Below are 61,207 nucleotides of genomic sequence, written 5' to 3'. Positions count from 1 at the left end.
CCTTCCCGACAACTGTCGGCTAATTTTTACGTCTTCCTCGACAGTCTTGATAATACAATAAAATAAATATGAGTAGTGCATATGGGCAAAACTGTGGTGTTTTTACATTGGCGTACCGCTAGTAGTTGGCTCTAATTTTAGGGATGCGATTAGAGAGATAGAGGAGAGAAGAACAGAGAGAGCGTGTGTTCCCTGCTTGTTCGTTTTCTTTATTAAAATCTTTGAAGAATAATTCTCCTGCTTCCCTTATCCACTGAAGACACAACAAAATCCTGCAAGGTTAAACATTAACCACGCAGCTATCTGAAGTCTCCTGCACTTTGCGTTCCTGTCCGCCAAAGACAAACAGACTTTTGAACGCTCTGCTGTTAGCTGTATGGTGCGATGGTAACAGCCAATCAGAAAGCGAGCCGGGCGAGGTTCTCAGGCCCCAGTCGGGCCGCTCCAGTCCAGTCGCAGCGCGTCTGACGTCACGGGAACGTCAAGGTGGAACGGAGCAGTCGGACAGCGCGCTGCTCTGCACTACGCTGCACGCGAGTCCGAGGTCTGCGCGAGAAATGGCACCGCAACGTCGAGGCAACGCAAAGAACAGCGACCACAGCGCCATAGAGAGAAAGATCAAAAGGTGTAACAGAGATTTCCTTCTCCTGAGGAACCGTGTTCTTATAGAACAATAAGAATATACAGTTAGAGCGTTTTGTGCTCTGCTACGGAGCGGTGGCAGGTCGCGACATTTTTATGAGGAGGCGCCTCAGCGATGGAGCTTTTAGTTTTAGACACTTGAGGGCATATCCGTTCTGTATGAATCATACATCATGGTACATACATAGTCATAGTGAGAGACTCGCAGGACGGAATAAACCTCCACTGGGACGATTGAAAGTGCACGGAATAATAATTGTAATTTTCCCAAACTTCATTCTCTACTAGTAGGTGTGCGCGCGCAGCTGGTAACACTGGTTATTATAGCTACTGCTTTGGTCTGGATCTAAGGGATTCAAGTTTGTTCCCCACCTCGGTAGTACCCTTGAGCAAGGTACTTAGCCTAATTGCTCCAGTAAAATTACCCAGCTGTATAAATGGGTAAATAACTGTAACCTTAACATTGTAAGTCGCTTTGGTCCAGAAAAGCGTCAGCTGAATTAATATATGTGTATGTATGTGTGTGTGTGTGTGTGTGTGTGTGTGTGTGTGGCCCTTACAGGATCCACTGGATCAGGAACCCCAGAGACTTTTAAACAGTGTGGTTTGCAAGGTCCACAGCACTGAGACCAGGAGAGAGACAGCCTGTCCTCCTCCTCTGTGTAATTTTAATAGCAGATATTATAATTAATTAATTATCCATAGCCACTTGTCCAATGCAGGGTATGCTTTCAGTGGGATGCAGCCCATTGCAGGGAAGTGAATGCACGCTCTATTGCTTTCACACACACTGTGGGTAATTTAGCATCACATTCACCTGAAACCCATGTCTTTGGGAGGAAACCAGAGCACCCAGAGGAAACCCACGTGAACACAGGGAGAATGTGCAAACTACACAGTCTGAGACGGATTCATACCCCCGGCTCAGGAGGCTCGAGTGCTCCCTGCTGTTCCCCCCTAGCTATTAAGTAGGTGCGAAAAAAGGTGTATGTTGTGGTTTGGAGCTTTTCTGCTGCTTGTTGGCAGGGGACATGCTCAGAGACAGGCCTCCACGTGGAGTGGACTGCGAGGGTACATGCTGGTGCTGATGCCTGTCGTGGCGTGCTGCTCTGTGGGATGGCTGTACCTCAGCTTGGAGAGTGACGTCACGGAGACCCTGGTCAGGCACGGCGAGGTGCTGCAACAGCCGAGGGTCTTCGGGGTTCCCTGCTCTGAGGATTATAACAACTACAAACGGTACCCAGGTGAGCCTGCCCATAACTCGCACTGTACCTCTTCCTCTTATTGGGTTAGAACTGTGTTTTCGGCACACACAATACATTTGAGCATAGCTAGAGTTGAAAAGGGGGGATGCGGTGGCGCAGTGGGTTTGGCCTGTGCTTGCTCTTTGGTGGGTCTGGGGTTCGAGTCCTGCTTGGGGTCCTCTGTGACAGACTGGCATCCTGTCCTGGGTGTGTCCCTGCCCCTCCAGCCCCATGCCCTGTGTTGCTGAGCTAGGCTCTGGCTTGCCACGACCCGGCTCAGGACAAGCAGTTTCAATCAATGTGTGTGTGTGAAATTGAAAAGCTTTCCAGGTAGTGAAAGTTAATCAGATTAAAAAAATATTCCCTAATGTTTGATTAGCTGTCAGTGACATTCTGTAGTGGAGACAGATCAAGTTTGACAAAACAAGCATTAAGACTAAAATGATTTAAAACTTGTGTTTAAAACAAGAAAATAATACTGGAATAATGTGAAAAACAAACCATCTGTTTTATGCTATAAAGCATCTTGGGATCTACGCAAGATCTCTGTGTAAATCTTTAAACCTACAAGACGTGCAAAGTGGTACAAATGAAGAGCACTGCTGTTAGTGTAGACGTCTCTTTTATGACCACAATTCATCCTCTGTTCTAAGTCCAGGTGATACCATGCTATACTGTACAGTACAACACTAATGTGTGCCTTCGTCCCAGGTTGTACACCTCAGAGGTGTGGGCGAGCTGTAACAGACAGTGTGGTCACCCGGGAGGAGGCTCAGGTGCTGAGGAGGTGAGGAGAGCTCTGTTTGGATAAGCAAGTAACAGTACCAGTAAATGGGGTAAATTCCTTTTCAGAATGAAGTTTTTTTTTTTTTTTTTTTTCTTCCCCTGGGGTGATGTAAGCATTAAAATTTCTGATAATTACTTTAGTTGCTAAGGCTGATATTTTTTTGCCCATTTATACAGTTGGATATTTTACCGGTGTAAATCAGGTTAATTCTCTTGAATAAAGGTGCCTTCCTGGGACTTGAACTGGCAGTTTTTCTTTAGGTTCTTGTCCTAAACTGCTACACACCAGTTTCCAGGGAAAGTGCAGTGTTCTTATTTTGTGACAAGAAATGAACTGGTCATTTTAATGTTATCACCATAAAATGTTAATAATTATACATTTTATATAATCAGGAGGTGTAGTCATTACCTGTGGTTTTCTTGATATCCCCAATGATGATCTTCAGTGAAGTGATAGAATGAGGCCATAGTTATCACTGAGATAGCAAGAGCAGCTTTTGGGAAATAAATGATCGAGAAAATAGGCAGGCTAGTAAATACCCCCAAGTACCATCCAATAGGAATAAAGGACACTTTGAGCTTATTTTTGTGAAAGAATGCAAGCCATGCAACTGACAACAGTAGTTAGTGCATTTTATACAACTCTTTCATGCTGGTAAATATGTGTGGGTTTTTATTTTGTAGGTGGCTAGAAGAATTTTTCTGATGAAGTCGTTTCCATCTGTTGCTTCAATGTTTCCTCATTACATTACTATTTTTACGTTCATTCTTTTCCTCTCATGCTCTTTTACATTTAAACACAACCACGCTGTGCTTTCACCTGATTGAGATGACCTTCTGTTTACTCACAGGTTAGCAGAGAGGGGGCTCTCACTTGGTGGCTCAGAAGGAGGTGTGAGTATAGAAATTAAACAATCTGACATTTAAATAAAATAGCTGCCAAGTTTTTGATACTTATTGGTTATTTGGTTGATATTGTGCTTTATTTATATATCTGGATTTTATAAGGTTACCAAAAAATAATTAAAAGGAACATTGTGCAATAGCAGCAGTGAACACTAGAGGGCAGGTTGCTACCACTCTGGGGTCTCTTAAGAATTTGTGTTCCTATTAAGATCAGTTTAATACCAGGAACAGTATTTCTCTAGCAGTATCATCATTTATGTAAGCTACACAACTGATTTTAGTCATGCCTTTGTGTTTTTCAATAATTTGGATGCTTTGATAATTTGCACACATGGTGAATGTACTTCAGCCCTTTTTGTGGCTCTCCTGCTGCTAAAACCTTTCGGTCTTGTAACATTTGCATCAAATGTGGTTGTATAATTATGTTTTTTTTTGTTTTTCTGACTCTGGTGACGGGGTGACGCAGTGGGTTGGACCGGGTCCTGCTCTCCGGTGGGTCTGAGGTTCGAGTCCCGCTTGGGGTGCCTTGCAACGGACTGGCGTCCCGTTCTGGGTGTGTCCCCTCCCCCTCCGGCCTTACGCCCTGTGTTGCCGGGTTAGGCTCCGGTTCCCCGTGACCCTGTATGGGCCAAGCGGTTCGGAAAATGTGTGTGTGTGGTTGTATAATTATGTTTTTTTTGTTTTTCTGACTCTGGTGACGGGGTGACGCAGTGGGTTGGACCCGGTCCTGCTCTCCGGTGGGTCTGAGGTTCGAGTCCCACTTGGGGTGCCTTGCGATGGACTGGTGTCCTGTCTTGGGTGTGTCACCTCTCCCTCCAGCCCTACGCCCTGTGTTGCTGGGTTAGGCTCCAGCTCCCTTCGACTCCCTATGGGACAAGCGGTTCAGACAATGTGTGTGTGTGAGTCTTGCAGGACCTTTATGAGCAAAATTGGCTGCAGATGCATTCACGTGAATTTGTTTTTGCGATAAGACTTGTGTTATTTGAAAATATTGGTCAAGTTACTTTACTGCAGGTGGAGCGAAAAACTGAGTGAGGACCAAATTTTTTTTCTCAGGGTGTCACACAAGATCCTCGGTAAGAGGAAAGCACTGATGATGAAGGCAGAGCACCAGACAGTCGATATGAATGACAGCTGTAGTATCTGACCCCCCTGAGCTCAGTGTGAGAGCTCATCTCTCTGGTCAGATGACCCTGATGCACCATGTAATCATGAATCAGACATTCGTCACACAGGCGGTGTTGAGATTGGGAGTGGAAGTGTGTAAGGGTATTGTGACTGGAACCGGCCAAAGGAGGGTCAAGACCCATCTCGAATTTTCAGGAGTTCCCGGAATGACCTGGCTTTGCCAACCACCTCAGCATCCTGGCTTCGCTCAAGAAGTTTTTTTCCTCTGTCAGTTCGTGTGAATCACAGACAGGGAGCATCTGTAATGGCTCACTCTGTTTACTGTGCTTTGAATGCAAGTCTTAAAATAAATAAAGATGTTCGTGCTCAAGTGTTTTGTTTGCTTGTTTGTTTGTTTGTTTTCGAAACATTGTTGTTTCTTTTCCCCAGGCGTCTATCCTGGACCTACATTCTGGGGCGCTGTCAATGGGGAAGCAGTTTGTCAACATCTACAGGTGGGTCACCAGGAAGAGCCAGCATGTGCTGATAGGTTTCATTGTCCTTTTGTGTTTCTCTTTTCCCTTCTCCTGCATTAAAGAAAAGCTCTGTCGGGAATTCGAAGTATAACAAAATTTAGATGCCCAGCAGTTGACCAAATAGCTGCAAGTGCTTTTCTGGCAGTTGTTTACCACTGGCTCATGTTTGGAACCACTTTTCCACGAAAGCTTCTCCTCCGGTTCTGTGCACATGTCCCAGACCTCAGAAATGATGTGATGAGAGACTGGCAAAGGTCCACACGCTTGGCACTGGGTCAGCTATCGCTTAAGTGGTAACAGAGCCTCTCGCTCCTGACTGTATAGAATGATCCCTCTCTTGTGTTCCTATAAATTCCGCCTTGATAGCAAAACATTTATCTGTTTATTTCTGTATTTCTTTATTAGCCCTCCTTTAGCTTTTGTTGTTAACATTGAGGGGAAGGATTTGTTTCTTCCAGTCGCAGCCCTTATAGTATCTTCCTATGTTTTCGCTATTGCTTTAGGTATTTTGGGGAGCAGATCAGAGGCATCTTTTCCGAGGAGGATTTTCACCTCTATCGGTAAGAGGATTACTAATTACTTTTGTTTTCAAGTGCCGATTCCCTTCAGATTCACGCTCGATTTTTGCACCGCCATTATCCACTTTAACGGTTTACGCTTCAGCTCGACGCGTAATGAATATTTGCATCTAATTTTAGGTTGACCTCTTTTTACTCTTTCCACTTTAGGGAGGTGCGTTCGAGGATTCAGAATGTGATAGCAGATACTTTTGGACTGGACTCCTCACACATGTATCTCACCAAGCCCACGTTCTTCTCCCGGATCAATAGCACCGCGGCCAAGACCACACATGACGAATATTGGCACCCCCACATCGACAAGGTAAGGTGTGTGTAGATACACCCTCAAACTCCCATACATTTACAGAGTCCGAATAGCCAACCCTGCATCTCCAGAGATACATCTAGCAAGTTTAAATGGAAATGTTTTAATGAATGTCTTACCTGGACATCCTAATTTCTTCAATAAAGCTCAGGAAACATGTACTTTGTGCAACACTCAGTCTTGAGCGTCATGCCTGGATGCTATTGTTACGGGCATTAGGAGTAATTAATTTACATTTAGTTATTTATTTATTTAGCTGATGCTTCTGTGTGAATTGACTTGCAACACTAAGCTGCTTAGAATGATTTAGACATTTATGTAGCTGGGTAATTTTTACTGTATGAATTCAGGGTAAGTAATTTGATCAAGGGTACTGCTGCAGGACTGTAAAGTGGTAGCTGTAACTGTTGTCGTACCTGCTGCTGTACGTAAAGCCAGAGACCTCGCTGTTCTCTTTTTCACTGTACCCTACAGTTTCTTTTCATTTTATGACCCATTGATTTTATGGATTTTACCATAAACTGGAAAAAGTTCAAAATAAATTTATTTTTAACTGGATTTTCTTCACTTCTCATTTTTCCAAAATGTACATGTGTTGTGGCACACAAGTGGCCAGCTTGCGAGTAAGACACATCCAGAGGAATTACGAACAAACTTCTAGTGTCGACTGTGTTTGTGAGCTGAGGAGCTGGAACACCTTTGCGCTACTTGACAATGAAAAGCCAGAAAATCAGAAAAGACGTTTAGACCAAAAGACAATATCAGACAAAAGCTCATTTAGTAATTTCTAAACTGCCTTGTTTCTATAAATGTAAAACAGAAATGGAGTTTTGTTAAATGGAAAAAGGTCTGAGAACATATTTGGCCTGTGTGCTTCTCTACGGGCATTATTTTCAGTAAGGCTTTGATCTTTAGAGGTTAAAATGTGTTCCATTAATGTTTAAAACATGCACTGCCATAATTGAAGATGGTGATTATTCTCTCTGAGCTATAGATAATTTGTTTGATGTTCATGGCACATCTTAACTTTTTGTCTGAATGAACTGTAGAATATTAATGCAATAAAGTGAGCTGCTTGTCATTAATAAATTGCCGACGTCCCGCGTTGTCACTTAGGCCAAATGGTGGAGGAACGCTGTGTTTGTTACGGGTGTGAATCTCACCGGGGCTCCAGTTCACAGTCCTTTTGTTTTCTCTCTCGGGTAGGTGACGTTATTGCATGGGATGAATTTACACAGTTAATGATGTGTGTTGCCCTCTATCGCTCAACCTCAGCCTGCCAACATATGTGAGCCTTGAGTGTCGTGGGAATAATGCAACAGGTGTGGATTTGAAAGATGGAAAAAGTCTTTCCTGCAAGAGCATCAATTAATTGGTTGCATTCTTCCAAACCTTACTCTTCAGTACACATCGCTGGCTGTCTCTAATGATTTTATTGTTCTCTTCTCATAGCTCGTGCGAGTTGTTTTTCTTCTGTTGTGCTCTGGAGAGTAGGGATTTTGTGTGTTGCTTAAAAACTGAATGGCAGGTTCTGTTCCCCTGTCAACAGGGGTAAAATTTAAATAGGTCACTCTCTTCATTTTAATAAATGTTAGTATTTTAAATTTGATAATTGTGTGTGAGATGTGGTGTTGTACTTCTATTAGGACATCAGCACATATGACCTTGGCCTCGTTTTTTGGTCAGACACATTATCATATTAATATTGCCTGAAAGTTGATATACCAAAGTGATAGCTGGGTGTTTTATGTTATACTTTGTAGAAAATTTATGATTTTTGCTCATGCCAGCTTTTGTCTGAGCCCTCATGTTATGGTCCTGCTGTGTTTTCCTGTGGCCACACTAATACTGGTTCATGTACTTGAGGCACGTGATTTATGACAGACACGTATTTGGGAGACACTTAAATATCTGTACTCTACTGGGACAGTTTAAATAGCTTCAGGGACATCGTTTACCATGACGAGAGAATGGTGAAGCATGTAGCCGAGCTAAATACACAGGTAGTGTGAATACAATGCAAAGTAGGGAGCTGAAGAATTACCCCAATTTTTATATGCAATACAATTTCTCCTGGGTGTCAGTGTCAGATAATAAACCTTTGATCTAGAATCTTTTTTTAGTTGCTGTAAATTAAAGGGCTGTTTGCACACTCGTTATTATTTAATATTACATTTATTTGTTTAGCAGATGCTTTTCTCCAAAACAACTTCCAGTGAACTCTATGTAGTGTTATCAGCCCGCACACCTTATTCACCAAGGTGACTTACACTGCTAGATACACTACTTACAATGGGTCACTCATCCATACATCAGTGGAACACACTCTCTCTGTCACTCACACACTATGGGGGAACCAGAACAGCATGTCTTTGGACTGTGGGAGGAAACCCCTGCAGACAAGGGGAGAATATGCAAACTCCACACAGACTGAGTGGCGATCAAACCCATGTCCTCTCGCACCACCCAGGCACTCTCAGACAGCAGTGCTACTCACTGTGCCACCATGCCACCCCACAGTTTAAATATCAGAAGTTGTTGCTAACCGATGTGAAATGTGTGGGGTGATGTTACTGATCCTAAAGGTTGTGGAATGCTTTAAAATGCTGCCTTTGTGTCGGTGCAGGATGAGATATTAGATCAAGATGACATGTCCATTATCAAAAAACAACCTACTGGACTCCTGCTTCTTCTTTACACAGGAGACATATGGCTCCTTTGATTACACATCGTTGCTGTACCTGTCCGATTATGAAATAGACTTCGGCGGCGGACGATTCATCTTCATGGACGCAGATGGAAACCGGACGGTGGAGCCGCGCGTGGGTGAGTTGGGGTGGGGGTGATGAGCAGCACAAGGTCTCTTAAGTAGAAATACATCAAGATGACCTGCTGTGGCCAAAAGCGCTTGTGTTGGTGCCCTGCTTGCTTTCTCCTGCACCTCTCTAGCCATCCCTGAAATGTGCCTCGCAGTGAGAAGAAGGACCAGTTTTGAAATATGAGTGAAAAACTGCACTGCTTTGCTCTCACCAGCCAAACTGGTGTCCACACTCTCATTTACCATTTTACTATCCAAGGTGTGAGCTCTCTCGGGCAGCTGATCAGAATTTTCTGGGGTCATTGTTTTTTGCTGTTTTTCAATCCTTTTGATTATTTAAAAAAAGAAAAAATATATCAAGTTCAAGTTTATTGTCATAGATACAGTACCATGTACATGCATCATGAAATTCTTCCTGAATGCTTCTCCACAGACCATGGACAAGGACAGAGACAATAGAAATACTGCACAAACAAAACAGTGACAATGACAGTGAGTAGTGCAACAGCAATAGCAATAAATAATGGTAACAGTAGTAACAATAATACCAGTTGACAGCCAGAGAACTCAGAACGAGAGAATGAGAATGCTTAAAGTCACAGTGTAATTTACCAGTGTGCTTGGGTGTAGCAGTCCAACTCTAGTTACTAAAGGCAGCACATTGGTTAGTGTTGTATAGTCTTACAGCAGTGGGGTAAAAACTGTTCCTGTACCTAGCTGTGCAGGTTCGAATAGGCCTGAGCCGTTTTGCAGATGGCAGGGAAGAGAAGAATGCCCGTGCGGGATGACGGTGATTTTTCATGATGCGCATCGTCTTTCTGAGGCAGCGTGTTGTGTAGGTGTCCTGGACTGCTGGTATCTGTGTGCCGATGATTTCCTGAGCTGTTCTGACCACCCTCTGTAGGGCTTTTTTGTCCTGTATGGAGCAGCTGCCACTCCAGGATGTAATACACCCTGTGAGGACAGATTCCACAGCACACCTGTAGAAAGTGGTGAGGACTATAGTGGACATCCTGGCTTTCTTCTGACGCCTGAGGAAGTGGAGGCGTTGATGGGCCTTTTTGATGGTCGATGCTGTGTGCTCAGTCCATGTGAGTTTGGCAGTGAGGGTGACCCCTAGGAATTTGAAGCTGTTGACCCTCTCTACAATGTCCCCTCCTATGTATGTGGGTGCATGAGCCGTCTCCTGTTTTCTGAAGTCAGTCACCAGCTCCTTAGTTTTACTGACATTGAGAGACAGATTGTTGTCCTGGCACCACTCTGCCAGGAGCCTCACCTCCTCTTTGTAGGCCGTCTCATCGTTGTTGGTGATCAGACCCACGGTGGTGGTATTGTCAGCAAACTTTATGATGGTGTTGGAGCTGTGACTGGCCATGCAGTCATGTGTGAACAAGAAGTATAGCACTGGGCTCAGGACGCTTCCCTGTGGAGTGCCAGTGTTGAGGATCAGTGGGGAGAAGGTATTACTGCCAGTCCGCACACTCTGGGGTCTGTTGGTGAGGAAATCCAGAATCCAGTTGCACAATGTGGCACTATATATATTTACACATACACACATACATAACTTGATCGAAAAGGATACAGCACTTGACATATGTACATACTGTATATAGTTAAAGTGCTCTATCATTTTTATTCCAGATAAATTAACTGGGTTCCAGCATTGCTTCAAGTCGGGGTTTCAGAAGACTGAAAATGTCTGGGAGTTGAAAGGAATGGTGGGACACTTCAGTCCCCATGCCTATATCAGTATTGTACAAATTAAAGCTAATCAGAGGCTGTGATTTAAACTGAACGACCGGCTTGGGGGGAGCTGGGAAGGAGATGTACCGTACCTGTGAAAATTTTGCATACACTTGCTAGAAACAGTTTTTTCCTCTTTTTTTTTTTTTCTTTTTTTCTCACAAGGCATTTATTTAACAAGTTTGAGCAGAAAATGAGCCTACAAATCCTGCCAGCTCTTCTGCAGCAGTTCCCAGAAATGCGGGACACTTATGGGCTTCTTACGTGCTTCTGTCCAGGTTTTCAATGTATTCGCTCATTGACTGGTGCTGTATGTTGCGTCAATTGGGCAAGTGATGTACACTCTTGATGCTTTTAGCACACTACATTCAAGGCACAGGGAAAGATCCCGGAATAAAATGAATGAAGTCACCGGTCAGTTTGACCAGTGTGCAGGGAACAGGTACAATTTGAAGTGCTCATTCTAATGCACTGTTTAGACTCACTTGTACCTCGCTGAATTGGATGAGAATGGAACAGACGAACAACAAAAAAATGTAAAAATGGTCAGTTAGCATCAGTTACTGAGAGCTCAAAAAAAGTACCTGACTTCCTTTTTGTTCTCACTGAAGGTTTCTACTGTACATCTCATTTCATCTTCTGTTTATTATTTTTGTTAATTTGTTGTGTAATTGCTTGACAGTTGCATCCAAAAGGACTTATAATATTTGACCAATTTATAATGTCAGGGTATTTTACTGTATCGATTCAAGGTAAGTGCCTCAATCAATGGAACTACATCAGTAGCTGAAGTGGAATTGGAATTGAAACCGGGAATCTTTAAGTTACAGTGTGTGACTGCTACACTACTTGCTTCCTCTTTTTACCATGTTCACATGTCGTAGGTCCTGACAGTGGTAGATATCTTCATTGTGAGAGAGGGGTACAGTGTATTTTTGCCACATTTCTTTCTTAGATGTTAATTAATTTTCTAAAGCTTTAATTGTGCAGTTAATGCGTACAAATCTGTAGGATTAAAAAGGCTTTGACCGCAGTTCTTCTGTTCCACGCAGAACTCCATTTAGCACATTTGTAGTCACACCAGAATGTTCTGACTCATAATTTTGGCTTTGTTCAAATGTAACATTTGCACAGATCTGTGTTCCTTGGATAAAAGTGATATCCATTAACAAGATGCTTGTTTTTCTTTTTACATAGTCTGTCACCTTCCTAATAAGGGATGCAAACACCTAGTAAAAATGTATGCTCTGTATTTTAATCTTTTTATTGCTAGTATTATTTACATCTTAGACCAAGTAATTTTAAATCAACTGGTTATTTTGGCTGAGTTTTAACCTTTGCTTTAACTCATTCCTTCCTGTCAACACACTGAACTAATTTTTATCTTGTACCTCCCACTTCAGAGCTTTGGCGTAAGAGGCAGTGAACTCCATTGTTCGGGTTTATCACATGTGTACAATGTGGTTATGTATCTTGTAGGAATATTCACTTATTGTCAGTATTTCCTTGTCCTGCTCATGGAGCCCACAGCCTGCCTTGGAAGCCTGAGTTGTGAAGCAGAGTATACTGTGGATGGGATGCCATTCCATCACAGAGTAATTTTATACACACACACGGCAATTCAGAGTCAGCAGTTAACTTGAAACGTGCATCTTTGGATTATGGGACGAAACCGGAGCACCCTGAGGAAACCCACACAAACAAATAAACCCATGGAGTGAACATACTGACTCTGCACACAGTCAGATTTGAACCCAAGTCTGAACCCACAGCCAAAGAGTGTGAGGGACCATCGCTACCTGCTGGACCAATATGCTGTGCTCCAGTATAAATGGATCACCCCAAATATTGATGTAAGGATCATAGATGAGAATAATGACACCCAGTGGATCAAACTTGTTTGCGTCTAGATTTGTGGGCTGTGACTAGTAGGCCCAAACTGCAGAAACAAGACCATCACCGTTCTACCTGACCACCCTGGCTGTCCACATGTTGGTGCTCCTATGCCCAGGCGTGGTAGGTTGGTAGCAGTAGGCATACGCAGCTCCTCAGTTCAGTGTGTAGCTCTCTGCCTTGGCTGGAAATGATCAGCTGAGAAAATAGAGGGGTGATGGTGGTGGGGGGTAACTTAAAGTGGACATACTGTGACATTCAGAGAACTAATGGATTGGGAATGAAGATACTGGAAAGTACAAAAAATAGAATCACTGTTAACTGCAGAAAAACATTGAGTTTCTCACAAACTTGTCTGTGTATCTGGCATAATGACATGTTGGGGGCCATAAGACCAGACAACCAAAGGGGTAATAGATTAATGTTCTACAAGTGTGGATCACGTGGTCGATTGCATCATTCCTTTAAAAGAAGGGCTCTTTCCTTCATCCTGCCTTTAGCTGTTGCATAGAAATACATATCTTGGTCTGGTTTCTAGTACTAAAACTTTATCAGGCCTTCGGGATGCGTTTCTGAATCTGATCCGTTTGAGCTTGCCGGCTTTCTCATCATCCAGCTGAGAACGGCTCTACGTTGCTAATAATTTAGCACTACTTGAGAATGAATGCCCCCCTTGAGTATGTAGCCGTGCATTCCGTGTCGATTCTATTGGTGCGTTGGTTGAACGAGTGTGAGCGAGTGTAAAAAGTGTCCAGGAGGTAGCAGTAATTGGTCTGGAGGCTTATGAAGAGACTTGAGTGATATATGAGGGCATCACTAAGCATTATTCATGTCTTAGTTCCTAACTGCATCCTGCTCTTTTTGGGTTGTAGAAAGTGGACAAGAGTTGTTTTAACTTTACCTCATGTTTTCATACTCTGTTCTGCCTTTAATATACTGCTCTTTCTGGGTGGGTTTTCAGATGTATTTCCCCGTCAGAAACCATGCGGTCCGAGACATTATAGCAACAAAGCTGCGGTAACGTCATAGTGGTTTATTTTTCCAGTTCCGTACGTTCGTCACAAGGGAATAACCTGAGCTGGTAATTTAGATGGGCTGTCAGGCCTTTACTGGTGCTCCTACATCAGTGGATCTGTAACTTCAGGCCCTGTCTCTCCTCTCGTCTTTGCTGTGGCACTTATCAGTGGGAAGGAAAAAGTAGCGGAAGTAAAAACATAACGGTTCTGTAATCCAGAACTTAGAGGGATGAGGAATAGGTGGCGGACTTTTTTGCATATAATTAAAAAAAAAAAATCATGCTTTGTACATCTCATTAATGAATGGGCTTCATGGAAATTAAATATCATGCGCAGAAGAAAGCTTTGCTTATAAATGCCTGCGATGTTTACTCTCATTTAATTAATTTTTTGAGCAGCTGTGCTTTGTCATAACCAGTCTGTCCCGCAGCTTTTAAACTTTAAAGATTTGTGCAGCTTGATATTAACTGAAAGAAAATCTGATGTCTTTCTCAGCTGTAGCCTGCTGGTAAATTCAGTTCTCTGGCTGCTCTTCCTGTTATATCTGCAGTACATATTTTCCTTCAAACAGTTTGCTGCTATAGGTCTTTACCTACATTTATTCATTCAGTGGACACTTTTCTCCAAAGCGACTTACAATGTTAATCTATCTACAGCTATTTACCCATTTATACAGCTGGGTAATTTTTTTGGATCAATTTAGGTCGAGTACCTTGCTCAAGGGTACTTCAGCTAGAGGTAAGATTCAAACCTGCAACCTTTGGGGCCAAAGGCAACAGCTCTAATCACTATGCTGCCAGCTGTCACCTCAGAGCACTTACTGAGTTATTAGATCATGCTTTAAAATGCCGGTTAAATGATCCGAGTCATATTTCGGAGAACCGCACACTAGACCAGAAGTGATAATGCTGATAAATGAGCCCTGTAAAGGGATGTAGCAAAACAAATTTCTTGACTCCAAACAAAACACATGTGGGAAACATAGTCTCTCAAGACTTTATTTCTTTTCAGTGCTGTGCAATTGAAAAGAAATATATTTATAAACAACTAATATGCACTGATGTATAATCAAATAGTGCTAATGAAGCAATTTCAGGTGCTCTAATTGTCTGAACTTCTTGCTTTCTTTTAATCTGTTAGAAAACAGCTGAACGACAACTCTCATCTGAGATTTAATGATGATAGTTATGAAGTATGAAGCAGCCTTTGAATTGTCACTAATTTCGGGGTTTGGGATAGGAGCGCTGCATGTCTGCGTGTGAAGGCTGTTCGGTACTCTTTGGCTGATGAGCTTGTTTATCTCCAGAGGTAATTGCATAGACCTAATTATGGTGAACGGTGTGTAATTATGACTGCAGTGTTACAATCAGCGTGCCGGAGACGCCGGAGGGGCACGCGAGCACATTGAGGTAAAAAATCAGATGGAAGGATGAGGCAGCAGAGGACTGGAGACCAGCATGAGGGGAGAACAATGGGAATGGCAGGGGAAGGAGAGACACAGGAGTCGGAAGAGTGACAGATGTGTCTGAGGATGGACAGGAAGGGGAGGCAGAAGACGGAAATGAGCACTGGCTCATGACGAATGGCACTTGTTCTGAGAAGTGGCTCTTTTTAAGACTCAACTACACCGATAAAGAAGAGTGAAAGCCGCTGGGGTCTTTAAAAAAAAGTTTAACTTTTATTTTACAAGATCTAAGCATGTACCTTGTGTTGTCAGCTTATTCCCCTGAGTGATCTTTAATTTACAATGATACGTATGCCGATGAGTTTGTGCTGTGGGCCTGTGTGCTTCGCGCAATGAGTCTGTAGAAAGTTCTTGCACAGAAATTCTGTTTTTGCCTAACTTATAATAATACTGACTTTGACTGAATCATTAACTGCTTTTTTTGTGTCTTGCATCATGTTTTTTACTGGTTTAATCAGGTATTGGTTATTTCCCGTATATGCTGGTTTTCCCCTCTCGTGCTGATACTGCTCTGACCAGTTCCATGTAAACAAGACAGGTACACCTTATTACACGTTCTCTGGCTCTCTCATGTCTCTATCAGTGGTTTTTACTAAAAGTATTCGCTTTACTGCTCTCACAGTTCTGTAGGTAATAATAAATAGCTCATTATATGCTTACGTATATTGGATGGGTTCATTCAGCAGGAGCTAGTACACACGTACACACACACACACACACACACACACCATCTGAAGCCACTTGTCCCATAGGGGGTTGGTGGGAGCCAGAGCCTAACCTGGCAACATAGGGCATAAGGCTGGAGGGGACATGCCCGGGATGGGACGCTAGTCTGTAGCAAGGCACTCCAAGTGGGACTCGAACCCCAGACCCACTGGAGAGCAGGACCCGGTCAAACCCACTGCGTCACCGCCCCCCGGAGCTAGTAGTTTAATAACAGTTCCACTAAAGCAGTTATACATCAATAGTCATGTATAACTCTGTTGCCTTTATTTGTTTAGTCTCATATTCATCTTGTGTGCATTAATAGTCATCTTGTGTTCCTGTGCAGTGAGTGATTAAACGAGGAAACGCTGTTAACTGCACATTAGTGTTTCACCAGTGCTCTCTAGCTCTGGTGCTTTGCCAGACTTGGACAATGCTGTAGCTGAATCCCACATTTTTTGGCAGTCACATCTGTTAATTACACTTGTATTTCTCCCCAAGACTTATTAAAGTGGCGTTGGAATACCTGTGGCACACTATTCTAATTTTAATCAAAGAGCCAGGCAGAAAGAACGGTGATTAATAATTCATACATAAATCACATGTTCAGTAAATGAAGCTCCTGCAGTTTGACACTCCTGATAAACTGCGAAACTGAAATATGAATATGATTTTTATTGCAATTTTTTTTTTTTTTTTAAAACTTGACACCTATAGTTAATCTGATTAGTGAATTTGGTATCACATTATGAAAGTGTGACCGATGTTTAAAAAAAAAAAAAAAAATAGTTAGATAACCGGTGCTCTGTTTAATTTGTCAGATTTCCATGACTGGGATTACAGTAAATATTTGTAACATTGTGTTACAATCTATTCTTTATAAGTGTGTGTGTGTGTGTGTGTGTGCTTTTATTTTGTATTAATTCCTTATCTGCTTACCAGTTACCATTGTTTAGTGAATTTTGTACAGTTTTACACTTGACACGTTTACATGGCTGAGTTTTCAATCTTTAAGAACCGGGTCTGAGAAGTGTGAAGCAGAAAGGGAACCTCGAGCTGTTGCCTAGCAATTGACCTGGCTTCACATTCTACCTTTGGCTGTAACACCCTTGAGGAGGGTACTAACCCCAATACGCTAAAAATCACCCTGCTGTGTAAATGGATATTTAATTCTAAATAGATTAGTAAAAAAAATTTACAAACAGCACATCGAAAGATGCTCTGGAGAAAGTGTCAGCTGCATAAATGAGTAATGAGTTTAATAGATTTTACAGAATGTGACTAAGAATTAGTTGCTGATAAAGTACTCCAGATATACATGGGGATTTTATCAATTAACTTTGTCCCCTAATAATTTGGTAAATTTAAGATGCATCACTAAGATCCTCTGATTTCCCAGTACTGAGTAACCAGTAAGCATTTAGCATTATTTAAATGCTTAAATACATCATATGGTCTTAATTTTACTAAAAGTATAGTGTCCTTAATGGCCTTTTCCAGTGAAGGCTTCTCATCACAACTCCACATGTCATATTACAGATCATGTTATGATCACTGCCCTGTCAAAACAGAATAGTGGTCTTAGAATTTGCTGAACAAACCACTGTATATTTACAGTTTGAGTTTGCAGAGGCGCACTGATTGTAACCAACACAACTGAAAGGAAGTAAGGAGAAAATTTTTTTAAAATATAATTGCAATACATTCTTGTTTTTTAATGTTGTACATATATACATTTTTTTCTGCTTGTATTTGCATAGTTGCTTTTGTACAAAATTCTTTTTAGTGCGGTTGTGTGATTAATGAATATGTATTGCTGGTACTTCCCTGCTTTTACATGGAAATTTGCATTTTATATATTGTATTTTCCCCTTTTAAATTATGTTAAGTAAGAGTAACACCTAAAGAACCTGCGTAAATACTGAAAGGTTTTGCTCATCTCTCATGTTGCATTCACCTCGTCATATATAAAGTGCTTACAGTCTTAATGTAAATTTCAAAGCTTTTTTGTTCCAGACACATCTTCGTTTAGAGCACTTGTGCATTAAAAAGCAGGGGTCTTCATACTTTGTGTATTAAATGATGTAAAGCATTTTCACCTTGTGATTTTATAATATCTTTGCTCAAAAAAGTCACTAACACTTAAACTGTACATCATTCATATTTATTAATCAGAGAAACAGTTATGCATGTCTAAAAGATGTCTCATAGATTTCCCTCCTACTGCTTCCACCCCTCAAGTGTCAGTTGAACCACCACACAAAGTGCTTGGGGAGGAGGGGATGCAGCTGAAATTACACAAAAAATACATTAAAAAGGCACAGCTCTCTTTTTCTATGTGCACCACTTGTGCTCTTTATATGTTGTGATTCTTCTACTTCTGTCTTATTTACATGGGTAGTTTCTTGTACCATTAATGAAAAAAGCCTGATGCTCAATAGACTTAATGTTGTTTCCTGAAGGTTTGGACATTTACCCTTACGTGATCCTTTGGATCTCCATGTTATGCTGTGCTCCCCCACATTTGCATTTTATTTCTCCGAAGTGGGGATTCATTCCAACAAGTGTTTATTTAAATACTTGCAAACTCTGATATATGACTGTTGAAAAATATGCAAATGAGTTTATTTGCATTTGAAATTATTTCAGAGATCAAGGCAGTTTGTCTTTGCCAGTTTTAACCCATTTCTCTTTTCGCTACCCTTTTCATTGTCCTTTTCTACCTCCTTTTCCCTACAGCTCGGGTGTCCTTCTTCTCCTCGGGGTCGGAGAACCTCCACCGTGTTGAGAAGGTTGGATGGGGCACACGCTACGCCATCACAGTGTCCTTCACGTGTGACCCGGCCCATGCGATTGATGACCCCGCCTTGCTTTAGGCTTCTTGCAGTCATGCTGCCCGTTGGCTCTGCAAAGTACTGCAACACAGGACACAAAGACAAGTGTGGACGAACAGGAGGCACACATTCGTCCAGATTTCAGAACAAATAACTCATCCATAGAGTCACTGAGGAATCAGTGTTTGCCCCTTTTTCTTTTCAGGGTTATCGGTTTGTTAGGTTTCATTCAGTATGTTTTAATGTATGGTATTTTTTTCCCTTCTGTTTTAATTTCGACAGAGGGTTCTTGTTCTGAACGCAAAGAGCAGCTGTTTATTTTTGGTCACAGGGTGGAAGGTGACATTAGACCCAAACATTTAAAAGAGCTGAAGATGAAGTTTAATTTTTGAACATTCAGAGGTAAACTTCTGTGATAACGCTTTTGGTGGCCCATCAGTCTATTTTGCCATAAGAAGGAGGATTATTTGGACAAATGACTTGTCATTTTAGGCTCAAAAAATATGAAGCATTCTGGTTTGCACCAAAGTCTGTTCTGTGCTAGGTGTGTGGGTTTTTTTTGTCCCCCCCCAAATAATTTTTTTTTTTTTTTTTTGACTTTTGTGGACTGTGGGTGAAACTGGTTTAAAAGACCATTCCCTCTTTCACCAGTGCCTTGCATACCAACAAGGCTAGTCTGGATGAACCAGTTCTAGGCCAAACAAATTTGATAAGCTTTTGAGAAAAAATAATTTAGTTTAAATTCCTGTCTGAAGTCAGCAATATTAAATGGAACAGAAATGGTAAAACTATGCACTTGCAGAAATCTCAGATTAAAAATGTAACCAGATCCAGCATAAAACATGAGGTACAGAATAAACCATGAACAGAAACGAGGAAGATGAAGTAGACAGCTATAAAACGTCAGTTATTTCTGATTTCTAGGGTGTGTGGTCTTGCTGAGCACCAAGCTAGCATGTGATGTGCGCTCAAGGTTTCTATGCATGTAAACAAATAGGCTGCTCTCTTGATGTGAGCAACTATCCTTCAAAATGAAGGGTAGGATGCTGCTGCCAGAATTCCCACCACCTGTATAATGTCAATCAAATGATGGACTTTAAAGCACTTGGCAGCCTTTACCTGATCCATACCACTTATTAACTTTTCTTTCCTGTGCATAGGTGAAAGGAAGTGGTCAGAATATCAACTTCCCAGTCATTTAGTTTCATTCATTACAAAACAGATTCAGGTGTTTTCTTGACTTATCAACATGTATACTTGCTTTTAAACTTTGTTACCAAAGTGAAAGAAGTGTTTCGGAAGCTTTTTTTTTTCTTTTTTTTTTTTTTTTTTCCTCCTTTGTGACATGGTTTTGCAGTGGGTGGCACTGCTGTGTCACAGCTTCTGGCCTGTGTATTTGAATCTGGCTTTACATGGGTTTCCTTCAGGTGCTCTGGTTTCCTTCCACAATCCAACAATGTGTTGCAGCTGAATTAGGCACTTTAAATTGCCCTTGGTTTGTGTGTGTATGTGTGTGCTTTGCCTGTGACAAGGTGGCATCCCGTCCAGGGAGTGTCCTGGCTACACCTGTTTCCTGTGCTTCTGAGATAGGCTCCGGACCACTGTGACCCTGCTCTAGGACAAGTGGTTATGATAGTCACTGAGTGTTTTTAATATAGACATTTATGTGGCTATAAACATTTACCAAGACCGATTAACTAAATGGTAAAAAGGGAATATTTAATAACAAATATATTGAAAGCCTATTCCTTAAGTCACTTTGTGCTCCTGCACCGCAGAATTATTACAGAAAATGTGTCAATGTTCAGCTTGTAATGTGTCTGCTTTTCTGACTAAAAGTGTTTGTGTTGCACCGTGCCAGTCTTGTATAGTTTGCGAATATGCAGGCACATCTGTTCAGGGGACCCTGCTGAAAATAATTCAATGCCACATCTGAGCCTCCCGAGAACTAGCAGCCATCCTCAAGAAGCAACATGATGTAATTGAAAGGGGCCGAGATCCACAGGGACACAGTCTGCTAAATGTCAAATGATGGCTGCCTTGGGAAGTGGGAATGGGCTCGGGGACACGGGGAGAGGGAAGGCTGTCTAGGAGGGTTTAGGAATCAATCAGAACTATTCCTTGTGAATAATAACCTCTTTAATCCATGCCAGTGTGCTGCTGGTGACAAAGCCTTGGTACTTCTTCTGGGTGTACTGCAGTTCCCCTGTGAGAATGGGACCTTTAAGGCAAGCATGGGCCACGTACTTCACTCCCAATTCCCACTGAGCGGCTCAGGGGCTGTGAGGCACTGGCTTAACCTGCTGTGCCACTGTGTCCCTCATTACTTACTTTCAGTGCTGGATTTGTATACCGAGCTACGATGATTTATGCATTTATACAGCTGTGGAATTTTTACTAATGCAATTCAGGGGAAGTGCCTTTCTTTTTTACAGCAGGAGGTTGGATTTGAACTCGGGTCATTTGAATAGAGGGTTTTAGATCTAAATATTAAGCTTCCCACTGGCCGGCCACCTGTAGCAACTACAGGGGAGTCTAAGACCTTAAATCAAATGAAAGTTAAAACGTGTTAAAAGTGGCATGACATCCACGACTGCTTTTGGGTCTGGTTGCTTGTATGAAATATAAGTGACGGCAAAGTAGTAACTGATTTCTCATGCCTGTTCAATTCAATCTTTTTTCATTTTCATGAAAAACAGATGACTTTGTTATGAATGAGAATGGATGCAATTGGACAGTCAAGTTTTAAAAAAAAAAAAAAAAAAAAATCCCACACCCAGTACAAAAGAGCCGATCTATACAAAATAGATTAACAGGATACCAATGCTATTGGGAAGGCTCTCTAAACTTGGTAAATGAGTCATTCATGCTTTAATGCCAGGAAGTAAGAAGTGTGAATCATAGGTTAGCTGCTAAAGCCTCTGTTCATTTATGTGAAATCCTTTCTCTCCAGAAAAAGGTCTTTGTTATTAATAATTCATCCCACTGTTGCTTGTTCCAGCTGGTTTCTTTGGTGTGCATATGGTTTATCTGCTCCTTATCGCAGATGGAAATGGCATGTACCTGGGTACACGAGCAGAAACCTTTTTATGCTCCAGTGTACCCTAAACAAAGAAACAGCGTGGGTTTTCAAAAGTTGTCAGAAGGCACAAAAAATAAATGATAGAATACTTAAGTCAGTATGAATGAAAATGAACTTTGTGTCAGTGAAGGCCCCACTAAGAAATTATCACTTAACATATTTATTTGTATCCCTCTGTTCCTGGGTATTGGAAGTTACATCCACTGTTAAAATATGCTTCAGTTTGATGTGATAAAATGAGAAAACAAAAACTCTTCAGCAGACAGCAGTGTCTCAGAAAACTTGTTTTATATACAAACAACTGCCTCCCCCCATGTTAATGCTGAAAAACAAACAAGCAAGGAAAACCACTGCAGATAACTTGTTTAATGTAAGCACTGCTCTTATTTATCTTACAGTGCCAGAAGGGCAGATGAATTCACTGCTCTAAGAACATTTTTAAATCTGGCATCATTAGGTTCACAATTCTTTTCCTTCCAGCAGAATCTGATTTTCCAGTGGACCATTACTATGAAACCATGGTAATTACCAGCATCTGTAATTATCAGTAATTATGAAGTGTGGTGGATAATTGCTCTTCTTCATTACAGATTGACTTTGGTCAATTACACAGATTGTAACTCTGTTATATTTAGAAAATGTTCCTTTCCATATTTTTTACTGAAACATACTATATTAGTTAAATACTAAAAGAATGCAAACTCGGAATACTGAATATCATTAAAAGACTAAAAATAAAATCATCAAAAGGTGTTGAAACTTTCATCGAGCAAATCAGAATTAATATATATTTTATTATTTAATTGAAAACATCTGTTTCACAGGGCACAAGGGAAAGCTAGGGATTAGGGAAATGTTACGATGAAAGGGGCAAATATGACATATCTCTTGGATGCATGTGTGTTATCAACTTGTGGGTTATCATATTGGCTATGCCAGATCTTCCAAACATTGCAAAACATGCTTTCCCCAAATGCGTTACAGATGCACACAGTGCTGTTCTGCCAGTAAGTCAGAATGTCTGCCTTTTTTTGTTTTAGACTTTGTCATATTAGATTTTATTTAAAGTGGACTTCACATGTTTGAGAAGTCACCGTAAAGATGGCATTTAGAATACACCTATTGTCTATGCAAATGTGATATTTTTTCTCAGCTTAGTCTAAGCATAGTACTTTTCATGTCTACCTCTTAAAAGGAGAACATCTGTACTAGCCTGGGAGGTCTGAACATAAACACACACCTCCTTATACTGTGTGGGCCCTGATCTGCTTGGGAAAGAATGGTATTCACCCTATGCCACCTTCAGCCATGACTGTAGATAGAGCAGAGGACTTCTGTATTCTCACCCAAAGGGCAGTTTCTGTTCTCTAGGGGCTCCTTAAGCCTGTAACCCCACTGTAGTATGAAAGAATGTTTATTCAAGCGGAACTGATTTACAGCAACACCCGCTTGCTGTTGTCAAATACATGGTACCTTTACATTTACACTGCTGAACAAATCACAGTCCTTAGTAAATTCAATGTCCTTTGTGTGTCTGCATTTTGTAACAGGTTCAATCCTTTAATGAACTGGTTCAGCTCTTTGGAGTATGTTGTTTGCCACTAAACAATCGAACTGTTTTATTTTTCTGGATATGCTCTTAATTGAAACACATGTTTTAACCCCAAGGGGGAGATTTACATTAATTTTTCCTTTCCGGGACCCTTGAGACCTACAGTGCCAAATGTTCTCAATCAGCCTTTTCATGTGGTAATGGAGATATGCCCACAAAGCTGAGTTTATCAGCTAATGGATGCCTTAATGATATTGACATTCTGTCATATTAAACCTATTAAGACTGGCTCATCTGGTGTTTCACCTACATGCCTACTTGCTGGCACGTATGTGTTTGCCATCTAGACAGTTTTCAAAACCTAGCTACCAAAATATGCAGGACTGGGGGAACTCCTACTGGCAAATGTAATTTCTTGGTCTGTGGAATGTGGAACAGCTTTATAGCTTCTTTCCCTACCATCAGTGTTATTCTGCATCGCTGCAGGCTTATCATTGCCCATAAATGGCATGGCAGACGTGCCCTTTGGCAGTGCGCCGTTTCTTGCTGAGATTTTGATATGCAGATAAAGCCCACCAAAGACAGACAATTCCCAGAGCTCAAACTTTGTGAATATACACTGATAGCTGCCCAGAACTACAAATAAAAGTTAATAAGTCTGTTTAATCTGCTTTTGATTGCATCTTGTTCAATGTTATAAAGTACTACATTTCCCATTAGGCAGTGCAGGCAAAGTGCTGATGGCCTACAAAATTTTGAGGGCCTACAAAGGAAGGGAAATTTTTAAAAAGTATGACAAATAAGGATTAAATAAGGGAATCAAACATAGCGAGACCTAAACTGAATGTTAATAAAAGTTCAAAATGACATTTCAAACAACGGTGAATTTCCTAATAAAGTTTCTTTCTTCAGCATCTCCATGAAACACATGGATTGACATTAGAATAATTTAAAGTGCATCATGTCAACTGATGAAATTGAGTTGGCATTTAGCCCTCTTTTCACACACAGAGCAAACGTTTCCAGGGCATACACCCACCCCCCAAAATATGGACATGCTCTTAAAGTATCTTTTACAGTATCATTATCTTGTATTTGACAGGACTTCAAAGCACTAAAATGACGAATCTGTTTATGGTTCCTTCATATGACACCAGGCCTGGATCCAAACCTCAGCAAGCTCCAGCGCTCACCATAGACATACGACATTGTTAGTATTTGTGAAGTGTGAGTTTGAAAGCATGACTATTGCATTCACGCTCAATTCCAACAACACCACCGGCCTCAGATGGGTGAACTTTTTGTCATTTTGTTGTTCCAGAGATTGGAGACTCTAAAGTGACCTTATGGTCAGTTATTATGTGAACTGTAGGTTGCATGTGTGACTGCTCTCCAGTGGACTGACATCCCATTTAGGGTGTGGTCTCCTATGGTATTTATTTCCTGGGGTACCAGTTGGATAGGCAGTTATTAAAATGTAATAGTGTTATATTTTGCTGTTACTGTACACGGAGATACTACACTGACTAATCTACATATTTATGAGTATTTTCCAAACACCAGAAAAACAGTGGATTTTGACTTTGAACAAATGGTTGTGCTTTATAACTGATAATACTAAAGTTGCCTTTAAATTCAACAAAGCTAAAAAAAAAAAAACTAAATATAACTACTTTTATTGCACCCATTACTTTGTAATGATATAACAATGTTTTAAGTACTTTTGACACTTTCACAGGTGATCATTTAAGTCTTAGAATTGCATTGATTTTTTTTTTTTTTTTTTTTTTTTTTTTTAAATCATAACTCTGAAACCATTTCATAAACAGAAATCTGTTTTTCATGAGGAAGCCGGGTGGATTAGGTGTCAGGAAAGATACTTTAAAACAAGTGTGATTGACAGGTAATAAACCAACAAAAGTGTAATATGACAACCACGCTGTGAAGGACAGAAGTAATCTTTGCAGGCTACTAATCATGTTTAATGAAATGAAAGGCAGACAGCAGGCGCAGCTTCGTGACCTTTTTCAGACAACTACTAAGAGGAAGGCTGATACAGTTAACAATCCTTCCCACCCAATTCACATTAGTGCTAAATTCCTCCGATCAAACGTGCATTTCAGAGTGATCTTGGTAATAAAAACGTATCTATAAGGAGTAATTTGATGCTGCGATTCACCAGGGATAAATAATGCAATTGCAGCAAATATAAAGAATTTCATTGTTTTACTAAGTAATTAGTTTCGACAGAGTTTCAGTGTCAAAAGTATTTACACTGTTGTGCAGTTATAAAAGAATGCAAGACTTAAAATATACATTGAGGTTCATTGTGGTAGTGTTTTAGGCTGTAGATTGTATGGCTGATGATGATTTACTCATTTTGTTCCAGTTTTATGCAAGCAGCAGCATGTATTTTTTTAATGTTGTATTTAAGCAAACGTTTTCATGACAACAAAAGGACAAATGTTGACTTTCTTCCTTTAAAAAGTGCCACTTGCAGTTAAAACTTTTACTGACCACTGAATCATTGAAATGAATAATATTCATAGCGAATATGAAAATGAATTTGTGCTATTTTTGTTCACAGAATGAACATCTTTCTATATCAGTGGAACAAATGGAAAACCTTTGATTTTTCTTCATTAAAATAATAATGCAGTGCCACATATAATTATGATCAATAAAATATTGAACATCTTGGATTATTAGACCACTGATTAATCCTGATTAAATATGATACTCATTTTTATGACTTTTGAGGTCTAAAAGGGAACCAAATTGAACTTTTCCACATCACCTATTCACCCGGGAAATGAACACAAGAAAATTAAAAAAAAAAAAAAAAATCACATACACTGAAATACTACTACTTCAAATATATTCTGAGATAAAATGACATGTGGAAATGGAACATATGAGTTACATTTTTTTATCCTTCAATAAATATCTGATCAGCACAGGTCATCTCATACTCACCCTAACTCATACCCTAGACTTTCCAGCTAAGCCAGGGACTAATGGACTGAAATGAAAGACATCACGGCAAAAGCACTCTGTTTAAACTTTAAACTTTAGTGTTTTTCATAGTGGTTCCACTGCAGGTCAGATGGGCGGTCGCACATCATGATACCGGGAAGATTAATGTTGTTCTGCTTACAATCTGGACAGGAGATCTGACTTCTTTCCAGCACACAAGTGTACCTTTGGGCTACAAATTGCACTGCTGACCACTAATTTGTCTATCTGACCAGTCGGGACTGAAAACAAGTCTCGGACACATCTTCTCTGTGGCCCTCGGTGTCCGTTCTAAGGACTCACTCTGCACACTGCTGATTTTTGTAAGTCACTTTTTTTACATTTGGACGAGTTTGAGTTGGCTCTGTTCTTTCAGAACGCTAATCAAGCTGTCACATCTGCTAAAACTTACAAGCTACAGGTCCTTTTAGGAAATATTTGCCTGTGAACTCTGTCCTTTTTGATCACATAAATAAATTAAACATAACTAAACAAACACAGGATATTCACTTGACTCAGCTGATCTGTGACTCCAGAATTCAAATGGTACAAATCAAAATCCACCTTAATTTCATTTAATGAAATTCCACTACATAACTACAGAGGTTACGAATAATTCTGCACTAACGAAATTACTCAATGAGTGTGAATCTCCTGCCATTAACGTGCACGTCACACTGGTTTCCAGTACACAGCACGACATTTGGACTTTGGAATAAATGTCAGATGCATGCCTCTTTTCTCCATAATGAGGGGAAGGATGGCACAGAGGCAGCAGTGATTCAAGACCCTGGAGATGCCCGGATGCACATTACATCTGTGCCTTGTGTCTCCCGCTTGGTGCTCACTCTTCACACCTGGAATTATGTTTAAGGCTATAGTGTTCTTTTTATGAAGCCCAAATACATAACCTTTTTAAAAGTTTATTTATGCACATACTATACATGCCATGCATTTCCAAAAGCCTGGCACAACTCTCATGTCTAATTAAACAGTAAGTAAATATATATCGCAACACAAACATACTTTGCAGCAATTCATGTAAATATATTGTGTTGCTGTAAATCTGCCCCTGACTCATGAACAAACTATTTGATGCAATTGATCCAATCTGTTCTGACAGGATAAACAGCTCATATGCATTCATATGTCCTATTAATTACAGTGTATGAAAAAATGTATGAGTGTTGATGATAAAGGCAAACAGCACATGGCTATCCTCTGCAACTGATCTTAATGCACTAAACACATGAAAAACAATTTCACAGAGTACGGACTGTTGGCATCTTTTCCTCCTCTTATGCATATTCATGAAGGAGGCCCAGGAAGAATCGAATGACATATATTTGCACCAATAATTAGAACTGTATTTCACTGTTTCAAAATTCAAGTCACTCATTGCCCTTCTTCACTGAAGCAGATGGTCTGCGTGGACAGATGTTTTGTGATATGATCTAACGCGAAAAGAGAAGTGCAACTGCTCCATTCCAGAACTGTCAATACGTGAGAGAAAGTAAATAATTACACACACACACACACACACACACACATTTTCTGAACCGCTTGTCCCATACGGGGTCACGGGGAACCGGAGCCTACCGGCAACTCAGGGTGTAAGGCTGGAGGGGGAAGGGACACACCCAGGACGGGACGCCAGTCCGTCGCAAGGCACCCCAAGCAGGACTCGAACCCCAGACCCACCAGAGAGGAGGACCCGGGCCAACCCACTGCACCACCGCGCCCCCCTCTAAATAATTACATCATTCCTCAATTTATCTCTACAGATCATATTCTAATCATAGCCACACCATTTAGAATCACGTTGTTTCGCCCCTTAAAGTGAACTGACTTTATGTTAAACTGGGCGCCGTCTCTCAACGCTGAAATGTTTTCCAGCTTTCAACTTTCGATGCATCAGATCAGGTGCGGTGCCCGCGCACACCTGTATTCTTTAGGTTCGAGGCTCCGAGCGCGCGACGCTTCTCGCGGAAAAAAAAAAAAAAGAAGAAAAGACTTTGACGAGCGGTGAAAGACACTACTAAAAGTAAGTACCGCCCAACAGTGCTGCTGTACGTTTGGAAGAGTCAACAGCGCGAACGGCGCTTGACTGCGCCTCGACGCCCTTACCTGGACACGAGCCCCGCACGCGCAGGTTTCTCGCACGCGCTGCACGTCACAGGTGGCCCTTGAGCGGCGCCATCACCAGGATCTCCGAGTTGAAGTCCATCTGGTTGCTGGAGGAGCACGACTTCCCCCACGAGTACAAGCTCGGGGGGCGACTTTTGAAGGACGACGTGTACCTGTAGAAGGTGCGGTGCCGGTTCTTGAGGTACTCGCGGTAGTTCTTGGTGAGCAGCGTGTAGAGGAACGGGTTGATGCAGCTGTTGCTGTAGGTGAGACAGGCCACCAGGTAGTTGATGCACGTGTGCGTGTGGGAGGCCATCCTCAGCGGCTTGTGGTACAAGGGCAGCAGCTGCCAGATCCAGAAGGGCAGGAAGCACGCCCAGAACACGAGCACGATGGTGAAGATCATGATGAGAACTTTCTGCTTGGGCGAGCGCTTGTTCCCTCTGCTCGCCGAGTTCCGCTGGGACTCCAAGTAAGTTCTGGCCAGCCGAGTGTAGAGATACCCGATCACGAGCCCGGGGCCCATGATGCTCGTGCTGAAAAGTATGGTTAGGTATATCTTGTAGGCTTCTGGACCCCATGTGGGCGCGCACATGCGCTTCACGCCACCGGCTTGCGCCTGCTTCGTGGTCTCGTTGACCATGATCATCATGGGCAGAGTGAGAATGAGCGACAGCATCCACACCCCACCTGCCATCGTCTTCCTGTAGTTCCTGGAGCGTCTCACGGTGTCCAGCGGCTTGGTCACGGCCAGGTAGCGCTCGGTGCACATCACCGTGAGGGTGAAGATGCTGGCGTGCATGGTGAGGAGGTCCAGGCTCAGCAGGATGCGGCAGCCCACGTCCCCGAAGTACCAGTCCTTGAGGAAGTAGGTGCACACCACGAACGGGATGGTGGACAGGTAGAGCAGGTCCGCGAGCGCCAGGTTTATGATGGAGATGTACATGGGGGTCGCGAAGCGGATGGAGTGACACATCACCATGAGCGTGTACACGTTCCCCGAGACCCCCACGACGTAGACGAGCGACAGCAGCGTGCCGAAGGTGGAGGTGATCACCAGCTCGTCCATGGAGCCGGGAGGGGCGCTCCCGCTGAAGTTGCCCGACTTGCTGTGATTCATCCCTCCTGCGCTCTCCTGCGCTCGCTGCAGTAGGGGGGAGGGGGGGGTCTTCTCATTGACGCCCGGCGACTTCCACGCGCTGCACGGGCGCTCGTGCGCGAGCTCCGCCGCCGGCGCTGGCTAAAGAGCCCGTTCGTCTCCGCCGTCCGCAGCTCCTGACGTCACCCGTACAGCTGTTCATCTTCATCCTCATCGTCGCCTTGATCGGCGCGCTCCGCTTCGGGAGCGACTCGGTTCTTGAGAGACGGTCATCTGATTCAGATTCCGAAAAAAGCCCGGCGAGGCTCCCCGTCGAACTCCTAACTTCGGAAAGAAAAAGAAAGCTCATGCTCTGTGTTCGTGTCCTAGGAAGCAGACGAGCTCAGCCAGCAGCGCTCGGCGGTGCCTGAAAACGGACACAGCAGCTGTGATTTATGACAGACTAGTTGCGGGCGGAAAACGTGTCTTCGGCGCAGCGCAGAAATTCTTTTCTTCAGATATTTAACGAGGCTGTGCCGAGATGGACCTTTTTCGAGCGACAGTCAGACTAATGAAATACACACTTCACTAAGCGACGAGCCAGTTATACTAACTGATGAAGTACATTTATGCATATCGATGCATTTTTTTTTTAGAGACTGGTTTGCGTTCCGGAGCGAACTGCTTTTTGCGTACCTTCTTGCGCACCCGCATAGAATCGCTTTTTGAAGCCTTTTCTGATCCATAAAAAAATCCAGACACTTGATTTGAAAGACGAAGTCTGACAGGACGGCTTCTGGGACAACAGGTACTATAGAGTTCAGCGCTGTCAGTTTAGCATACCGAGGTTGTTGGTTCGAATCCCATTCATGCGAGTGTGATCTTCAAAAGGTGCTTACCGTGAAATTCTGCGTAAACGGGTAAATCGTTATGGAAGTTATTAACAAATACATTATCTGGAATGAAAAAGGCTGTTGAAACACTAAATAATATTAATGGGGGCAATAAACTAATATTTAACTGATACAGTAGTACTAACCTTCTCTAATTTCAATAACTGCTTGTTCTGAACAGGATTGCAGTGAACCAGACTTTATTTCAAAAGCACTGGATGAAGTCTTGGGGGGTGTTAGGATAACAACCCTGGATGGGATACCAGTCCGTTGGGTTGCCAACCACAACCACACACGCACTTTTAGTGTCCATAATCCAAATGTTTTTCAGGACGCAGACAGAGGAAGAACATGCAGAGTGCACACAGCCAAGTGGGGATCGAATCCATGTTCTCGCACACCACCCAGGCGCTATAAATCAGTAGCGTTACTCACTCTGCTCCCTCCTGTCTTAGTAATAGTGCTGCCCATTCATAATTATTTAATTCCAAAATAACTATTTCTGTTTTTGAGGATACGTGCACAAACTTTTTTCAGTAACAAAGTTCATTCACAAAACACCTTTCTTGCCCTATAGCTCAGGGGTTATGGGGTCAAATCAGGCCCCTGCTCTGTCTGTCCCCCAGGGCTCTGATCATTTCCCAGCAGGCATAGATGCAGTGTTCACACGCATTTGTTACAGAGCTCTTTGTTAGTGCTCTGCTGTACCTGTCATTGACTAACTGCTCCCCATGAATAGATGGATAATGAATCTGGGAAAGAACCCGGAGAGAATACATTTGGCACGCTGCCCTGTGCAACAGTAAATGGTGAGGGCATATTACACATCCACTTAAGGTAACTTTGATAATGTGCGTGTGACACTGACCCAGACACCCTTCATGTATTGTTATATGAAAATGTAATAAACCAGGAATCCAGGAGAAGCTCTGTCAAAATGCGGCAAATTACGAAAATTCAACTCTAGAAAAACCAAACCAGTAGTAATTAATTTGGATGTCTTCGGTCAATAACAGTATTCTGAAACTTCCATCCCCAGTGTCTCCAGATCACCATCATTTGAGGTCTCAGCAGGTTCAGGGTTATGTACTCGCAAACCGACAGAATCCTTAATATATCCTTTTTCTCCAGCTTTGCTCAGTGGCATCTTGTCAATCAACCCTTGAATGATCTTGCCCCCTCTACTGTACTCTGTGCTCACAAGTTCCTTCAAACTTTTTTCCATCTACCAAGATACACACAATGTAGGAAAACAAGCTGTAAGTGGCAGCTGGACGCTTTGGACCCAAAGGTTGTGTGTTCAAATCCTACCTCCAGCTGTAGTACCCTTGAGCAATGTGCTTACTCTGAATTTCTCCAGTAACATTGTCCAGCTGATTTAAGTAGCTTAACATTATGAGTTCCTTTGGAGAGAAGTGTCAGCTAAATGAATAAATGTAAGATGTTGTAAATCTTGCTTTAAACAATGTGTGTTAAAGTGGTCCTTGAGCACTGAAGCAGAAAGAGGGCTGTCAGGTAGTGTGTTGCATCTCAAGGTTACCTGAGCATTGCGCACATTGATCTCCCTGCAAACATGCCAGTGCACATCAAAGGCCTGGCCTGTGACACACACACACACACACACATACACACATACACTCTTTCTCAGACAGGAAACAGTGATTGAGCTACATCTTAGCATCCAACTACCACAATCACAAAAGGAGGTTTAAATTGAAATTTTCCCAAGAGACATAAAAAATGTGGACAATATGTGTATATATTTTTCCAAAACACTTGCATGAGGCATTAATGCAGTGAGTAGTGTCTGTGTATTCATTTAAGACACTAAGACAATTTGAGAGGACGAACAACCGTCACACATTTCAAAATAAGATTTTGTAAAGAACATAATCATATCATTATGAAAGCAATATTAAAATGAGATTTTTTTTTCGCAGAAGGCAAATCCTGAAAGAGAAAACTAAACAATACACACACACACACACACACACACACACACACACATTTTCAGAACCGCTTGTCCCTCACGGGGTCACGGGAAACCGGAGCCTACCCGGCAACACAGGGCGTAAGGCCGGAGGGGGAAGGGGACACACCCAGGACGGGACGCCAGTCCGTCGCAAGGCACCCCAAGCGGGACTCGAACCCCAGACCCACCAAAGAGCAGGACTGCGGTCCAACCCACTGCGCCACCACATCCCCTCCTAAACAATACAATGGTCTTATATTTCTTTCCTTAAATTCGTAGCAATAACAGTGAATCTCATTGATCTGAGTTTGTTTTAGTATGGTTGTAGTTAAGAATTTATTAAATATAGTTTACTGCAACACATTTAAAATTTATAGACAAATGCATCCCATTCACAGCAAAGTAATGATGGAGAAGGAGAAGCCATATGTTTCACTATTAGCATAATTGAACTTGTCTCATATTTGTTGATTAAAAATTGTGAAATAGCTAATGTAATTGGACAAGTGCTCACATTTTAATCTCAAGGTAGATTAGAATATAGAAGTGTAAATAAACAGACGAGGTCTTAAGAATGAAAAAGGGAGGAAATCATCACTGAAGGTCAGTGGTTGGCAGAAGTTTATTGTCCAGAAGATGTGTGCCTCTGTTACCATTTTTTTCCTCACCCACACAGTCCTAACACAAGTGCGAACAGTAAGTGGATGAAGAACAAAGAGCTCTTCTGTATGTTAAAGTTTTACGGCGGAATTGCAATTGCAGGGCAAATGACAGTCAATAATAGCACAGTGGCTGTGATTCTTTTAAACTGACCTCAAACTGGAAAGGAAGTAACCAAAAAAACAAAAGAGCTACTGGTATGGCAATTGCTTTGTCTGACCTTCACTTTAAAAGCGCATAAGAACAGGAACTATAGAAAAGAAAGTCAAAACCTACTCTACCTGTCATTTTAAAGCAAAGATTAAGGAACTTTAAGCTTTTCTTTGAAATGTCAATGGATAAGAACACATGTCCACATTTTCAGCTACAATTTAAGCACAATACAGATGCTGTGATTGACTGACTGGATTTCTAGGGATTAATAGTGCTGTTTTTTCCCATGCTTTCATAAAAGCAAAAAAAGTATTTGGGGTTTATCTTAAGGCAGTGGGAATGTGAGCCATAAAAATGGAAAACCCCTGCGTTCCTGGCAACTGACCGATGAGTGTTCTTCGTGTAACTATTGTATGACCCGCAGAAATGAAAGTTGCACTCAACTTGTAGTGTAATAAAAAATAAAGGGATTGGGTACTCAAAACCTTTGTTGTATGTCAGATTTTTGCCTGCTTCCCACTGAAATTTGTCCATCCTGCAAAATAAAACATCTTTTGGTGAGCTGGTACTCTCCCATCATTGCTCTAAAATAACCAGCAAAAAGACAACTCTCTTATTACGGTGTTCTGCAGTAAACTGCTAAATATGCACTGTACTGTAAAGCCTGATTACTAGACAGTAATATGGATAATGGCGTGATTGCAACAAGGTGTAATGGTTTATGTACATATTCCATAGCTCCCACTGATATGAAAGATTAAAATATTGCATCCCTTGAGAAACGGATCCAGTAAAATACAAGGGAAAAAAATAAAGTCACTGTGAATACAGCTAGTAAAATGACATTTTAAATCAAATTAATGTGGAATCAAGTCAAAATATGAAAACTGTAACACATTTGCTTTAACAAGCAGCTGATGAGTTCTGCAATCATGGAAATTTACATTTTAAGTTAATCTTTTAATAATGTAAAATACAATATACATATACCAGTAATAAATGTTCATGTATTGTTTTTCGCAATTTAATAACAATAGTTTTATTGATCTTCGACAAGCTGTGTCACCAATTCAATTTATTCTGGAATAGACTGATAAGCTTCACGCACCACAGAGTGATGGAAATGTGCCTTGATATTACAGTGAAACAGGTTTGCTTAAACCGCAGTAATGTCTCACTCCTAACTGACATGCTGAGGTCAGTTTGTAGGTGTTGCCAGGGCGGACAAGAACAAAGAATTGCAGCAAAAAATGGTAGGCTATTTTAGCACAAAAGCACAGTGATTATAAAACAAACGTAAACAAGGAAACCAGCAGTACTGGGAATGTGTAGCTGCTGCCAGTGATCTGGCTTCTGCAAATCAATAATAATCAAGTTCGCACCACTTTCGATGCCTCTCATCCCTGTTTGTCTTCCTGACCTCTTTCACACAGGAGTATCTCTGTGGGGCTAAACACAGTGCATGAGTAACTACTGGAGAAGGAATACTATACTTATACATTTAACATAATTTTACCCAGTGTTTATGTGTTAATTTAATCAATAAAAAGGACCTCTGGCGTGGATTCCCCTGCGATCTCGTGTGTCTAAGATAAAGGTATAAGTTTTTATGTTTAGTAATAGATAGATAGATAGATAGATAGATAGATAGATAGATAGATAGATAGATATACTTTATTGATCCCACAAGGGAAATTATTATGTTACAGCAGAATACAAGTTTGAAAATATTTGCAATATAAAAAATATAAAAACAAGTGGAAAAATACAAGCTAAAAATATGTACAATTACATATACAGTTGGAGGAATAGTAAATAAGTATATTTAAATACACACACACACACACACACACACACACAAATTTTCTGAACCGCTTGCCCCATAAATAAATCAAAACAGTATGTAGTGCAAGCAGTGCAACAGTATATAGTACAAGTTGTGCAGAATGGTAATATAATATTTTAATAATCTGCTGAACAATGGATAAACCTTTATGCAGTTACTCGTGTGATACGTACTGGTTCATACAGCGGGATGTGAGAAATTAACTGTACTTTAGAATCATGCACCTGCATCTAAATCTCTCCTTCTGTTGATGTGATGCACTCATTATATTTTTCTCTGAGATGTATGTCACTTTGGAGAAAAAAAAAACAGTTAAACAAATAAATGTAAAGGTAAATGTGTGGTACTCTTGCTGAGAAAATAAACCCTGACATCATCCTTCAATGAGCCCAGGACAAGTCTGTGTTTGGAAACATATAGTAACCCATGTAATGATCCTGATACGGTTGAAGTCACCCTGAAAGCACACAGGTCATGAAGACATTTCCAAATGGTAACAAAATAATTCATACATACTGTAGTCTGTATAGAGGAAACTGCTTTAACTTAACTTCACAAAATGTGTTACCTTTTCCTCTATATTCCTGTATATCAAAGGACCATTACCAGCCTGGCGACCAAGACACCACAATGAACTGTAAACCGATGGTCCGGATACTGCATAACACTGATGACCGCAAAACATAGAAATGGAGTTAGCTGAAGGAACATGTGACCAGTTATGAAATGGATAGGTACTGGAATTTGACCAACACCATGTTGCCAGATGTTCTGTATTCAGAACATGCCACATTCAATCTGGATTATCACCACTTTACTGCTCATCAAATTAATTGTAAAAAAAAAAGATCACATTTTACAAATGAGTAGATTCGGGGACGGTGGAGTGAGTAGTGCTGGTGTCTCACAGCACCTGGATTGTGCGACAGAATATGGGTTTGATCCCCATTCAGTCAGCATGGGGTATGTATGTTCTCTCTGTGTTCATCTGAATTGCCTCTGGGTGCTCTGGTTTCCTCCCACAGTTTGAAGACATGTTTCAGGTGGACTGGTGACTCAAGTGAATGTGATCACTTGGTGAAAGGTCACCTATGACCCCCCACCAAGAGAAGCTTGGTTTTTCTGCAATAATCTTCTTTCAGTGTAAATTTAGATCTCTCTACATCAGCCTGTCGGTAGATAATGAGGCTGGGAAACATTTCCTAAGCTTCCTGTTTAAATGGATCTTTGTCAGGCACTTGGTCAAGGCTACATAAACACTCGATTTTCCTTTCTTGTTGCTGAAGGCTCCTATTGTGATTGCACAACCGAATATCCTAGCCAGCTTTTCATCCAGATGCCTTTGATATACTTGATAAAGTACTTTTTGTTGGCTGGCACCTGTGGTATCTTTTCCTTCCCTCTATTGACAGCTTGGTTGGCACAGATCCTGCAAAAAGTTGGAAATATTATCCAAAGAGCTGGGCAGCTCACCTACCTTTTGGGTAACAGTAGGTTTATCTGTTGTCACAGGTGATACTCTCATCACGCATGGGATGCTGACTTACATCCTAGACACACTGACACCAGGTATGTTCTGTTGCGATACTAGAATCAGTTTGAGGTGCTAACTTCTAAGATGTTCATGTTGTGCTGGGTTCCATCCAATGGACACACATTATTGGTCCACATCACAAAACTGCATTAGTCCTGTCAGTAAACTCTTGCACTCTCAGTAAAGAGTGTGGGAGCATGTTGACAGACAATCCTACCTCTGAGCTGTTGTAGTATGGCTTGCAAGAACCCTCCAGGGCTGTCCAACAGATAACCTTTCATGGCTCAGTTTGTAGCCAGAGCTCTGGGTAGAGCACTTCTCCTGTTTGACTGCAGTAAATAGCAGTTTTTTTGATGTGTTGTGTTTCTGAGGATTTTTTTTCAGTTTAAATTGAAAAAGATTACAATGCATTAAACAACAGAGTCTGACTGAGTTACCCTCAACAGTGTATCATCCTGTTATTCTACTGAAAGTGTGAAAACGATTTCTTCGCTAAATACTTATTTTTTCAAATGAAAGCTTTCTACCTTAAAATAACTATTATGCCTATAAACTGAAGTATTTACGTGGTAGCTACAATTAGGTTTACATTATATCACTGAAGAATAGCTGCAAAACCCAGAAAAATATTTCTTTCTAAAAAAAAACTACCAGGTCGTGAATGCTGAATATTTATAATGCATAAATTCATTCATGTCTAGCTCTCAGTTACCAAAATAGCACCTACTCGTGCAACTGCTGCTTCAAAAGAAAGAGAGAGAGAGAGAGAGAGAGAGACGGAGAAAACACTTGCAAGTCGTTTGTCATTTCCATTAATCTGTGACAATGTTATTGAAGCATATGGGCTTTCTGCCCTTCTCCCATACTTAATTTAATTTCTAAAGGTATCTCTTAATTCCTGCACACCAGTGGTGCATCCCACTACTTGACTGAGTGCAGGATAATGTACTTCAAGAACTTTGTCTTTCATCCTTTCTCTGTGGTAGACTGGATGCTGATGAAAACACAGCTGGTGTCATGGAGACAAAGTGATGACATCACATGAAAGCAATTGTTCATGTGTGTCATGCCCATGCCATTGAGCCAAGTGACCACACCTGCCGCAGATCAGACCAGCCAGGCATGAAAGGAGCAACGGCGATGCACCAGGTTGCAGAATCTTACAGTGCTTACCTGCGTAGTGTGTGGTTCAGCAGCTCAACTTTCCTCCTCTACATCCTTTGTCCCTTGCGCTGAGATTTACTGGCTTTTGACCTCCTGCACGTCCATTCGGTTTTGATTCTTGCCTCGCCCTTCGGAAAGACGGGCGAGGCAAGGTATCCGTATGCTTTGTGGCCACGTAGTCAAAGCAGTGGTTCCAAGGAGGATCCACAATCCAGTGAGTCATCGTGGTGCTTTTATTTCCTGCTGTTTTGATTCGGTGCAAGTGATGTCGCTTGGGCTGACGACGTGAGAGTGACACAAAGTAACTAAAACCAAAGGCCTAGATCAAAATGTTGAAAAAGGACTGTAATGTACATTTATTTTTATTTTCTGTTTCACCCTGCTCCCCTCAACCACTATGTTCTGACCCACTTTCTGACATCGCTTATTAATCTTCGGGACACGGAAGGCAGTCAGAGTTCCGGAGAGGAGAAAAAGATGTGAGAAACAGAGATGAAAAAGCTGAGACACAAGTCAACAACAGAAAGCCAGCTGACAAAATCCTTTCTTTCCAAATTTAACTTCTGAGGGTTTACTCTTCTTAGTGCAACTTTATGTGATATTTAAGGTACTTTTATTTTGGGTACCAGTTGTAAAATATACAACATTCTGTATAACTGTCATATATTTTCCATATTTATCACAGCAAAATGTCTAAAAATTCCATTTTTCACAGCCAACCCTCCATGCACTCAAAAACAGGGTGAAAATTATAATTACTTCTGCCACAACAGGGAGAAGGAAGAAGTATCCAAGCCACTGGTGTCCTATTATGTAATAATTAACTAGCCATTTAAGTTCTTTCTGTCAATGACGAGGACAGGAGACCGAAGAGAAGGTAAGGGCAAAATTGCAGGTTGTTTATTCTTCAGTCCTCGAACAAGGAGGCAGGCAAGAGTCGTAGTCTGGGGCAGGCAAGGGTCGTTAGAGGTGCAGACGTTATCTGTAGGACGGGACGGGAATCGGGGTGCAGGAGACAAATCAGGAGGTCCGGAATGAGACGACAGGAATCAGGCAACCGGGGAAAAGGACAAAGAGGGACTGGGAGAACAAGGAACAAATGTTGTGGCTTGGCTATCGCAAGGGGAGCAGTGGACTTGAACAGATTCCACCACAGCACTGCCTCTTTTATCTCCGGGCGCTCCGACTGGGGGCAGGTCCGGTCATTTGACTTGATGGCGTGGGCACGAGTGTGACACTTTCCAGTAGATTGGGGTGTTCAGTACCCAAGCCTATGATTGAGCCCAGACCCCCTATGTGTTGAAGTGCCCCCTTGAGCATGTTGTCCCATGTACCAACCCATGAACTCTTCCCACATGCCCACAGTTTGCACTTTCTAGGCTCAGGGGCCATACAACATAAACTTGTACAATAAGTTTTCTTTTCTTTTTGCACTTTATCTGAGCTCCTGGCTCATCCTATTCTGTGGCACCAAGAGTACAGTGGTACTGACACTCAGAACACAAGACAAAAAACATCACGTAGGAGTCTGAGATAACCTGTTTTCTCTAGGAGTTTACTACTCATTCCCAGCAGAACATGGACATTTACGTGGAACAATAGCTGGAAGACCACCAGACCATGCTTTATTGTCCTGACTGCATTTGCAAAGCAAAAAAGTGCACTCCACCTTGCTGCCTAAATTCCTGGCCGAGGTGACTGGTGGAAATTCTTAACAGTCATGAGTCCTGTCCATAGATTCCAACCTTTGCTCCTCTTCTTCTTCCTTCACACCCATCCCATCTTGCACTCTTGTGGAATTAGGGAGTGATCAGATCTTGCAGGTATCAGGGTGCACGTTCTTTTGACCATTCAGTAGGCCTTAACCAGAGTCTTTTTCTTGATATGGGAAGCTACAGGAAGCTAATGGGTAGAAATAAGGATAAGACATACATGGGAATGCTTTGGCAGGTCAAACCTGATTTGTATAACGGCATTCTGTACCAGCTGGAGAGGCTTGATGTTGGAAGCCAGGAGACTAAGCAGGAAGGAGCTGCAGCTGTCCAGATGAGATATTACTATGACTTGCATTAGGAGCTCTAAAGAGTTTGTTGTGAGACATGGGCTAATTTTTTGAATGTCATGCAGGATGTATACACCCTATATTTCTGCTTAGAAAAATGTTGAGGGTGGCACGGTGGTGCATCTGGCACACAGTGCCTGGGTGGTGCAAGAGAACATGAGTCTGCTTTTCAGTCTGTGTGGAATTTGCATGTTCTCCCTGTGACAGTGTGGGTTTTCTCCGGGTGCTCTGATTTTCTCCCACAGTCCAAAGACATGCAGTTCGGATGGATTGGTGACTCTAAGTTGCAGTGTGTGTGTGTGTGTGTGTGTGTGTGTGTGTGTGTGTGTGTGTGTGTGTGTGTGTGTGTGTGTGTGCGCGTGTGTGTGGCTTGTAGCTACCCTGTGATGGACTGGTGTCCCGCTCTCTCCTCAGTCTTGCTCTCAATGCTTCTGGGATAGGTTCCGGTTTACCACAGTCCTTCTCAGGACGAGCGGTTATTGAAATTGGATAGATGTTGAGGTGTTACAAATAACAGAGCTCACTAAAATACAATTTTTTGAATCTACAGTAAAAAGTTTGAAAAAGAATGCAGTTCTGAACTGAATATTTTTCCGTAGGCTAATGGCTGAGAACAAAGGAAGTAGCTGTCCAGTGAAAGCTGGTTCTGGCATCAAAATGTCTACTTTGTAGTGTGACTTGTAACTCGTATGACTACAGTCAAAAAGGCAGAAAATGTGACAAGAATATATGTGGCATGGCAGTGATTTGAAATGGGGTCAAAAACAACCGCCCACATGCCTGCCTACACTATTGATATGCTCAGAGCCACATTGAATTCTTGTCCGAGTTTCACTCTTTGAATGTTTTGCAGGGAGGAAATAAGATTTTCATGTAATTCATAGAATTTCTGCAACCCTGGTAGTGTCTGCTGAACTGGTACATTTTATATACATAAATTTCAGCAAAATGCATATGTATGGGGTGTCTTACAAAGGATGCAAAGGCAAAATATGTGTGAAAGCAAGCTATAAAATTCACTTTACGATAAAGGGGAACTCCTACTACATTTTGTAATTTACTTGAACTGACCCAAAATGGGTGTGAAAGCCCACTGCCCTGGCAGTCCTGACTGTCCTTGTGTGAGCACTGAGCTGGGGTTTGTTAATGTGAGTTTTAGGAAGGGACTCAAGGAAGAAGACACGTGCAGCAAAGAGAAAGTGGGAGAGCTGGCAGGACTGTGGTAAAAACAAATCTCACAAGCTGCACACTTATTCCATTCAGTATTCTCTACACAACATAACATCTCCATGAAAGGTATTTGGTGAGTATGTGTAGGTGTACATGTGTGTACGCATGTGTATGTATATGTTTACACATTTACGTGTATATTTGTTTCCAAGCTATTTATTACTTAATGGAAGGGAAATACCTTTCAAGGTTCACTGTGGAGAACATTCATACTAAGGAGCATTCATGTTCTGTTTTATGGATTATTTCCATTGAACCTTTGAATTTTATAATTGCTCCGGCAACAAAATGTTCCTGTTATGCTTCTTCCTCCCATGAAATAAACAATCAGTGTTTTAATGGGTGTTGGTCTTGAATTTCTAGTTTGGATGCCTCACATTTCAAAAGTATTTTAATACTTGGAAAAACTAATCAAAATCAGTAATGAATCACAAAACAGGAGAGATGATCTGTAAAATTAAATGTACATGCAATTTCATAACTCCTTTTGTATCAGTTTTTGAAAAAAGGAAAAGTATATTTCTTGATGGCAGACACAAATCTTATTGAGCTCAATCAAATAATTTGTATTACTGTGAGTTCTTAAATCACACACTACTTCTGCTGTAATAGTGGAATTTGAAATGTTTTGCATTGTGGCCAGAGGGGCATAATATAATCAGTGTTTCCACTCGAGCAGAATGAGTTGAATTAATCATGCAACTTTGCTGGATCTGCCCAAAAAATACACTCAGACACAGAGTCTTGTTATTTCAACTAATAATTTTAGATAATCTGATTTCACAATGGGTTTTATATACTTTGTTAAGTAAGACAATTGCACCTGTAGGTCAACTGTAAGACCGTCAAACACTATGGAATGAAAATATTGTCATGATTTACCATTGCTTTCATTTGATCGGAATTGCTGTATAAGAACATATAATTATTAACTAGAAATATAGAACAATCAACCACAGTTTTTCAATATTACCACATTGCATCAAACTGAAAAGGTAAACAACATACAAAGGATTTTTTTTATCCTTTCTGTCAGTGCTATTTTTTCTTCTAGTCAGGGCAAAAATAGTTCTATGCTTGTCTTGTGAGGGGGTGCGGTGGCGCAGTGGGTTGGACCGCAGTCCTGCTCTCTGGTGGGTCTGGGGTTCAAGTCCCGCTTGGGGTGCCTTGCGGTGGACTGGCGTCCTGTCCTGGGTGTGTCCCCTTCCCCCTCCGGCCTTACGCCCTGTGTTGCCGGGTAGGCTCCGGTTCCCCGTGACCCCGTAAGGGACAAGCGGTTCTGAAAGTGTGTGTGTGTGTGTGTGTGCTTGTCTTGTGTTCACTCAAAAAACCCAGGTAAGTTATATGTGACAGTTCTCATCTTATTGTCTGATATTGTCATTCAGGAACTGAGCCTGACTATGAAGATACTTCTAGTAATAAATTACAGGTTTCTTCCCACCGAAGGATTTACCTTCATGTCTTTGATGTTATATCACTGCTTTTGCACAAACTTGTGCTTTTCCTGTGAACACGTAACATTTTCAGAGAGTTTTAATAACCAGATTTTCCTGGATGTGTCAACATGGCACACATGTGTGAACTAGTAACAGAGTGGAGATACTTGACTGTGTCAGAGAGAGAGAAGCCCTGATAGATGTCCTACTTATACTATTCATACACAAATGCGCATTTTGTCATTTTAAGCAGCAAAACTGTTTTATTTTGATATGTTTCAAACTGACCAGTTGTAAAGCTTCATTATTTCCTCTCTTTCCTTTACCTCCACTCTGATGGGAGTGGTGGCAAGATTCTTTTTGTCAGCAATTATTGAGACTAGGGTATGAAAATTGGAGGGAGTCATCTATAATGTAAGACAAAAAGTTTTTTAAACTTTATTCTGTCACCCCACACTTTTCACTTGAGGGCAGTTTAAATTTGTAACAACTTTCTTGTCACCAAATACATAATTAACTATTTGTAGTGCCTTGAGAAAATTCACAGACCCATTCTCTTTATCCTCATTGTTGTATTGTAGACTTAATTCAACATAGACTGAAATGATCCTTTTTTGCCATCAGCTGACACAGAATACCCCATAATGACAATATGAAAATATAGTATTAAGAATTTTTGAAAATTCATTAAAAATAAAAACTGAAATTTTCCATTTATATAAGCATTCAGACCCTTCATTCAGTACTTTGTAGGACTACCTTCAGCAGGCATTATAGCTCTGAATCTTCCTGAGTTTGCTTCTATAAGCTTTACACATCTGAATTTGGGCAGTTTCTCCCATTCTTCCTTGCAGTTCCTCTCAAGCTCTTTCAGACTGAATAAAAAGCATTGCGAACTGCAATCTTCAGGTCTCTTCACAGATTTTATATGGGGTTCTAGGTCCAGGCTTTGGCTGAGCCAAAGTATGCCCATAGCATGATTCTGCCACCCCCACAATGCTTCAACATAGGGATGGCATTAGAGTTCAGCTGGTACTTCATTAGACAAAAGTCTTTTTCCTCATGCTTTCAGAGCCCTTCAACTGCAGTTTGGCAAACTCCAAACAAGCTGTCATATGCCTTTTACTCAGGAGACCACAGAGGCCTGCTTGATGAAATGCTGTAGAGATGGTTATTCTTTCAGCGGGCCCTCCCATCTGTACAGAGGAACTCTGAAGCTATGTTAGGTTGGCCATGGTTTAAGAGACTAATATTTTTTTTCTGCCCTTTGTCACCGATTCTGTTCATTATTTTTATGGACAGAATTTCTAGGCGCAGTCAGGGAACGGAGGGTGTCTGTTTTGGTGGCCGCGAGATCTCGTCTCTGCTTTTTGCGGACGATGTGGTCCTGTTGGCTTCATCAAGTCAAGACTTGCAGCGTGCACTGGGGAGGTTTGCAGCCGAGTGCGAAGCGGCGGGGATGAGAATCAGCACCTCCAAATCCGAGGCCATGGTTCTCAGTCGGAAAAAGGTGGATTGCTCCCTCCGGGTTAGGGGGGAGTTGCTCCCTCAAGTGGAGGAGTTTAAGTATCTTGGGGTCTTGTTCACGAGTGAGGGAAAAATGGAGCGGCGTCTGCAGTAATGCGGTCATTGTACCGGTCTGTTGTGGTGAAGAGGGAGCTGAGTCGTAAGGCGAAGCTCTCAATTTACCGGTCGATCTACGTTCCTACCCTCACCTATGGTCATGAACTCTGGATCATGACCGAAAGAATGAGATCGCGGATACAAGCGGCAGAAATGAGTTTCCTCCGCAGAGTGGCTGGGCGCACCCTTAGGGATAGGGTGAGGAGCTCAGTCACCCGGGAGGAGCTCGGAGTAGAGCCGCTGCTCCTCCGCATCGAGAGGAGCCAGTTGAGGTGGCTCGGGCATCTGTTCCGGATGCCTCCTGGACGCCTCCCTGGGGAGGTGCTCCGGGCTTGTCCCACTGGGAGGAGGCCTCGGGGCAGACCCAGGACACGTTGGAGAGACTATGTCTCCCGGCTGGCCTGGGAACGCCTTGGGGTTCCCCCAGAGGAACTGGAGGAGGTGTGCGGGGAGAGGGAAGTCTGGAGTACTCTGCTCGGACTGCTGCCCCCGCGACCCGGCCCCGGATAAAAGCGGAGGAAGATGGATGGATGGATGGATATTTTTTTTCTAACTTTGTCCACAAAATGCTTTTAAGTTAAATTTTACCGAGGAACAGTAGTGCACACATAAAAAACAGGCAAATAATATTTTGATGAACGGTATGTTTTTTGCTAGAGTCACTACTAAAGAAGGTCTTGGCTCATGAGTTCTTGGCATAAAGCAGAGTAAATCAGCTCTGTGGATTTTGGTGGATTTTGGGTGGCCTTGGGTGTTTTTATGCAATGCTTCGCATCTAATTTTCACATTAAATGGCTTGAGTTGGTGATTTTCTGAATGTGGTGTTGCATGCAGGGTTGAGTTCAGGTGTAACTTGGATGCTTGAACAATATATTATACAATATATTTAATCAGGCTTTACTATGCACCTGAATGGAAATGCATGATATATGGCTGTTTTGCAAAAAGTTAAATGCTTTCTCCAAGTGGTTAGCTATACCACCAGATCACTGTTTTAGCATAATTTTTCTTCAGCTGTTATCTGAGTGTTGCTGCTATCTACAGAGAGTACTTGCAATGAGCAGCAGATAGGACCTGACATATTCTAGAAGGCTGAGGCCAATAAAATGCTACATATGATCATACAGTGTTTTCCTCTAGCCAGTTCCCTATTGACAGAACTATGATCAAATGTGCTACACACTTCAATGAATATCATAGTTAATTAGGATATTCCCAAAAGTTTTACCCTAATCCCACATCCTCCCACAACACATACCAGCACTGCTCAATGTTATCTTTACTTCAGCTGATAATGTATCTCTTCATAATATTAAAGCATGGACACAGATGAAGAATCTGGAGAAATGTGTCTTGGTATGAAAAGAACTTATAAAAAATAAGAATATAAAAAGCTGAGACAGGTGGAGGATTTGTACAGAATCGGTCCTTTGTCAAACATGATAACGGAAGTTGTTGGTGACAGAAAAAGGAGTCACTTGTGCAGAATTAAATATTTTTCTTAATTTCTCCTCAGTTGTAAGTCTTATGTATTGCAGCACATTGGTATGTTTACTATTAAAACCTGTAAAATCACATGCAATACAGGAATTTATAATACACAATGGTCTGCAGGCTGTTACTCAGTACAATATAAATTCAGTATTGCAAAAGATGCTTGATTATCACAGCTAGCAGATCTTTTTACATACATCATTCTGAGGCAGTCAAGGCTGCCCTTTCACAGTACACATTTTTCCATTGCGGCTGAGGAGCAGTTCTCCATTGCTGTGTGCTTTAATTATATTATGTGCTTGGATAATATTAGTTGCATTAGCTAGCGATGTTTCATTTGCCATGGGTATGTTCAGATTACTGAAGCTCCTGAAAACATAAATTACTTTGCAATAACTTGAAGAATTCAAGGATATATTCTATTCCGAATAAGTAGTATGAACAGTATTTTATTCAGACCAATAAAAAAAATCAAAAATTTTGTCGCGACACATTATATTTTTTAAGTTTATGTTCTTTTGGTTTTGTTTTAGTCTCAACTGTTACCAGTTTCAACAGTTACAGTTTAACCTTAAAGTATGAAGGTCCAAGGTTCTAAACACTGCTGACAAACCACTTCTGTTGCTATGAGTTAGGCTTGACCTGAGAACTCATGCATCCAAGAAGAAATTCTGAATGTGCTTAAGTGAAATAGATACTCACCAAATGGCAATTGGTGCTTTTTTTAGATAGCACCAGCTTGCAGCAAGAATTTCAAGTTCATGGACCTCTAATCTATCAGGCAGCATGCAAATGGAGTCAGTTATGACCTATCTGAAAGTGGGGAAAATTAATGGGTGTGTGAGCTGTTTTCCACAATTAGTGATGGGGCTGTAGGTTGGGTTGACTCAAATGACCTGTGTGGGTAGAAGAATGCAGAGGTAACAGGGACTGTAAAATGCAGTATAAGAATGGGAATGTGCCAAATGAGGTTGGAGAGCGGTTGGTGGGGGAGAGGAAGGAAATTGACTGGAAAAGATGACAAAGATTATTTAACATGCTTATTTGCTTTGTAAGAGGAAAAGACCCTGCCAGAGCATTAGTTACTGGTGACGTTTGCTTTTGTACTCACTTGGATAGGCAGGCCAAGCTGCACTACTTTCATTCAAGGTAGCTCAGATCAACTCCTGGTCAGATTGAAAAAACCTCTGTGTAGTGTTTGCTATTCATTATTTTCTCATAAGGACCAAAAGGACTTAAGAAAGCACTGCTGAACGTAGATGTAGCACATTTTCCTGTTTCACATACAAGAGATCTTGAATATTTTGATCAAAGAAATTTTTTATAAAGTCAAAACAGCCTTGAAAATGCTTTAAATCGCTCCAGTTACAATGGATTTTATAACTGCTGAGATTTGTGCGATATTCATTTAGGTACAAGGTTTGGGAAGTTACTAGGAAAGAGACAGTGGGTAGATTTTCAGGTACCCTTATTTGTCCTTCCCAAACTTATCAATCAATCAGTTATTCAAAGCTTAATAAAACAAAAAAATTGATGAACTAGCTTTTCAGCTATCAATAAAAAGAAACCAACAGTCAAGAAAAAACTTAAATTTAAATAAAGATCATGTCTGATACAAAGATGGGGTGTGGTGGTACAGCAGGCTTGACCTGTGCCTGCTCTCTGGTGGGTCTGGGGTTCAAGTCCCGCTTGGGGTGCCTTGAAGCGGACTGGCGTCCCGTCCTGGGTGTACCCCCTTATGTCCTGTGTTGCCGGGTTAGGCTCTGGCTTGCTATGACCCAGATTGGGACAAGGGGTTTCAGTATGTGTCTGATACAACTCACCTTTTTGTCCAGTCCTATCAAATATTTTACTGGCCTCAAACACCAAAGCACAAACTGCAGGTCTACTGATTACATCACCCAACCAATGCCTCCAAACTCCATAAGTCTACTCTGATGTATTTGACTTTTAAAGAGATTGTTGATTTTTTCAAGTTGGCCATACCCAGTGCTTGTTTCCTAATGAACCTAGTCCAAGTGCGAGCCAGACTGCAGGCGGGAAGTGGGCTTGGGCCCTAAGGTTTCAGAATGTGATTCTTTCACCCTAAAAAGACTTGGACATATAGCCCAGTTAACATCAAGATTAGACTGTTAGTCCCCAGAGAACTGGCCACTTTACACATAAAACCAGTATCCTGGTGTGAGGAATGATGTTAACTGTTCATGTTCTCCAGTCTCTTAGGGTATTTGCATGAAAAGTCTAATTTTCAGTCTTTTGTAGGTGGCGCAGATATTTCAATTCTTTTTATTCCTACATTTCGGAGAGGGATTGTGCCCTTGGGTCTTTGCTGATGACATAGAAAAAGTGGTAAAGACAGATTTCATGCTGAAAAAATCACAGGTATAAAATTACTGTTTGTTGGTTATATTCTGTTAGTGCCAGTCATGTTAGTTATAATTGCTGTGATGAATCTAAAGAAATGATTGTGATCAAAAGCGTTGGTGTAAACATTTCAACAACAAGGCGACTAGAAAGCAGCTAAAAATACTGCATCGCTTAGTGGGTGGAATAATAATTTTCCTTCTCAGCTTGCAAATAGAATGACAGCACATGTAGATGTTAATATGTTGTTGTTGATGCACCATGCTGTGTGGTTGTGTAACAGTTATAAGGTGGACCACCAGTGTCCTAGAGAGTGCCAGGGACCCACATTTCCACAGTGCTGAAGTCTCTTTAGCATTTAGCATCTTTATTGCACTTATTTGTAACCACCTTGCTCTTCTTAAGAGGATGTACTGATTAAATGACTGATGGAATGAAGGCAGCATAGCAGTGAAAAGGAGTTTGTGGTTTGTACTGTGCTTTTCACATTAAAGAAAGGTGATGATGACTGACAGAATGTATCCCTGGGGATTTCAAGATATTCTGCTGCGCACTTTTGTTGCCTTGAAGCATCATCTCACTTTGCAGTCAAATGTTCAGAGGCAGTGTTAGAGTGATAACCACACATTTGTCAAGATAAACAAGGTTTCATCCAATACAGCCTAACATGATATGCAAGGTATCTGACAATTTTAAATAACTAGATATTCCACAAATGTACCTGTGTAGAGAACATGTGTAACAGACGTCCTAGGAAGAGTTGAGTGTATATGTTGTGTGCTTGTATGTGTTTTGTGTTTGTATGAGATAGAGAATATTGTCAATTCAACGCGCCCACTACGTTAAACTGTACAATGAATGAATGAGTGATGTTTCCCTTTGCACCTAACTGAGACAGACCTGCTCTGTCACAAGTGAGGCTAAGTGCTTTGTGAAGAGACACTAAACGCTCTTGCAATCTCTAAGGCCAGCTCTTGAACTGCTTGCCATACCTAGGAACCTGTCAGATTTCCAGTATTGTACTTTCCAGCATTGTGCTTCAAAATCCGTCTATGTTTAAAAATTGAATAAACCATTCATTCTAACCAGCTTGAAAAAATCTCGAATGCGCTGCTAAGCTAAGAAAAGCACTTTAAGGGAGTCTTAGTTTATCTTTTCTGTTTTGTGGAACCTTTTCCCTTTTTCAGCATCATAATTTAGTGAAGAGAAGTAGTCACTGTGGTTTGCACAGGTACTCAAGAAGAAAAGGAATGCAGTGCTTTCACAGGTTCTTAGATGCTGTTTTACCCAGTACTGCAAAGAACACATGTATTCTCAAAGTGTCTTCAGAGATATTTCAAAGTGAAGTCTGTGGAAATATCTCACATGACTTAATTAATTACATTTATCTCTCTTATCACACGTTAAGTAAAGGTACAAAATGTTAATCTGTTTTAAAATTCAAACTATATCTAGTAAACCAGCCATTTTTCATCATTAGCTTGGCTTTTAATGCTAAGCCATTTGTGAAACAGTACCATTAAGGTTTGATTTGGTGCTGATTTGGTATTTCATTTACAAGCCGGTTGCCTTAAAAAGTTTAATCGCTCAACCAAGGTTGTGTTGCCACTTTATTTAAAACGTTTATGCTTTAGGTCTCATTATTATTGTAGATCATAAAGTGTCATGAACAGAATTTCTTGCCTGTTGATAGGGATATCTGAAAAATGAGATATATGAGAAGCCACATCCTTCACTGGGGGGCTACTTGGCTTGTGTGGTGCTGGATATCATCAAAGAGCATATTTTCAATCGAAATTTCGAACCGATACCTCGATATTCAGATTTTAACATATATATTATAGTTGCTAATTTAATGTATAAATTATATTAACGTATAAATTACATAAGATGAATTCTTATTAAAGAAACATTTCTTGTATCAAGAAGCCTGATACTTGACAAGAACCCAAAAGTATATATTCCCAGCCTTTTCCAAACTGTGCTCCTTAAAATAAGGTCTTGTAAACTGTCACCTTGAAAGGTTTGTTTAATGGTTTCTTTGATTTATGTAATGCTGAACATTTCTTTCTCAGTTTTATTGTGAAAATATAGCACAAATGTATATTTTATTCACTTTTTCTTCAGGTTCCTCTTAGAAGTCATCAGTACTGCCATGGTACAAGCCTTGATTTGAGGGGTACAATCCCATATCGTACATAGATTAATCATTTATCATTTTAGCATTTTTACAAATTTGATAAATTTCTTTTTTCTTTTTTGGGAAGAGGGTGGGGGCACTACAGTCCTGACATTGAACAAATTACTTAATTGCTGCTTTGCATCTTTTTACTCTCACAACTCAGGGAACCAAATATAATGATGTCCATATAAGGACAGCAGTTTATCTGAACTGCACATCCATGGGAAGAAACCAGAGCACCTGAAAACAAACCATGCATTTTCTGGGAAAATCTGCAAATTCTATACAGACAGAACTAAGGCCATCTTCAAACCCACAGCTGGTCCACTGAAGTATAAGGATAAAATTTTACTCTACTTTGACTTAAGGTTTTGGTTTAGCATTTGAATATTATTTATACATGAAAGACATACAATAAATAAACAGTAATAACTCTGGTAACTCTTACTTTTATTAATGTAATGACTGACAGAAAGAAGCTCTGAGTTTTTATAGAAGGAATAGTAATGAGCAGTGTTAGCCTTTATCCCTGTGTCTTTTTAAATGACCATTAGTGGACAAAACACAACACTATTTGAAAGATGCTGTTTCATCTTTAGATTGCTTCTAATTCTGTATTCTTCTAATAATGTAATTAACATAAGATAAAGAAGATGACATTAATTTTACTTGTACTAACCCCTTTAAGGAAACCTCAAGGAAGGATTAGGCATTAGCCAAGGTGTCAATGGGAAAATGTACCTTTGGGCAAGTTGGTCAGTCTGGCTATTGCTTCTCCTTCAGAAAGTTGATTACTTGCTCAATGAACACATGGTGAATAGAATTTTTTTGAGTTGACTCAGAAGAATTATTGATGTCTGATTGGGACTGTGGGAGTTTTCTGCTTCAAAGAAGTAGTGGTGTGCATTTGAGGAGCTATGAAATTGGAGGCCCGAGCAATTTGTTCAAGTGGGCAATTCATTTCCCGTTCTTTCCAAACTTCGACATATCATCACCCATGCTGAGGTTTCCTTTGATCTTTTTTGCATTTAGAGACAAGTTGCCCAGTTGGAAAATTTGTGGAAAATAAGATGTCCCCACATGACCTACTCATTATGATGTCTCTCCTTGTCATAGTTGACTGTCTTATTTGTTTCTTTGTCTTATGCCTTTGTTCAGCTCTCTGTGTCACTGTGTGAGAAGAGTGCTCTATAAAAATAAGTTGAACTGAATTGAATGCCTTTCACTAAAATTCTTTAATCTTTGCATTTGGTCCTTAGAATATCACACATTATTCATGCTGTAAAAGAACTTATGTAATACAAAAGTGATGTAGATTTATTCTATATTAAAATTTTTCAGTCATATCAGGTCAATCCTCCTTGTCTTGTAAACTTGACAGTTCTAATCATACTCTTTCTTTTACCATAGGCACAGGGTGAAGTATCTTATTAATATACTCATTTGAAATTTTCAACGTTTTATTGGTAGTTTTCTACACAGAAGGTAGAGGGGACTGCCAGAGACAAAATGGTTTAACATTAATCTGCCTAAGCTCTTCAGATCATTGTGTGTAAACAGCAAGAATGTATGCAAAGTGCTTTTTTCTTCCAGCATTATAATTATCTCTATATTTCAGATGTGATAGCCTCAAGATAGATCAAATTTTTAAAGATTCACTTTCATGGGAACTTATGGCCTTTGGGGAAACAATTTCTGTCTATTTGGGCAGTGGAGGAGCTAACAGAATAAAATACTATATTCTCAGCAATAAAAGTGCACACACACAGACTGAAACCGCTTGTCCCAAGCGGGGTCGCGGCGAGCCGAAGCCTAACCTGGCAATGCAGGGCGCAAGGCAGGACGGGGAGGGGACAGACTCAGGATGGGACACCAGTCCATCACAAGGCACCCCAACTCGAACCCCAGACCCACCAGAGAGCAGGACCCGGCCAAGCCCGCTGCACCGCTGTGCTCCCCCCCCCGAAATAAAAGTAGACTAACAAATATTGATTCCAGACTCATGAAAACCCAAATAACATAACAATGCCGTTTCAGATAATCAGAAATGTCATTGCCATTTACAGGAAATTTCATATGACTTGTCTTACATTTACATTTATTCATTTAGCAGACACTTTTCTCCAAAGCGACATCCATCTCAGAGGAATACAATTTGTGTATTCCATTAGGAGAAAGAGAGACATAGTTGCAGATGTGTGATTCTAAAGTCTTACAGTTAAGATCCTTATTGCACGATAACTTAAATCAAAACTTGAACAACAATTCAGTGCCCTCTACATGTTGTGTAATAGTCTGGATTGTTTTGAAAAGTGCGAGGGAAAATATAATTTATGTATAATTCATGTATAATTTATGTTTTCAGGAAAGGCGAGAACTGTCATTGTTATTTTTGCCATGCTTATGCAAGACAAAATATCCTACACAGAGCCTAAGACAAGTATAAGCTTTAGATTTCATTGTATAATTGGATGCTTTCTAAATGAACAACCTGCTAATTCAATCTAATCATAAAAACACTTACATTCAAGCCACTTGTTTTTGGACAACATTTTTTCACCTTCTGACTGTATAAAAGAGTTAAAAGCAAAATCTCTGGCAATAAAACCCAAACAATGCAGTGAAATCTCCAAAGCAGCTAGAATTAGGCAAGAGGGGAAAACAGCACAGTATCAGAAGGAATCTTCAATACAGCAGTTTAAGAATCACATTCGTACGTTAAAAAGATGAAAGAATGCATTGAAGGGACCCAGGCAGCCTCCCAGCCACATTTTGCTGAACCACTGGAGACAGTTTTGTCCACCAGTACAAGATTTAAGGTACTCTAACCTCGCTCTGAACAGCAATTAATCTTTAAAAACAGAACTTGATATTTTCTTGTCACATAATAAATTAATGCAGTAATGAAACAAATTACAGAAGTAATACAAAAATGACAGAAATAATAAAAGCAGAAGAAAGAGTAAGGCTAAATACTGAATGCAGCACACATGGAAAAACAAACTGTTCTGCAGCTGGGTGAAATATTCGTATTTCAAAAGCAAAACTCATTAAAAGGGACTGGTTTCAATTCATCTGCTATTAATACATAACTACTGGTTCATGATGCTTTGCACTATTGTCACAAACTTCCAACACTGACCGTCGAAATTAATTTATTGTGGATTTCTCTCGTATCACTTTACTTGAATTGCCAATCCTAAGTATAACACAAAAGCCAGGATCAAGGGATACAAATATTAAATCACCAGTCGTGAAAACTACAGAAAAAATAGTCATTACGTTCATTGCACATGAATCTCTGTTGGAAGGGATGCATGAAAATATTCCCAAAACCACATTTTCTGTAGGTAGTGGTATTTTCCTTTCCATTGCGACAAATGCACATTAAATTGTTGTTTTGCTGAATAAAGTGTTTATTACACCACACAATAGCTTTTGTGAAGTGAAGTCGGGTGATGCCCCTGGTATCTTGAAAAATTCAGTTTTCTCATCAAGGACTTTATGCACAATGTAAATGGGTAGAATCGGTTACTGAGAATTTTGATGGAATCAGTTTAAAAACATCTCATTGCACAAAAATTGCACCATCTCTTGGTGTCCCATGTGCTGCGGCTGACAGGAGCAGAATTTTGCAGTGAGGGCATTGATTTACTGCTGGAACTGAAGGCATCAAGTGGTTCTTATCCAAAGGTAACTGGATGTGGGGCTGACTGTGTGGCACAGATCAGGGTGTAGACACAAACTTAATACCTGAAACCCCATCTCACAGGCCAGAGGGGAGCCTCAGAGAAAGGCCACTGACCTCACCTGTGTTGCTTGCAGTTGATGACAAAAGGACAATGGCAGCAAAGGGGATTTAAACTGTAAGCAGCCCAATGCGCTGGGGTCTCACCTCTCTGAGAGCAACTGGAAAGTATCTCTGGAGTCTCAGACTTTCACTATTATCCACTGAGTTTCCCCAGCCCCGAGACTTAAACTTCCAGCTCTTCACTTCGGATTAAGTCATAACAAAAAAACACCCAACAGTGTTTATATATTTTTAAAATAATTCAAAACAAACTACTGAAAGCAGACGTATTCAGAAATGTGCCAAGTCGACACAAGATTTTTATGCTGTGGGTTTTACCTCTTTATAGAGCAAGATATTGCTGAATTGCATGTTGCCGTGGAGAATAGTGTAAACGAAACGAATGAATGTAGTTGAAAGAAGGGAAAACTGGATGTGTACAGATAAGCTGTACACAGATATGTGTGCAACAAATCCCCTAATAGTGAAACTATGGGCTCTGAGTCAGTTTGGTTCACTTTTTTGTTCCCTTTCTACCCCGAGCTCTTGTGGACATTCAAAGGCCAGTCGGCGTTTTTGTGTCACTCGGCTGCAGGGGCCTAATTTCTGCGACAGCATAGCAGGAATGGCACCTTAGCTGCTGTAAGAGAAGGTGTCGACAGCATTATCTGTCAGCGTCCGCAGGTTTGATGAACGATTGTGACCGTGCTACGTTAGGAAATCAGGCTGCAGAAATGTTCTCACATTCAGATCATATCCCCTCTTATTCAGGAGGACAAGCTCCTGGTGCTCTGTGTGTAGCCTAACTTCTTCTCTCCCCTGGGAGGAATGACTGAGATACCCAAGGTTCCTCTCTGTTCAGATAAGTCAGTAATGAAAGGCAACAGTGAATTAATTGTAAACTTTTTTATTTTCTCTGTACAGTTCAGCAACGGATAGATCTGTACACTGACGGATGCATCGGCGCTGTTTGTGAATCTGAAGAGCTCAGAGTGGTTATGAGCAATTAAGCACTCTGACATAGTGCTGTCATGTTTCTTTCCCAGCCCATCAAATTACTGTCATGCTCTGGCTTTGCTCTGACTATATGAGAAATCATTGTGCTTATTACTATTAGACAAAATTCCTGACCACACCTAAGTGTCAGTCATCCATCATGTAAATAAACATTCATTAACTTCCGCACAAGGGTGGTGTGGTGATGCAGTGGGTTGGACCGGGTTCTGCTCTCTGGTGGGTCTGGGGTTCAAGTCCTGCTTGGGGTGCCTTGTGATGGAGTGGTGTCCCGTCCTGGGTGTGTCCCCTCCCCCTCCAGCCTTACGCCCTGTGTTGCCGGGTTAGGCTTCGGCTCCCCGCGACCCTGTATGGGAGAAGCAGTTCAGATAATGTGTGTGTGTGACTTCCACACCCCTGTTGAGCGCTTTTTCCAGAAAGCACCCTCCGCTTCCCTTCCTCCACCTCTCTCTTTGTATAATGGGTCCCAATCCAGTTTCCACAACCTTGCCTGACAGGAGGTGCGAGCCCTTCAGTAGACTGTACAGCCATACGGAAAGTACACCCACTCATACGCACTACCAGTCTAGTAATTCTATCTCCCGAGCAGCCAGTTAGTGTGAGGCTGCTGACATGCCAAGGCAGGCAGATATTTCAGTCCGGTGCAGAAATCCTGGTAAAACAAGAAGCCGTGGGAACAAGAATGAGAAGTTTAATGGCAGTTGATTTGACCTCATTTGTCAATTTGTGCTCATTTGTCAGATTTTTAATGTAATTGTTCTGGCACCTGCATGCTGAAAGGGCACCTTTGCACCATTAGCAGCTGCTTGCAGTGTGTTTACAGATGGTTAAGATCAACAGGAGGCATGAATCAGGGAGAAACAGGAGATTAAAAAAAATAGCACAGCAGAAGCTTCATAGTGGCGACTCTCTGTATTTGGTCATTTTTGCTTCTTTGCTTCAGCTTTACTGAATATGTCTGTTTATCATATCTTTACTGAGTCATTGGTGAACACCCACATTGTGATGTTTAAAGGTGAAGCATAAACCAGCTTTAGTGTTTCACAAATAATAATAAATAACCTAATTTTCAAAGAAAACATCTATTATTATATATTATATGTGATATTTTGTATGGAAATATCTATGTAAATGTTGTGAGGACCACCTCTTACATTTGGATTGTGCGATTGTTTGTATTGCATTATTCTGTGCTTGTCTGACCCCTATAATGAAATAGCTGGATGTAAAATGCTCAATTTAACTTTACCGTTGCGTTTAAATGGGATTTTGTTTTGTAGCAAGGAAGGATCGAATGAAATGTTTCAGAATTGCTCATGCTAATGGTGTTTTTACCAAAGTTTTTCACAGGAGACTTTCTCAGTTGATCCTTTCACCAACCGTCTTCTTTCCTAATCTTTGAAAATCCTCACCCAGTGGAGATGTCTGTACTGGAAACCCAAGCCTCAGAACATGGCTGCACTTTGGTCACTGAAGACATTTTTCACTTAGAATCCTATTACTATGTCCATTTCTATCACACATTTCTGGTATAATGTGTTAATTGCGATTAAATGTGTTCATTCTGATATAGATGCATCAATTAAAACATTTAGACTAAACGCTTTTGGATCTGAAGCAAACAAATTGATTGTTTACCAGCTTCCACACTTTGGCTGAGGAATAAACACTATAATACAATAAACATCATCCCTCAATGGTCCAATGGGTCAGAATAACACAGGTGACCATGAAATTTGCTGGTAAAGCTGGAGCTGGCAGAAGGTTCATGTTGACCATTTTCAGAAGAAAGCAGTTATGAGCAGTCAACCACTGGGTGCTGAGCACTTGATTTTCCAAACCAGTGCCTTCTAACTATTTATTGTATTCTTCTAAATTATGTAGTGCTACTAATTCTTCACAGAAGTGCACCTGAGTAAATTTTCAAATTAAATTAAAATTAAAGGTAGAGCCCAGATGAAATATTTTTCATACATTTCTCCAATACTTTAATTACTAACTTTCACAAACAGTATGCATTTTAGTTTTTTTGAATTTCTATAACATTCTTCTTGCTGCCAGTGTTCTCCCATTTGTGTGCAATCATAAGTTCAGTAAACTAACCATAGCAATTAAGTTATCCTCCTTCAACTAGTGAATCAGTGTGAGTTTATGTCTTATATTCAACGATATTTATTAGTATTTTTCTATTCTTGTGTCTATAGAGCCTACTTAGTTTTAGTTGTCAGTAATTGTTGCAAGTTTTATTTGGCCAAGCAGATGTTTAGACATTGCATACTTTTTGAATTCCGTTACATTACATCTATGGAAAATAAAAACTGGAAATGATTTTTTTTTGGAAATTTTGCTGATTAGGTAAGTGTTCAAAAGTACTTAACACTTTATAGAAAAATTAACTGAACAAGGTTTGAATATTTTGATTCTTTAAAATATTTGCTTTAATTAAATTTAAAGCCATGCATATACAGTTACAATGGATGATATTTAGAGATTGAGCTCACAAAAATATTACATGATAAACAAACTATATACTTCACTCATGACCTAATGCTGGCTTTCAGCAAAAAAACACTCAATGCAATATTTGAAAAAAATTAAAGCAATGGGAAAAAATTTTACCGCGACCTAGGAAGGACAGGCGGGCAAGAAAATGGACGGATGGATGGAGGGATGAAATTTTTTTCTTTTTTTTTGTAAAAATTTTTCAATCCAGCTCACTCTGTGTGGAGTTTACATGTTCTCCCTGTGCCTTCATGGGTTTCCTTCAGGTGCTCCAGTTGCCTCCCACATTCTAAAGATATTCTGTTCAGGCCAATTGATGAAGCTCACCAAGAAAAGCAGTTTGCAGCACTGTGTTTGTGAATGAAGTTTCTGGCAGGAATTACTATAATTTCTATAATTACATTTTAAAATATACAGAAGAGTACAGAGGCTGAAAGTAGAGGAAAACTGAATCACTGAGACACTTGGCAAGTGAGATGAACTGCTGAAGAGACATGGAGGTGTCAGAATATTCAGGAGAAGTGAGGCAGCACAAAAAAATGAGCCATGCCAAATTACTGTGAGTCAACATCATTATCTTTGTCCTTTCAGAGGCCATTTGTTGTCAAAACTCATTATCATATATTTTCAAACCGTTCCTAGATCAGAAGCCATAAAATCCACCTGTGAGCCATCTTCCAACCCTGCTCTCGCTGACTTGCAGGTTATCACACCATTTGATTCTTTTGTAGCCATAATGAGTGCATCCATCCGGCTTCCACAGCCAGCGATGCAGCTGCCCTGAGTTGCTAGCCCAAAGCAGGCCCAGATGGGTTCTGTTCCCTCCTGTCAGCTGTATTTCCATGCTGTCACATGGTCTTTCCCTGTTGCCAGCTGGCCTAGTCACAGCAATCACTAATTTAACTAGAGAAGACATTCAAGATAGACAGGACAAGATGTTACACTCCAGTCTCCAAGTCCTACCTCATCAGTGCCAGGGGTACTGACATCTTGCGGACTTTGATGTGAAACCTGCCGCTGGACTTCTCAAGAAGTAGTGATCAATGCGGGCCCCCTGCCTCCCACATTCAGGCACCTTTTCTTTTCCTGGTGAATCCTCAAGCCTCTTGTTGATGTTACCTTCCTCCACCTGCAGACGCAAACCTGCAACTGCCTTCCATCACCAGCCGAGCCGGTTACCTCCATGAACAACTTGCCGCTCATAGCCACAACCATTTCTCAGGGGAAAACTATTTTTTTTTCAAAAAAAATAAGAGATAAAATAATGTCCAGGTATTCTAAAGATACACTGGCCTGATGCTGTGACTGGATGCGACTTCATATCTTTTCTGCGAGTTCCTTTGGTTTCACACTTTTGGCCACTTAAAGAGCAAGAAAATTAGTTCAGGGATTGCCATAACCGCTTCTTCTGGCAGGAACTACTTGGTATACACACACACACACACACACACACACACTTCCAGAACCGCTTGTCCCATACGGGGTCGCGGGGAACCGGAGCCTACCCGGCAACACAGGGCGTAAGGCCGGAGGGGGAGCGGACACACCCAGGACGGGACGCCAGTCCGTCGCAAGGCACCCCAAGTGGGACTCGAACCCCAGGCCCACTGGAGAGCAGGACCCGGTCCAACCCACTGCGCCACTGCGCCACCACGCCCCCCCCCGGTTACTTGGTATATGGTGTATAAATACCAGCCACAGAGTTGCCTGAGGGAAGATTAAAATGCACTGGGAAAGTCCATTATGGGAAATAAACACAAAAAAAATGCAATTTTATGCTTGAATGGCTAGCATAATTTTCTACCGGGATTGCGTGACTTTGGCCACTCTAGCCCTGGTTGGCATAGTTTTTCATGAAATTTTGTATGCCTAGAATTGTGAGATGATAACAGCAATGCCCCCAGCTCCCAGTGTCCCTCTAGGACTTGGCAGGGTCTTTTTTCTCCAAAAGGTCTTCCTTGTCATGGATGGATGGTGTGGACTCAGATGCAGCAGATGTGGCTACAAAGCAGAGGGAACAGATGGGGAAGGGTGGATTCACATTAGCAATGGGCAAGGAAGACATTAAAAACCTGAAGAGCGCAAAGGACGAGAAGACTGCAGGGTGTCTTGGGACAGCCTCATGCAGATCAGGTGTACACTGCCACGACAGTCTAGCCAACAGCTTAATCCACATCCTCCAGTCCCAGGAAAGCACCAGAGAAAAAATTCTAATTTGAAGGAGAGATTTTCATACTGGTGGCAACACCCCCGGAGAGGGGAGCTCTAAGTCTGACTTCTTCTTCCAGATGCTCCAGGGCTTTCCATCCCACCTCCCCCTGCTGGTCCTACCACACATCTGGCTTTCCCTCCTTTCTGCTTGTCACGGGGAAGCCGCCAGCCTTCCTGCGAAAAGCCAGCCTTATCCCTTTCTGCTCTGACTGCGCAGCAGGAACTTGGCCAGGGACTTACAACCGCTTCCACGGGCTATAATAGCCCTACTTTTATCTGCCTGTTGGTTTTGTGGTTTTGTATATGTCCACTTCACTTCTTTCCCCTTTTTTGAGGAATCACCATGACAGTTGAGTTAGATGTATTTGCGAGTGGCATAAAAACCTAATGTTCAAAGACTGCAAAAGTTCAACGTCTTCAGCTATCATATGCTATATCTTTATTCTGAATTAAGTATTACTTTGCTTCAAAGTACTTTATAGCTGCATCAGCAGAGTAAACAAATGTGCCTGCAGCTGTCCTTTTATGTTGCAATTTGTGAGCGCGCCCTGCCTAAGTTAAGTATTTTAAATCTCTGATACTCTTTTCGGACACCATTGTTTGTTATTTTAACCGTGTGTGTTTCTGTTTTCTTTTGGTGATGCTATGTACAAAGTGGCTTAGTACGGTTGCCAATTTATATTGCTTCCTTTAACAGTGTATCATAGTACTCTGTCGGAGGTGTACCAATATCAAATGCCTGAGAAAGAAAGTGATGACTTAGGAGACACAGATGTTTTTTTGAATGCCAGTCAGCACTGTTCACAGTGTCAGAGTAATACAGAAATGATAGAAGGTGACAAGCCGATTTGGGGCTGGGGCTGGGGATGGTGTGGGGTGGGGGGGCCAGGCTGAAGAGACATGGGTTCTTGAACACTGCTGGCTCATTACCACACTGGGTGCATCACTGAAGCACTTCTGATTGCCATCATTATACATTTCAGTCAAATCTGCCTCTTCATTAAGTCAAAGTGCTGATGATAATTTGATTTCACTCCTTTACTGATTCTCAGACATCTAGCATTATTTCACTGACAACCACTAAAAAAACTGAACCTTTAAAAATTTAAAGAAGAAACAGAAGTTCTTTGAACAGATGGAGATTTATTGCACCATCACACAATTATTAAATCACACTCATGTAGTGTAAGAGAACACTGATGTTTTGATGTAACACTGAGGCAGTTTAAAACCATTATTCATTACATGTCTTATATGAGAAAAAAGAGATCACTGAATAGCAAACAGACAATGGGTCAGGTGGCTATATTGATGTATAAATGACACATTTTTTTTCTCTACCTAGCAGATATCTTCAAGACATTTACATTTATTCATTTAGTAGACGCTTTTCTCCAAACTGACGCACATCTCACCTATTTTGTTTCTTTCCACTTTATGCACCGATGTTCATCACATGAGTAGCCACATAAAACTCAAAATAGACGAATCCTGATCACCTTCCTACAATTTTTTTTTTTAAAAAAGGTAAACAAACATTTACATACAATATTTGTGTCTGTCATTTGACAATGCAGTTTCAACATGGTGAATATCCATGTGTTATTGAAAACAGAATAAAGCTAGCCTTGTAATTCCTAACA

General features: G+C 41.2%; 2 protein-coding genes across 2 annotated transcripts; one reads left to right on the top strand and one right to left on the bottom strand.

Annotated features, from left to right (window-relative positions):
* Positions 1–468: 468 nt before the first annotated feature.
* Positions 469–21,358, top strand: ogfod3 (2-oxoglutarate and iron dependent oxygenase domain containing 3). The gene is made up of 9 exons (XM_018762092.2): positions 469–625; positions 1,669–1,886; positions 2,598–2,673; positions 3,524–3,566; positions 5,136–5,200; positions 5,725–5,781; positions 5,950–6,103; positions 8,809–8,932; positions 18,486–21,358. Exons 1-9 carry the CDS (start codon positions 558–560, stop codon positions 18,620–18,622), a joined length of 942 nt encoding a protein of 313 aa, XP_018617608.1. The 5' UTR covers positions 469–557; the 3' UTR covers positions 18,623–21,358.
* Positions 21,359–28,402: 7,044 nt separating this feature from the next.
* LOC108939869 (urotensin-2 receptor) lies at positions 28,403–29,476 on the bottom strand. Its single transcript, XM_018761524.1, has one exon. The coding sequence runs from the start codon at positions 29,474–29,476 to the stop codon at positions 28,403–28,405; it is 1,074 nt and encodes a 357-aa protein (XP_018617040.1).
* Between the last annotated feature and the right edge of the window lie 31,731 nt (positions 29,477–61,207).

Source organism: Scleropages formosus, chromosome 20 (assembly GCF_900964775.1).
Source record: "Scleropages formosus chromosome 20, fSclFor1.1, whole genome shotgun sequence".
Classification (NCBI taxonomy): Eukaryota; Metazoa; Chordata; class Actinopteri; order Osteoglossiformes; family Osteoglossidae; genus Scleropages; species Scleropages formosus.
Note: the sequence above shows the minus strand (reverse complement) of the source record. Positions and strands in the feature narration are given on the sequence as shown.

Coding starts and splice junctions, on each gene's coding strand:
- ogfod3 (XM_018762092.2), top strand. CDS start 558: ATGGCACCGCAACGTCGAGGCAACGCAAAGAACAGCGACCACAGCGCC. Junction 5,782..5,949: donor GAGGATTTTCACCTCTATCG/GTAAGAGGATTA, acceptor TTTCCACTTTAG/GGAGGTGCGTTCGAGGATTC. Junction 6,104..8,808: donor GGCACCCCCACATCGACAAG/GTAAGGTGTGTG, acceptor TTCTTTACACAG/GAGACATATGGCTCCTTTGA.
- LOC108939869 (XM_018761524.1), bottom strand. CDS start 29,476: ATGAATCACAGCAAGTCGGGCAACTTCAGCGGGAGCGCCCCTCCCGGC.